The sequence below is a fragment of the Elaeis guineensis genome, chromosome 3, assembly GCF_000442705.2.
Source record: "Elaeis guineensis isolate ETL-2024a chromosome 3, EG11, whole genome shotgun sequence".
In the NCBI taxonomy this organism is placed as follows: Eukaryota; Viridiplantae; Streptophyta; class Magnoliopsida; order Arecales; family Arecaceae; genus Elaeis; species Elaeis guineensis.
The window spans coordinates 122983715-123055803 of record NC_025995.2 but is presented as its reverse complement, the minus strand read 5'-3'; the positions used below and the strand labels follow the sequence as shown (position 1 = coordinate 123055803).

At 43.0% G+C, this 72089-nt stretch overlaps 4 protein-coding genes across 4 annotated transcripts; 3 read left to right on the top strand and 1 right to left on the bottom strand.

Annotated features, from left to right (window-relative positions):
* Window positions 1-13605: 13605 nt before the first annotated feature.
* On the bottom strand, window positions 13606-14256 carry LOC105040382 (17.1 kDa class II heat shock protein). Its single transcript, XM_010916872.4, has one exon. The coding sequence runs from the start codon at window positions 14160-14162 to the stop codon at window positions 13707-13709; it is 456 nt and encodes a 151-aa protein (XP_010915174.1). The 5' UTR covers window positions 14163-14256; the 3' UTR covers window positions 13606-13706.
* Window positions 14257-27988: 13732 nt separating this feature from the next.
* LOC105041452 (protein PLASTID MOVEMENT IMPAIRED 1-RELATED 1-like) lies at window positions 27989-31919 on the top strand. Its single transcript, XM_010918426.4, is given in 5 exon segments — window positions 27989-28411; window positions 28414-28581; window positions 28584-29768; window positions 29771-30407; window positions 30501-31919. Coding segments are annotated over 5 exon segments (3360 nt in total). The 5' UTR covers window positions 27989-28173; the 3' UTR covers window positions 31633-31919.
* Window positions 31920-37175: 5256 nt separating this feature from the next.
* On the top strand, window positions 37176-63683 carry LOC105040383 (aminopeptidase M1). Its single transcript, XM_010916873.3, has 19 exons — window positions 37176-37445; window positions 37559-37704; window positions 37805-37907; window positions 39077-39263; window positions 39343-39436; window positions 39671-39824; window positions 40054-40158; window positions 40265-40381; window positions 44477-44590; window positions 45944-46126; window positions 48168-48486; window positions 48568-48689; window positions 48772-48869; window positions 51799-51976; window positions 52061-52175; window positions 52263-52330; window positions 52430-52507; window positions 62963-63040; window positions 63134-63683. Exons 1-19 carry the CDS (start codon window positions 37212-37214, stop codon window positions 63317-63319), a joined length of 2679 nt encoding a protein of 892 aa, XP_010915175.1. The 5' UTR covers window positions 37176-37211; the 3' UTR covers window positions 63320-63683.
* Window positions 63684-66112: 2429 nt separating this feature from the next.
* Window positions 66113-67657, top strand: LOC140856674 (uncharacterized). Its single transcript, XM_073254790.1, has 2 exons — window positions 66113-67157; window positions 67263-67657. Exons 1-2 carry the CDS (start codon window positions 66288-66290, stop codon window positions 67329-67331), a joined length of 939 nt encoding a protein of 312 aa, XP_073110891.1. The 5' UTR covers window positions 66113-66287; the 3' UTR covers window positions 67332-67657.
* Window positions 67658-72089: the final 4432 nt, after the last annotated feature.

The window sequence follows — 72089 nt, the reverse complement described above, 5'->3', positions numbered from 1 at the left end:
CTTTTATTTTGTTTCTTCTTTCTTCCTGCTGCATCGCGTGGTACTGAAAAGATCTTGGAAGGTGGTGTCCTGGCCAGACATCCACCCAACAAGTGGTATCAGAGCAAGGCAGTACAAGGACGCAGATTGCAGCGGTGGTGAGCAAGACTGAAGATGGAGAAAACAGGAACAATCAAGATGGAGATCAACAAGTTTGATGGTAAGAGCAATTTTCCTTGTGGCAGGCAAGGGTGAAGGACGTGCTCATCCAACAGGGGTTGATCGATGCTCTCTTGTGCGATGAGAAGCCGACCACCATGGAGGTGCGGGATTGGAAACGGCTACAGATGCAGGCGGTGAGTACCATCCGTATTTTTCTGGCGGATGAGGTGGTGATCCATGTGCCGAGCGAGACTTCTCCGACGGTGCTGTGGTTGAAGCTCGAGGAGTTGTACATGGCGAAATCTCTCACCAACACACTTTTCCTCTGGAAGCAGTTCTACCAACTGCGAATGACTGAGGGACAGAGCGTGCAGGAGCATTTGAGCCACTTTCAGAAGATCCTCACCGACCTCCTCAGCGTTGGCGAGAACGTTGAGGAGAAGATCAGGGCGCTGGTTTTGCTGGCGTCGCTTCCCCTTCGTACGAGTCCTTGGTGACTGCTCTTCTAGTGGGGAAGAGCACTATCAAGATGGACGAGATTACCGCGGTGATACTCCAGAACGAGGTTCTTAGGAGGGAGAACCCAGCTTCGAGCTCAGGTGGCGGTAGCTCAGCTTTGGTGGCTTCTGGAGGAGCAGGAGGCGGTAGACGGAGCGACAGGAGATCGCAACGAGGGCGGTCCAAGTCCAGGAGGGACTTGAGCAAAACCAAGTGTTACCGGTGTGAGGAGTTGGGGCATCTAGCCAGAGATTGCCCTCAACTTAAAAATCGAACGATGGCTGCTGTAGCGACGGTCGGCAGCGATTTAGATGGAGATGTCTTTGAGATATCTGATGAGGTATCTACTTTTTTCAAGCAGTGGATATTAGATTCTGCATGCCCTATCATGTGTGTTGCAGAGAGGAGCAGTTTGACTCTCTGGAGAACAGTGAGGGCACTGTATATCTGCCAGATGGATCGAGCTGTGCGATCAGAGGCATTGGGACGGTCAGCTGGAGGACACATGACGGTGCAGTGAGGAGATTGGGGGAGGTCCGATACATACCCGATTTCAGGCGGAATCTTATCTCACTTAGCAGACTGGATTCGAGAGACTACAGGACGGTAGCTGGTGGAGGAATCCTGAGGGTGCTACGCGGCGATAGGATTGTGCTGGAGGGGAAGAAAGGGAGCAGAGGACATTATTACCTGACAGGGAGTCCAGTGCGAGGTGGAGCTTCGGGAGCCAGGTGGAGCCCAGAGCGAGGTGGAGCTTCAGGAGGCGGATCGGGCACGAGACAGGAGACTCGGGAGGACGAGAGGCGACGTTGCAAGGTGAGATTCCTATTGCCGCAGGATGATGCCCCGAGCAGGTCTCAGGTCAGGAAAGCACAGCATACGACGGAGATGGGATTGAGCAGCCTGACTCGACTCCCATGTTTGTCCATCCATGATCAGCAGGCGATTGCCTCAGGGCATGGGGCGAGGAGATTCAGGAGCTTTTAGAGTTTGGAGGAGGTCGAAAATTGAGTCGAGGTGGAGATTGTTAGGATTTGATGCCTCAAGATTCAGCCCATATTGAGCCCACAGCGAGGTTTGCGACGAAAAACGGAGTCCAACGAGATCAAGATCACCTGAATCGGAGCTCGGATGGAGGAGATACGAGCTTTTGAAGTCGGCACGAGAATCGAGGCGGTGGAGGACCGCCGGCGACAGGCGGCGGGCGGCCGCAGGCGGCGGCGTGCGAGACGCGCGACCCAGGCCCGCGCGCGACGCGCGACCCAGGCCTGCGGCCTAGGCTGGCGTGCGGCCCAGGCCCGCGCAGGCCTGCGCGTGCGGGCCGGCCCGGGCCCAGCGGCCTGCTGGCCCCTTTGCCTCGGTCCACCGTGGATCGGACGGTCCACTGCGGGGCCTGTAGACCGCGTGGGCGTTTCCCACGCGTTTCATGCGGTCCACGGTACTATTCCATGGACCGGTCGCGATCGGACGGCCCAGGGAGATTGCGGTGACGATCCGACGGTTCAGGAGGTTGATTTGGCTTGTTTAGGAGACCTAAACCTAATCTAATTATGTTTTAAACCACGTTTAAGCCTTTAAAAAGTCCTGTGACAAACAGAGGATGTGGTTGGTTCGGATTTGCGTCGTACAAAGCCCATACGAACCCGAGAAAAGAGAGAGAGGCAAGAGCACTGAGAGAGAAGGAGCAGGAGGCTCCTGGACAGTGGTCGCCAGATTCTTCAGAGGTTCAGGAGGGTCTTCAAGAGAGAGCTTTTGTGAGGGAAACTTCAGGTTAGAGAGAATTGGGTGTACAATGATTGAGAGTGAGGTCTCCTCTTGTAAAATTTCTTTTTTATAGTGAAGTTTGCATGCCCCATGGAGACGAGCCATTTTGTGACTGATCCACGTATTTTGATTATTTTTTCTTTTATTTTGTTTCTTCTTTCTTCCTGCTGCATCGTATGGTACTGAAAAGATGTTGAGAGATGGTATCCCGACGAGACATCCATCCAACACATGCTCACGGGACAACAAAAAATGAAAATGTTGCGGCCAATCGCCTCGTCACCCGATCACCGTGGAGCGTGCACCTGCAAGAGGAAGTCCGCACTGACCGGAGGCGGCTCCGGCGGGGACCCTCCGACGGTCAAGTCAGGGAGGTGACTGGGCAACAGTGAAATACAGACAGAGAGCTCTGAGAAAGAGAGAGAGAGAGAGAGGGAGAGGGGCGAGCCTGCGTATGTGGGAGAGACGAGCGGATCGATCCCCTGCACTGTTGCCTTCCCCGGTATATATAGTGGAGCTAGGTATGGCGCCGTCATTAATGGCGCGGACAAGTGAGGAACTGTCAACTCACTGTGGACTGTCAGAGTCACCGTGAGGATGTCACATCGCCGCGGGGGCTGTCAAATCATCAAGGTTGACAATGCCTCTGGCAGGACAATGCCCCTGGCAGGACAATGCCCCAAAATGGCCGTGCCGCATATTGCTGTCAGAGCTGACAAGACCTGGCGGCTGTACGGCGTTTGGAAGAGTCAGCCGACCCTAGGTCGGCGGCCAGCAGAGTGGCGTCGGGTTCTTCCGGTCGGTCGGCGAGCTTTCCGTAAGTCGGCCATCAGGCTTCTGAGTCCAGTCGGTCGGGGGGAGATACGTCCGACATACCCTCGGTCGGCGATGGACCGTTAAATGGCCGGTAGTGGCGTCCGTCAGTCGGACGCTCCCGACCGTCGGTCGGTCGGTACGCCGTTGGTCAGCCGGGCAACCGGTCGGGACGCCAGTCGGTCGGCCGGTCGGTCGGTCGGTCGGCTGGTATCCCCCAACAGTTGCCTCCCTCCACTCCTAAGTCGGACGGTGAGCTGGCGACTAGGAGTGGATTTGTCGTACGCGAGGATCCGACCGTACCGCCGGTTGATACGGTGTCAGGCGCCTCATAAATGTCGAGGGGCTTGCTGGCGTCCGTCGCCTAGTCGGCGTCAGACGTCTAGTCCTATCAGCATCAGTTGTCAAGTCGGCGCCGGACGCTCCGTCGTGTCGGATGTCCCGCTGGTGTCAGCGATAAAACCGGCACCAGGTCTCATGTCCCATCGGGAAGTGGAACCGTCATTCCCGCCGCCCCTTCGGGAACACCAAACGTCGCGTCCCGTCGCGCCACGTGGCGTGTGGCCATTGGTTCGCGTTCGGTGGAGCGGATGGAGGTGACGTGGCGCGATCTGAAGGGTGGTGCGTCGAACCGTCGGACCGTCGAACGGCCCTGATGATGCCACGCGGCGAAATCTGGGGAGCCTTCATCGGTCGTGCCTTCATCTCGACCGTTGGGGGGCACTATATATATAAAGTTACCCCCCACAGGATTTTTTACCCTTCTCATTTTTACAGTCGAGACTCTGCCGCTTGAGCCTCCGCTCCAGGTACTTCTCCGCTCTGCCCCCCATTTGCAATTTCTTCCTTCCAAGGGCTCCCATTGTCTTCCCCACCTTCTTCTTCTTTTTCCTGGCCATTTCCTTGAACTCATGGCCAGGACGTCCCCACGAGGTAGTCGGTCGGGTGAACCGACCGAAGATACTCGGTCGTCCCCGGAGGTGGAGGCTTCTTCACTTTCGGGGCCGAACGTCGATCGGCTCCGGGAGCAGTACTGCATCCCGGAGCAGTTTCGGCTGTTCGCCCCTGGCGCCGATGGTCGGGTCAATAGCCCGCCCGAGGGTCAGGTGGCGTTCTATCTGGAGGATCTCCGGGCCGGCCTTAGATTCCCGGTTCCGGAGTTCGTCCGGAACGTTTTGGACTATTACGGGCTATGCCCGGCACAACTTGCGCCGAACTCGGTTCGGCTAATAGTCAGCTTTGCCCTCCTGTGTCGGCTTTTGCCGACCGAACCTCGGATCTCTCTCTTTCGAGTTTTCTTTGTCCTCCGACCCCACCCTAAAGCCCGAGGGTGGTGGTACTTCATTCCTCGGAAAGGGCTCTCTTTTATTACTGGTCTTCCGACATCTATTCACGGATGGAAGAATCAGTTTTTCTTTGCGTCGTCCTCGGCTCCATGGGGGTTCCCCGTCCGTTGGGGGAATCCCCGAACCGATCCGAATGAGAACAGTCGGGTGGAGGCCGATGATCGGGAGGACTTCCATCGGCTAAAGGACATTTCGGTGCCGAAGCAGAGCGAGCTCGTCACCGAGCAGGCCTTGTACGACGCCGGCCTTAGCCCGGTCCCCCGTTTAGGTCAGTTTGCATCCTCCCGACATCTTCATTTTCTTTTCTGCCTTCTTCTTTAGCTCTGATCTTTAGTCGTCTTTTTCAGATATGCCGCCGAGGATGCGACTGTCGGCAGCCGACATACGTCAGCATGCCGTGAGGAAGAGGCCGGCGGCAGGTGCCGGGCCGTCGCAGCCTCCCAAGAGGCCCCGCATGGTTCCGCCGAGCGAACTAGCCAGGTCGGAGGCGGAGCCGGTGATCGCACTGTCGGTGCCGACAGTGCTTGTAGATGTCCCGTCCGAGGGACCGTCAGTCGGGGGAGCTGCTTCACCCGACCGTCGAGCGGCTGATTCTGTCGGGGGCACGCCGACCGACAGGCAGATTCTGGAGGTTCGGGAGGAGGTCCGCGAACCTGAGCAGCCGACGCATGCCACCGCCGCGCCGTCTGCCGAGACTCGGTCGGGTTCGAGCTTGCCATCGATCTCCGACGTCAGGGCCTGGACGGCCAGCCGAGGTAAGGCCCCAATGGCGTCGGGTGACGAAGGTCGGTCGGCGGGCGGGTCGGCCGACTTTCCGCTTCCCGAGGGTGCGTCGGGCCTGGCCAACCACGACTTGGCTAGGAGACTATGCCAAGCACTCCTCCTTCCCGCCGACATCGAAGCGATGAAGAACCAGCGTGTCTCCGACATGCTGTCGTCCTTCTATCCGATGATGATTCGGGTAAATTCTCCTTCTCTCTGTTTTTGATTGTAGCCTTGCGAGTTCGGCTTACTAACAGTCGGCTCTTTTTCGTGCAGCTGGTTTTCAATATATCCGAGCTGGAAGCCGGATATCGGAAGTTTGGGGACATGCGCGCGGCCTGGAGAGATAAGGTCGCGGGCCTCGAAGCCGAGAAGGCCATCCTTCTCGACCAATTTCAACAGTCGGTCGATCGGGAGAACCGACTCGAGGGGGAGGTCTCCCGATTTTCGGAGGAGGTCTCCGGACTCAAGGAGGCCAAGGCGTCGCTGGAGTCGGAGCTCAAGTCGGCGAAGGATGACGCTGCCAAGAAGTCCCGAACCATCCGTCGGCTCCGACACGAGCGAGACAGTGTCGGCAAAGAGCTGGAGGCCGAGCGCGAGCAACTCCGAGCAAGTCTCGGTAACCTCGCCAAGGCTGAAGAAGGCCGTGTCGCCGCGCAGGCCGACGCAGACGTCGCCAAAGCCGAGGCAGAGTCGGCCAAGGAGGCTTTGAGTCGGGCGATTGAGGTCTTCCGGGACTCGGAGGAGTACCGCGAAGAGCTCCTGGAGAGCGGCTACCTTTCGTACCAAGTTGGGTACGAGGATGCTCGGGAAGCCGTTCGGAGCTTGTACCCCGAACTCGATCTCGGCAGTGTGGTTCTGCCAGAGTCGGAGGCCCTAGCTGCGGAGGAGACGATCGGACCAGCGTCGGAAGGTCTCTCCACCCGGCGGAAGTCGAAGACGTCGCAGAGCCGGTTGCCGAAGATCAGTCGGCCCCGACGGCTGAAGTCGGAGCGGAACCGCCGACCAACTCGCATCGTCGTCCAGTCGAGGACGTTGACTCCGACGATTAGTCGGTTTTGTTCTGTCTTATGTTTTGCTTTGACTTGTAATCGGGCTTCGGCCTTATCTTTGTAGACTCTCTTTTATCTATGGATAAAATTTCTTTAAGTATTGAATGAAACTTCCCTTTACTTTCTCCCCTTGTTTGTAATGCCAAACATGTCTGCAATGTCGAACGTGAGTCGCTGACTTAGTTAAATCACTAACTCACGTGAGTCGGTAGGACTTCAGCAACTTGTGCAGCCCTAAGAGTAAAATGTGTCCCGACTTCAGGTCGGCTTCCGATAGTCGAAGTCGTCGTCCGGCGCAGTGTCAGGGGAACGATAGTAAGTCGGGTCCCCATGCTCTTGCGTCGGGTTCTGTGTCTTCCGACGTCCGGTAGTAAGCCGAATATCGTTCAGCCGGCCGTTGGTCGGTCGGCAAGTCGTGGATGCGACTAAGGTCGCGTCGTGTGATAGACGGTGGTAAGCCGAATATCCCTCGACCGGCCGTAGCCTGGTCGGAAGTCGCGATAATAGTCGCGTGGGCTTTTAGCCTTTCTTTGGTCGGGGCCCGATCGGCCAGTCGGCCGATGGATTCTGCCCGAAAATTCGACCGTAGGAGGAGTATGAGCTCCCACCGCAACAGATGCATCGGCCTTTGTCAGGGGCGGATGTGTTGCCGAAAGTCGAAGGAGTGTAACTCCTGTTCATAAGAGTCCGTCGGCCCTTGTGAGGGTCCGACGCATCGTCGAAAGAGTGTTGACTCCCGTCATTGTAGATGCATCGGTCCGTGTAAGGGCCCGATGTGTCGTCGGTGCCAGGTCCACGTCGATGCGTCGGGGCTGAGCGCCGATCACTAGTCGAAGAGTTAGAACTCCGATTTCTCAAGCTGAACTTGTATTTCGACTATGAAATTACAAAATTCACTGGTAATACAGCTTCAAATTGTCGGCGTTCCAAGTTCGGAGAATGGGCTTCCCCTCAAGGGTCTCCAGCCGATTGACCCTCGGCCCGAAGGTGTCTGCAACCTTGTAGGGTCCTTCCCAGTTGGGAGCCAGCTTCCCTTGGTCCAAGGGCTTCGACACTTCTGCCTTCCTCAAGACCAGGTCGCCAGTCCTGAAGAGCTTTGGTCTGACCTTGGCGTTGTAGTACCGGGCGACCCTCGTCGGTATGAAGCCATTCGGATTTGAGCCCCATCTCGTAGTTCGGGGAGAAGGTCTAGGTCGGCCCTCCGACTTTCGGAGTTGTCTGGCTCTTGGTACTGCTCGACCCTTGAAGAGGGTAGGCCGATCTCGAGCGGGATCATCGCCTCTGTCCCGTAGGCCAAGCTGAACGACGACTCTCCGGTCGGGATGCGGGGGGTCATTCGGTAAGCCCACAGAATGGAGCCCAGCTCGTCGACCCAGAGACCTTTGGCTTCATTCAGTCGGGTCTTGAGTCCATGGAGCAAGGTTCGGTTGGTCACCTCAACCTCACCGTTGGACTGTGGGTGCCCGACTGAAGTTAGTCGGTGGCGGATGTGGAACCTGGCGCAGAAGTCTCTGAAGTCTCGGTTGTCGAATTGCCGTCCGTTGTCGGTGATGATGGTGTGCGGCAATCCGAACCTGAAGATGATGGACTTTTGGATAAAGTCCTCCATCTTCCGCTCGGTGATCTGCGCCAAGGGCTCGGCCTCGACCCACTTCGTGAAGTAGTCGATGGCGACAACGATGAACTTCCTCTGGCCCGACGCCGGTGGGAATGGGCCGAGAATATCGACTCCCAACTGAGCGAAGGGCCACGGAGCGACAATGGGAGCGATTTGGCTGGCCGGTTGGTGCTGAATATTGGCATACTTTTGGCATGGCTCGCACCTCCGGACCAACTCTGTCGCATCCTTCTTCATGGTCGGCCAGTAGTAGCCTTGTCGCAAGACCTTGAAGGCTAAGGACTTGCCCCCCAAGTGGTTCCCGCAAATTCCTTCGTGAACCTCCCGGAGAGCGTAGTCGGCATCGGTCGGCCCCAAGCACCTGAGCAGAGGGAGGGAGAACGACCTCTTGTAGAGTCGGCCGTCCATGATCACATACTGCGACGCCGACCATCGGAGTCGCTTGGCCTCCGCAGGATCTTCGGGACTGACCCCGTCGGTCAGGTACTGGACGATCGGGTCCATCCAACTTGGTTCGGACGTTAGCTGCTGCACTTCTTCGACCCGATCGATGCTCGGCTGCTGGAGATTTTCGACGAACGTCCGACCCAAAGAGTCATAGGCCGACGTTGCCAATCTGGAGAGAGCATCGACGCGGGCATTCTCCGATCTGGGGATGTGGGAGATCTCGAAATACTCGAGGCGTGCCATGAGGTCCTTCACTTTCTGAAGATACTTGACCATGGTCGAATCTCGCGCCTCGAAGTCGCCCTTGACCTGCCCCACGATCAGCTGAGAGTCGGAGAATGCCCGGAGGCTGTCGATGCCCAGCTCCTTCGCCATCCTCAAGCCCACGAGGAGTGCCTCGTATTCGGCTTGATTGTTGGAGGCCTTGAAATCGAACCGGAGGGCATATTCGGTGACTATCCCATCCGAATTCGTGAGCAGGAGCCCGGCCCCGCTTCCCTGAGCGTTCGAGGCTCCGTCGATGTGGAGTACCCAGGTGGAGATCGGGTCTGGCTCAGAGACCGTATCTCGTCCCGGGTCTTCAGCTCCCGGCCCTTGGTCGGTCGTCGGGCATTCGGCGATGAAGTCGGCCAAGACCTGGGCCTTCAGGGCAGGCCTTGGTCGGTATTGAATGTCGAACTCGCTAAGCTTCATTGTCCACTTAGCGAGTCATCCAGATGTGTCGGGTCGGTGCAGTGCTGCCCTCAGGGGCTGGTTGGTGAGTACCACGATGGCGTGGGCCTAAAAGTATGGTCGAAGCCGTTGCGCGAAGACGGTCAGGGCGAAAATCATCTTTTCCGTCTCTGAGTATCTGGCTTCGGCGCCGTGGAGCACTTTGCTGGTGTAGTAGATGGGCTGATGAGTTCGGCACTCGTTTTCCCGAACAAGCACCGAACTGATCGCCTCGGAAGATGTGGCCAAGTAGAGATACAAGGTCTCCCCGACTTGCGGCTTTACGAGCAGCGGCGGGGAAGTCAAGTACCTTTTCAGGTCTTCGAAGGCCTGTTCGCACTCACCCGACCAAGAGAAGCCGTTCGCCTGACGTAGGATCTTGAAGAACGGGAGGCATCTTTCAGCCGACCGGGAAATGAATCGGCTAAGAGCGACGATTCTTCCGTTCAGCTGTTGGACCTCCTTCTTGGTGTTCGGATGACGCATGTCGAGGATTGCCTTTATCTTCTCAGGGTTGGCCTCGATCCCTCTCTGAGAAACGAGGAATCCGAGGAACTTCCCTGAGGTCACCCCGAAAGCACATTTGGTCGGGTTGAGCTTCATTCGGTGTCGTCGAAGGGTGCGGAAGGTCTCCTCGAGATCCTGAACATGGTCCGGGATCTGCGTGCTCTTTACCAGCATGTCGTCCACGTACACCTCCATATTACGCCCGATCTGATCTTTAAAGACTTTATTGACGAGTCGCTGGTAGGTGGCACCGGCGTTCTTCAATCCGAAGGGCATCACCCGGTAACAGTAGAGGCCCTTGGGAGTTACGAACGCGGTATGCTCCTCGTCTTCAGGCACCATCCGGATCTGGTTGTACCCGGCGAAGGCGTCCATGAAGCTGAGCAGTCGAAATCCGGACGTCGCATCCACCAGCTGGTCGATCTTCGGAAGTGGGAAGCTATCCTTCGGGCAGGCTCGGTTGAGGTCGGTATAGTCGATGCAGATCCTCCACTTTCCATTGGCTTTCTTGACCATGACAACATTGGCGAGCCAATCGGGATACGTAGATTCTCGAATGAAGCCTGCTTCGAGCAGCTTGTCCACTTCTTCGTCGATGGCCCTCTGCCTCTCTGGGGCGAAGGGCCTTTTCTTCTGCCTCACCGGCTTCATCGTCGGGTCGATGTTGAGTCGGTGAGTAATTATTTCTGGAGGGATGCCCGACATATCTGCTGCCGACCAAGCGAATATGTCGGCGTTGGCCGTCAGCAGCTCCGCCAGACGGCGTCGCTCGATGTCGGGCAATTGAGACCCGACCCAAACTTTTCTGTCGGGATTTTCTCCTATTGGGATCGCCTCGAGCTGCTCGACCGACGAACCCCGTTCTTCCTCCTCCCTTTGGTCCAGTTTGTCGATTGTCAGAGGATCCTTCGTCTCGTCGTTTTTAGCGGAGATTTGGAAGCATCGTCGGGCGAGCTGTTGATCTCCGCGCATCTCCCCGACTCCATTTTTGGTTGGGAATCGAACAAGGAGATGGTACGTCGAGACGATCGCCTTGAGGGCATTCAATCCGGGTCGTCCGAGTATGGCGTTGTAGGCCGAAGGAACTTGGGCGACCGCGAAAGTGAGGGAGACCGTGCTTTGCCGTGGTTCGGTGCCGACCGTCACGGGCAGGGTAATTTCTCCCTCTGTCGTGACGGTGTCTCCGGCAAAGCCGATCAGGGGCACAGGGATCCTTTTGAGTCGGTCAGTTGACAGTCACATTCGGGAGAAGGTCGAGTAAAACAAAACATTTGTCGAACTTTCATTATCAACAAAAATTCGTTTTACATCATAATTGGCTATTGTCGCCGACACAACAACAGCATCGTCGTGGGGAGTCTGGATGCCCCGAACGTCGTCTTCTGTGAAGGTAATTACGTCGTCCGGGCGTGGCCTTTTCGTCGGCTTCCCTCCAGCAGACGTCCCTGGTCCCAGCCGCTTGGAGATCATGTTGATGACTCCGGCCGTCGGCTGGTTGGTCGGTGCCTCTTCAGTCGGCTGGGGGCGTCGTTCGGCAATCGGTTGGGTCGGTGGACCCTTTCGAAATTTGTCGAGATACCCCCGGCGGATGAGATTTTCGATCTCATCCTTCAACTGGATGCACCGCTCGGTGTCGTGGCTGTGGCTCCGATGGAACTGGCAGTACTTCCGATGGTCGAGGCCCTTTGCCTTCAGAGGCGGAGGCTGTCGCAGGTATTCTTCTCCCTCGATCTCCATTAGGATCTGCGCACGGAGAGCGGAGAGAGGAGTGTAGGAGTCATACCTGGGACGCACCGGCCTCGGAGTCTGTCGACGGGGCGATTTTTGGATCTGTCGGGGTGGAGAAAGCCGACTATTGGTCGGGGGCCTGCTTGGTTCGGCGGGCTCCCGACCTTTTCTCCGCTTCTCCTTCGGACCTCTGGGCTCGGCCAAGCGTCGGTCGGACGCTCCTTCGTCCGCGCGCATATACTTGTATGCGCGCTCCAGTAGCTCGGCATATGTTCGGGGGAGGGTCTTGTCCAGAGAATACGTGAATCGGGACGACCTCAGGCCCCGCTTCATTGCTGAAACAGCCATGTCTTCGTTGAGATCCCGGACCTCGAGCGTGGCCGCGTTGAATCGCGCCACGAAGTGTCGGAGCGTCTCGTTTTCCCCTTGCTTAAGGGAGAAAAGGCTGTCCGACGTTCGCGGCGGCTTTCGGCTAGTGCTGAAATGGGCCACGAACGAGTGCTCGAGCTGCGCGAAGGAATGGACACTGCCCGATCGAAGACCGGAGTACCAAGCCCTGGCAGCCTTGCGGAGCGTGGCGGGGAAGCCGATGCAGAAAAGAGCGTCGGTTGCCCCTTGAATCGTCATGAGAGCTTTGTAGCTCTCGAGGTGGTCGACTGGGTCGGTGGAGCCGTCGTATGGCTCCACGTGCGGCATCTTGAACCGACTGGGAATCGGCTCATCGAGGACCAGTCGGGAGAGAGGTTGGGCGGTCTGAAAGTCGATGTCGTTCGAAGACCTCTGACCGTCCGTCTGCAGTTGGGCGAGTCGGCGGTCGATTTCCTCGAACCGTCGCTCGTAGTCGTCCGCTCGTCGATGCTGGGAGACCCCAGGGGTGGAGCCTTCGGAAGATTCCGAAAGGGAGGCCGACGGTGTGCGCGGCCGCTTCTCCTTCCTTGCCCGTTCCAACGGGGAGGGAGAGGGCCGCTGGGATCGTCGGTCGTCGCGCCGTGGTCGTCCCTCCTCCTCTCCGTGGGAGCGCTCGCATGGAGGCGACAGGGATCGGCGCGGTCGTCGGCGGCTGCTCCTGGAAGGCATAGGTCGGGCCGCCGGTTGCTGCTGGAGGCTTTTGACTGCGTCGGTCAGTACGGTCATCTGCCGTACGATGGCCGCAATCTGGGTCTCCGTGGTCACTGCAGGGTGTGGAGAGCTAGGCTCCGCCGCCGGTGGGGCGGGGAGGCCTCTTCCCGGCGGGAAGAGTGCCTCGCCGACCCAGTGACTCTCGATCGTTGAGCTCTTGTCTTTGTCATGCTGGCCCCTACCTGGCGCGCCAATCTGTTGCGGCCAATCGCCTCGTCGCCCGATCGCCGTGGAGCGTGCACCTGCAAGAGGAAGTCCGCACTGACCGGAGGCGGCTCCGGCGGGGACCCTCCGACGGTCAAGTCAGGGAGGTGACTGGGCAACAGTAAAATGCAGACAGAGAGCTCTGAGAAAGAGAGAGAGAGAGAGAGAGAGAGAGGGAGAGGGGCGAGCCTGCGTATGTGGGAGAGACGAGCGGATCGATCCCCTGCACTGTTGCCTTCCCCGGTATATATAGTGGAGCTAGGTATGGCGCCGTCATTAATGGCGCGGACAAGTGAGGAACTGTCAACTCACTGTGGACTGTCAGAGTCGCCGTGAGGATGTCACATCGCCGCGGGGGCTGTCAAATCATCAAGGTTGACAATGCCTCTGGCAGGACAATGCCCCTGGCAGGACAATGCCCCAAAATGACCGTGCCGCATATTGCTGTCAGAGCTGACAAGACCTGACGGCTGTACGGCGTTTGGAAGAGTCAGCCGACCCTAGGTCGGCGGCCAGCAGAGTGGCGTCGGGTTCCTTCGGTCGGTCGGCGAGCTTTCCGTAAGTCGGCCATCAGACTTCTGAGTCCAGTCGGTCGGGGGGAGATACGTCCGACATACCCTCGGTCGGCGATGGACCGTTAAATGGCCGGTAGTAGCGTCCGTCAGTCGGACGCTCCCGACCGTCAACCGGTCGGGACGCCAGTCGGTCAGCCGGGCAACCGGTCGGGATGCCAGTCGGTCAGCCGGTCGGTCGGTCGGTATCCCCCAACAGAAAAAAAAGAAAAAGAAAAAGTTTACACAAACACAGTTCTTGTTCATCACACGTGAATGCACCGGACGACTTGTAACATTTAACCACCCGAAACAAAAAAGAGAAAAGAAAAGGGCAAAAAAGATATATAGAAAAAAAAAACCGTTTATTTATCTTACAATAACAGACACTCAAACCGAACCCTGCTTCCCTCTCATATTCTCACGACACCTGCCCTCGATCCTTTTAAGCGACCTTGACATCGATGGTTTTGGGCTTCTTCGGCTCCGGCGGCGGCAACTTCTCGACGGTGATGGTGACCACGCCATCCTGGGAGACCGCCGAGATGGCGTCCAGGTTGGCGTTCTGCGGCAGTGGGAACTTGCGCATGAATTTGCCCATTCGGCGCTCCATGCGAAGGTACTTGCCTTCCTTATCCTCAGGCCGCTTCCGCTCGCCACTGACAACCAGCAAACGGTCGTCCTCCACCTGAACCTTGATCTCCTCCGACTTGACCCCGGGCACGTCGATCTGGAACAGCAGCGCCCCCGGCAGCTCCTTCACATCCGCCGGTGTCGACGCCATCGCCTTCCGGTCCCGGACGTAGGCGCGGGTTGGCGCATTGAAGGCCTTCTCCATCTCCTCCGGGATTTCCATCAGCTGCTGCAGCGTCGAGAATAAGGGCTCCTCGAACAGGTCCATACCTATCTCTGGGCAGTGCAGCTCACTCGCCTGGTGCTTTGGTTTGGTTTTCGAACAGAAATCTATCTCCGCTTTCGTTTGCACGGAGATAAGGGGTCGGATATATTTTTTATATGAGGGGGAGAAGTCTCTGGAGGGGGAATTGGAGAAAGCGGTGACGCAACGTGTTGAGATAGTGGAGAGTCGAGAGCATGATGGAAGTTTCTCACGGCTTCTTGAAAGCGTGCGATCATGGTAGAGTTGACACGTGGGCGTCGTCATGCGATACCGCTCTGATAGGTGTATGTTGGGCCTCGTTTGGGCCTCGTTGCGCACTTGGGCGGTTAGGCGTGGTTCGGGAGAAAATAATCGTTGCAACGGTGGCATCATTATCGCTGTTGTAATAAATTAATAAAAAATTAAAAATATATAAAATATATAAAATAATATGAAATATTATCTATAAAAATTAATATAATATAATATAAAATATAAATTTTTTTATTAATTTATTATAAATCTGGCATGATATCATCATTGCAATAAATATCTTTTCGTGATTCGGATTGTTCAGCTCATCCGATCAAGCAGAGCCGAAACGATCACATTGAATAAGTTGACGGATAAGTGGATCCAGATTATAGACCCATTTGTTGGATCCATTAGGTTGCAAGTGGGTTTAGCTAGAAACAGAGTTTTAGAACAAGACTGTAGATGGAGCCCGACAAATTGTGTCGCTTAACATAAGAATTGATTCTTGATCCAATGAAATGCATGAATGGATTTCATAGAAAGCAGGAACTATCAAATTTTTTAAAAAACAATAAAAAGATGATGATTTTCTTTTCAGTTTTCCATAAAAAATCAGGAAACATAAAAGAATCTGTCTTGCAGCACAAATGAAAATAGCGGGCCGTGGACATATGTTTGGGCCAGCCGTATACAAAAGGAACGCAAATTAAGATAACAATAAGATAAGCCTATACGGCTTAAAGACAGCAGATAACAGCAGCAACAAGAAAGAAAAAGCCAGCACCAAAAATCGAAAGAAAGAAACTGTAGCGGCATCGAGCCAGCTATGTACTTGTATGAATAGACATCCTGAGCTCCAAGATATGAACAAGTAACCAACCCCAGCCATGTATTTGTATGAATGGACATCCTGAGCTCCAGGATATGAAGAAGCAGCCAACCCCCTTACCAAATAGTTGTACGCATGCTTGCCAAGGACATCCTGAGCTCCAGTAACCAATCCAGTGAAGGGCAAACCAATAAATAAAGCAATACTAGTTGACAGGAAGGATCATTAGTGCATGATGCAAGTAGAAAGCCCAATACAGATGATAACTTGACAAGAGAGAATGCACCAGTGAAACATGAAGCAATGATTTGTTCCTGATGGTGAAATATAGAAGTTGTAACAGCCCGAGCACTTGGGCTTGTAACTCAGACGGCCCAACAATAAAAAAAAAAAAAAAAAAAATTACAGAAGAGGAGGAAGACTCCTAACCGGAGCCTTCTTCCTTCCCATTTTCGATGAAATCGAACTCAAAGAGTCCGGCTAGGGTAGGAAACCTCACTATAAGATCCTCCGTCCTCCCTTAGGATTTTACAACAAAAATTTCGAAGAAAATTGAGGGATTTGAGGGATTTTCTCAAGGAAATACCGTGGATGGCTGATCTGAAGAGAGGGGGGTCGTCAGAGCTATCTTTGGACGTCGGAGCAAGGTATCCTTCTTCTCCTTTTGATCCTCCGGTCATCGATGTACTTGGAAGCCGACGAGATGCCGGTTTGGGCTTAAACAGGGACACCCCTATTTTAATTGATTTCTTCTTCTGCCACCGGCAACAGGGAGGGTGGCACTGCCACCAAGATGGTAGCGTCGCCGTCGTTGGGACGTTGCCGGGGAGGGTGGCCGGAGGTGGCTCATCTGGTCGGATTAAGGGGAGACGCTCGGAAAGGGGGCTCGGGTTCTCTGTTTTCGAGCGTGAGGAAGAGGAGAAGAAATTTCTTCTCTCTTCTCTAAAAAAAAATAATAAAATAAAAAATATATATATATATACATAAAATATAATTATATATATACATATATATAAAAAAATAAATAAAAATAATAAATAAAAATTAAAATATATATATATATATAATATAACTATATATATATATACATACATATATATATATATATATAATAAATAAAAAAAAGGAGGGGGACATGGGTAAGAGTCAGATAAACCTTAATATATATATATATTTAGAAATTTATTTGTTTAAATTGATTTGTTTGATAGGAGAACACTCCAACGACCAGGGGGACAACGAGTAGGGTTTTGATTTTCAGACTATAAGGCTGTGAAATTGATTTCTCATTGATCGAGGTAAGAATCATTATACATGATCATCATCACATGTATATACTATTTTACTATTAGTTTTGCATCGTTGGATTTGAGATCAATGAACATATCATATGTGAAATGCTGATATTTACTTGTATGATTGCGAGCATGAATATGTTTTTATCAACGCATATGATGGCATGATTATATAGTTATGACATGTTTATTTTTGAGTACACTACAAAATTTGAATTGATTAATGGTATACGTCCATAAAATAAAATAAAATAAAAAGAAGAGAATATGGTTTGGACTGATCTTGTCATGTGGAATAGCCAGCCAGGAGCTTATGCTTGGGACAGCCTCCACAGGCTTATGTGTGGAAGAACTTGATCCGAGAAAGATCATAAATGATTTGATCCGAGAAAAATCACGGTCACTTGATCCGAGAAAGATCATAAATAGTTCGATCCGAGGAAGATCACAGAAATCGATCCGAATAAAAGATCGTCGCATGATCCTGGTTAGTCCAAAGCCAAAAAAAGAATAAAAGGTTGTCAATCCGAAGATGTGAAAGATGAAACATATAATATGAAATTCAACAATGAATGAAGATTTCACCTGATGATGATGTATGATGATACATATGCATATTTGTGACAATATTTCAGTTATTATATACCTATGAGTTTTCTTAATTGTATTGGTTTCAGAAATATTACTTTTGTCTACTGGCTTGATGTACATGTGTAGTGATTCTTACTGAGCTGGAGAAGCTCATATTTTCTTCTTATTTTTTTTCAGACTCACAGGATGCTTAGTTTGGATAGTTTGGACGAGAGCAAATAAAAACAGAAGCCTTTAGTAGTTTAGTTAGTCTAAATTGTTTGATACCGATGAACATTTGAATAAATTGTATTGAACAGAGTTTACATTTGATTTAAAGTTTTGGCTCGATGGATTGATTTAGTATTTATTTGGTTATTTAAAATTTGAAGTGTTAAATTAATAGGCCTTACATGATCCTTAGGGTGCTGCTCTAGGATTTGTGTGGCCGTATCACGTACCCAACTCAAGTGCTGGGTTTGGGGTTTGATAGAGTGGTATCAGAGTCTAAGTTAGGAATCTTGAGGTTCAGTTCAGAGAGAGAGTATATGGGTAGATTTTTAGATGGAAATTGACTAATATGAAATATTATTCTTAAATTCTTGACTAAAGTGAAACTGTGTAGGTTGACATGGCAAGAGGGACTGAGCATGGGCGAAATCGAAGACCAACTCATTTTGCGGATGGCTCTAATGCTTGGGAGCCAGCTATACAACAAGAAAATGCTCCACCATCATCGGATGATGATGCACCACAACAAGAACATCCTACTGAGCCTGCAGAGGTCACTCCCGGAGAAGAAACTCCAGGAGAACCTGAAATTCAACTTGGGGAACAAATTACTGCAGCTCAGTTAATGCAAGTACTGGTTCAACAACAAGTGGCTGCGAGAGAAGATATGAGGAGGATATTGGAGGTGCAACAGGGACAACAACAGCAGATCATACAACAAATATTTCAGGAGTGACAGTCCCAACAGCAACAAAGAGCTGAAAATCAGTATGAACGTCAAATCAATTTATTAGACTTCAAAAAATATGCACCACCGGCATTCTCAGGGACCTCAGATCCTATGAAAGCTGAAAGCTGGCTAAAAGCAATAGAGAAAGTTTTCCATGCTTTGAGATGTCCTGCTGAAGATAAGGTCACTTTCGCCACTTTTATGTTACAAGGTGAGGCAGTCGATTGGTGGGAGATGGAAATTGAAAAGTTGGGGCCAAATGATGTACCTTTTATATGAGAAGAATTTAGAAAGGTCTTCTATGAGAAGTATTTTTTTCAGAGTATCCGACTCCAGAAATTTTGAGAGTTCGATCGACTGGTACAGGGCCACATGACAGTTGCTCAATATGCAGCCAAATTTGAAGAATTGTTAAGATATGCCCCTGCATTGATAGCTGAGGAAAATGTTCGAGCCAGAAAATTTGAGAATGGATTAAGGGATAGAATCCAACAATTAGTGACTGTTTTCGAGCTGCCCACTTATAAGGAAGTTGTCAACAAATGCTTAATAATAGAAAAAAAGACTTAATGATGCTCAAGTAGCAAGAGAAAAAAATATGAAGAAAAGAGTCGAGCAATTGATTCTCAAGGTCAAAGTAGCAGAGCCTTTAAACCAAAGACCCCAAAACCAAGCCAGACTGCCACTGAAGGTAAAGTATAACCTCAAGGGAGTCTTATATGTTATAGGTGTGGAGGACCTCATTTTAGACGAGATTGTACGTGGTCTGGGGGATAATGTTACAAATGTGGACGAGATGGTCATAAAGCAATTGTATGCCGCAGTGGAAGAGGAGTACAGAGTCAGTAGATGCCTCAAAATTATCAGAATATCCCCGTAAATCGGGCACCCTAAGATGTACAAGGACAAGATGCGGGACAACAAAAATCAAAGACCCATGGATGAGTCTATGCACTTACACAACAGGATGCTAATGCTTCTAACTCAGTGGTGACAGGTACTGAACCGATCTCCTAACTTCTTATATATATATGTCATAAAATATTATATGGATATATAGCCCTGAATGATAAATGAATATCTGACAGGTATGATTAAAATAGCATCCAATGATGTCTATGCTCTATTTGATCCTGGAGCTACCCACTCTTTTATAGCAACTAGTTTTATTAAGAAGACCAATGAGATGTCTCCTACACTTTTAGAAAATAATCTCTGTGTCTACACACCAAGTGGAGAGGTGATCTTGGTTAATTCAATTTGCAAAGATTGTGTACTAAGTATTGAAGATAGGGAGATGAAAGCAAACTTATTAGTCTTAGAGATGAAGGACTTTGATATAATCTTGGGGATGGATTGGTTAGCAGCATATCATGCTACAGTTGACTGCTTCAAAAAAATAATAATATTTCAAATTCCAGATCAGTCAGAGTTTAGTTTTAAGAGTACTAAATCCTTCTTTCATCAGAAGTTCATCTCAGCTATCCATGCTAAAAAATTTCTTAGAAAAGGATGCGAAGGATTTCTAGCCACTGTATTAGACACTCAAGATAATAAGCTCAAGTTACAGGATATTCCTATTGTGAAGGAATTTTCTGATATTTTTCTAGATGACCTGTTTGGACTACCTCCTGATAGAGAGATTGAGTTTTCTATTGACTTGATCCCTGGTACGAGTTCAATTTCTAAAGCCCCTTATCGAATGGCTCCAGTAGAATTGAAGGAATTACAAAAGTAATTACAAGAGTTGTTGGACAAAGGATTCATTAGACCTAGTGTGCCACCTTGAGGAGCTCCAGTACTTTTTGTGAAGAAGAAAGATGGTAGCCTTCAGCTTTGCATAGACTATCGAGAATTAAACAAGGTAACAGTACGAAACAAATATCCTTTACCACGAATCGATGATTTGTTTGATTAGTTGTAAGGGACTTAGGTCTTCTCAAAAATTGATCTTCGTTCTGGCTACCATCAGTTGAAGATACAGCCTGGAGACATATCAAAAATAGCTTTTTGGACTAGATATGGGCATTATGAGTTTTTAGTCATGCCCTTTGGTTTGACCAATGCACCGGCAGCCTTCATGGATCTTATGAATCGAGTGTTTGCATCATACTTGGATCGATTTGTAGTTGTATTTATTGATGATATTTTGATTTACTCGAAAAGCTCACTCGAGCATGAAGAACATTTGAGGATTGTATTACAAACTCTGAGGGAAAAGAAGCTGTATGTAAAGCTACAAAAATGTGAATTTTGGATGAACAGTGTTACTTTCCTCGGGCATGTCATCTCTAAGGAGGGTATCTCAGTTGACCCAAGAAAAGTGGAGGCAGTAGTTGACTGGAGCCAACCTACTAACGTATCAGAGATACGTAGCTTTTGGGGATTAGCTGGCTATTATCGAAGATTTGTGGAAGGTTTCTCTAGTATTGCCATGCCTCTATCTCGTCTAACACAGAAACAAGTAAAGTTTGAATGGACAGACGAATGCGAGCAAAGCTTTCAAGAGTTAAAAAGATGATTAGTGACTGCTCCAATCTTAACCATTCCATCTGGGACTGAAGGTTTCACTATCTATAGCGATGCTTCTCGTAAAGATCTCGGTTGTGTTTTGATGCAAAAAGAAAAGGTGATAGCTTATGCCTCTCGACAATTGAAGTCATATGAGTGAAATTATCCTACTCATGACTTAGAATTAGTAGCTGTGGTGTTTGCTTTAAAAATATGGAGACATTATTTATATGGAGAACATTGCGAGATTTTCACGGATCATAAAAGTTTAAAATACATCTTTACTCAGAAGGAGTTAAATTTGAGACAAAGAAGGTGGTTGGAACTATTGAAGGACTATGACTTGACAATAAATTATTATTCTGGGAAGGCAAATGTTGTAGCTGATGCCCTAAGTAGAAAATTTTTTGGTGATTTGGTTGCTCTAATTACCTCACAAAAGCCTATATTGCTAGATTTGGAGAAATCAGAAATAGAAATACGACTATATAATTCTCAAGTTCAACTTGCAAATCTTGTACTACAGCCTACTTTGATTGAAAAGATTAAAGCAGCTCAAAAAGAGGATTCAGAGTTACAAAAGCTCATAGAAGTAGTGGAATCCGGTATACAGACAAAATTTTGGACACATGAGGATGGGTCATTGAGGTTTGATAACAGATTATGTGTTCTCAAGATTCCTGGATTAAGGGACAAGATCCTAGAGGAGGCTCATTGTTCGGCTTACACTATACATCCTGGAAGCACAAAAATGTATCAAGATTTAAAAAAAAAATTTGGTGGTCTGGTATGAAAAAGGATATTGCACAATTTGTAGCCCAATGTTTGGTCCGTCAACAAGTAAAAGCCGAACATCAAAGACCAGCAGGATCATTGCAGTCTCTTCTTATTCCTCAGTGAAAATGGGAGCATATTACTATAGATTTTGTGACTGGGTTACCTAAAACACATCGAAATAATAATGTTGTATGGGTAATTGTTGACCGATTGACAAAATCAGCGTATTTCTTACCCTTTCAAATTGGTCTTTTCTTAGAAAGATTGGCAGGCTTGTATATAGAGCAGATAGTACGACTGCATGGAGTACCAGTTACTATTGTGTCAGATCGAGATAGTAGATTTATTTCTCAATTTTGGAAGAGTCTTCATAAAGCCCTTGGTACCAAGTTAAATTTCAATACAGCTTTTCATCCTCAAACCGACGGACAATCAGAACGAACCATACAGATCCTAGAGGATATGTTAAGGGCTTGTGTTATGGACTTGGGCGGTGCATGGGATAATCACTTATCATTAGTTGAGTTCGCTTATAATAATAGTTATCAAGCAAGCATTCAGATGGCTCCTTTCGAGGTATTATATGGAAGGAAGTGTAGATCACCCATTTATTGGGATGAGATGGGAGAAATAAAACTGTTGGGACCAGAAATAGTGCAACAGACAGTGAAAAAAGTACACATGATCCAGGAACGACTTCGTACGGCTCAGAACAGGCAAAAGAGTTATGCTGATAATAGAAGAAGGGAGCTGGAATTTCAAGTTGGCGATCATGTTTTTCTTAGAGTTTCTCCTACTGAAGGTATCATAAGATTTGGAGTTCGTGGTAAGTTGAGTCCAAAGTATATTGGTCCTTTTGATATTTTAGACAGGATTGGAGAGGTTGCATATCGGTTAGCATTACCGCCGGCTTTATCTGGTGTACATAATATGTTTCATGTATCAATGTTGAGGAAGTATATTCCAGATCTAAGTCATGTGGTGAGTTATGAACCTTTGCATCTTCAGAAGGATCTGACTTATGAAGAATATCTAGGTCGGATTGTTGACAAGAAGGATCAGGTGTTACGGCATCGAAGTATTCCTTATGTGAAGATCCAATGGAGCAATCATAGTGAGAGAGAGGCTACATGGAAACTCGAAACAGAAATGAAGATCAAATATCCACAACTCTTTGAAAACTCAGGTATGTAAATTTCGAGGACAAAATTTTTTTTAAGGGGGGGAGATTGTAACAGCCTGAGTACTTGGGCCTATAACTCAGATGGCCCAACAAAAAAAAAAAATTACAGAGGAGGAGGAAGACTCCTAACCGGAGTCTTCTTCCTTTCCGTTTCCGATGAAATCGGACTCAAAGAGTCCGGTTAGGGTAGGAAACCTTCACTATAAGATCCCCCGTCCTTCCTTAGGATTTTACAACAAAAATTTCGAAGAAAATTGAGAAATTTGAGGGATTTTCTCAAGAAAATACCGTGGGTGGCTGATCGAAAGAGAGGGGGGTCGTCGGAGCTATCTTTGGACATCGAAGCAAGGTATCCTTCTTCTCCTTTTGATCCTCCGGTCATCGATGTACTTGGAAGCCGGCGAGATGCCGGTTTGGGCTTAAACAGAGACACCCCTGTTTTAATTGATTTCTTCTTCTACCGTCGGCAACAGGGAGGGTGGCACTGCCACCAAGATGGTAGCATCGCCGTCGTCGGGACGTTGCCGAGGAGGGTGGCCGGAGGTGGCTCATCTGGTCGGATTAAGGGGAGACGCTCGGAAAGGGGGTTCGGGTTCCCTGTTTTCAAGCGTGAGGAAGAGGAGAAGAAATTTCTTCTCTCTTTTCTAAAAAAATAAAATAAAATATATATATATACATAAAATATAATTATAAATATATATACATATATATAAAAAAATAAATAAAAATTAATATATATATATATAATATAATTATATATATATATACATACATACATATATATATAAAATAAATAAATAAAAAAAGGGGGGGACATGGGTAAGAGTCAGATAAACCTCAATATATATATATTTTTAGAAATTTATTTGTTTAAATTGATTTGTTTGATAGGAGAACAGTCCAACGATCAGGGGGATAATGAGTAGGATTTTGATTTTCAGACTATAAGGCTGTGAAATTGATTTCTCATTGATCGAGGTAAGAATCATTATACATGATCATCATCACATGTATATACTATTTTACTATTAGTTTTGTATCGTTAGATTTGAGATCAATGAACTTATCATATGTGAAATGCTGATATTTACTTGTGTGATTGCGAGCATGAATATGTTTTCATCAACGCATATGATGGTATGATTATATAGTTATGACATGTTTATTTTTGAGTACACTACAAAATTTGAATTGATTAATGGTATACATCCATAAAATAAAAAAAAAAGAATATGATTTGGACTGATCTTGTCATGTGAAATAGCCAGCTAGGAGCTTATGTCTGGGACAGCCTCCACAGGCTTATGTGTGGAAGAACTTGATCCGAGAAAGATCATGAATGATTTGATCCGAGAAAGATCACGGCCACTTGATCCGAGAAAGATCATAAATAGTTCGATCCAAAGAAGATCACAGAAATCGATCCGAATAAAAGATCGTCGCATGATCCTGGTTAGTCCAAAGCCAAAAAAAGAATAAAAGGTTGTCAATCCGAAGATGTGAAAGATGAAACATATAATATGAAATTCAATAATGAATGAAGATTTCATCTGATGATGTATGATGATACATATGCATATTTGTGACAATATTCCAGTTATTATATACCTATGAGTTTTCTTAATTGTATTGGTTTCAGAAATATTACTTTTGTCTACTGGCTTGATGTACATGTGCAGTGATTCTTACTGAGCTGGAGAAGCTCATATTTTCTTCTTATTTTTTTTTCAAACTCACAGGATGCTTAGTTTGGATGGTTTGGACGAGAGCAAATAGAAACAGAAGCCTTTAGTAGTTTAGTTAGTCTAAATTATCTGATACCGATGAACATTTGAATAAATTGTATTGAACAGAGTTTACATTTGATTTAAAGTTTTGGCTCGATGGATTGATTTGGTATTTATTTGATTATTTAAAATTTGAAGTGTTAAATTAATAGGCCTTACATGATCCTTAGGGCGCTGCTCTAGGGTTTGTGTGGCCGTGTCACGTACCCAACTCAGATGCTGGGTTTGGAGCTTGACAGAAGTGATAGTTGAATTCATAATGTAGAATTGTAGTATATCAAGGCCTTTTAAGACCTTGCATGCTGAGATAGTAGCGTCTCAAGTGATGGATGATGCCAGATAATGATTTTCTTTTGAAAACAATACAGATGGTTAGCATATATTTTTTCCAAATTCAAATCCAAAACCTTGGTTGAGCAGAGACTTGCAACTTATGAGATATAGCTAGCCTAACTATCAAGGATATTGTTATAGATAGAAAATTTTTTCATCAGATAAAGCCGACGCACATGGAAGCTGGGTCCAGTCTAATCTTGATAATGACCGACTGAAGCGAATATTTTTGAAAATATTATATTTGATATTGTTATCTGATTTATGCCAACTGGATAAATCTCAGAATCCGCATATCGACTTACTGTGAGCGGACAAGAAAGAAAAACAGGAGAAGACAAGCATATTTTATCTCATAAGATAAGGCTAACCATTTGATTCTCTTTCTTTCTCATAGCTCTTCAGCCTTTACCTATAAATAAAGAGTATATGAAATCATTTTTCTCCCAATACGCTCACTCATTTTTATCTGTTTCAGACTTCTGACTTTGAATGTTGGAGGATCTCCATCGGAACTAATTCTGATCAATAATTTATTTTGCAGGTTCTGCCACCATCATCCCACCGTCATCGATTTGTAATCGCTGTCTAGCTCCAGTCAAATCAATCAAAGATAGAAATATATAGTAACATATATATTTTGATATTCTATTTATTCCTTCTTTGTTGCTTGGACTATATATATTTAAGGATCATATGGCCATCCTGAAGTAGAATTAATAGGGGCACCCGAATATAAAAACAAAACCTCATCTAAGTTTCATCTTCCAGATGACCAATAAAATGAAGAAACCAAAATGGATGAGTATTATATAAAGTTGATCGTATCAATCTCCATGATGTCTTCGAAACATATGATCAAGTTGCAAGATGATCAAAGAGAGACATCCAATGACATGAAGAGATATGTCAAAGAAAATTTTATGATAGGACAATACTAATAGAGTATGGATATCGATTTAACAATTGATGCTAAGAACCTTACCATTGGTTGTGCGAAATGGGAAGTCAACGGAATTTGGCTACCATAATTGTTAGGAGTGAAGGCCAGATGTAGAAACAATTATTATACTAAATAATTATCATGTTTCAAGGCAAATACTTTATCTTGATATAAATATTAAATTTGTACTTTATAAATGCAACTCTTTGACAATCAATCAAGTTCATCCTTATCTTGTCTTAATTTTATTCTACCTTTTACTCTAAAAGTATGCATAATTTAGTTTTTTATCGTAACACAATATTATGCTTATACTATAGCTCAATATTACACTACTCTATCATAACTTAGCTCAGCAATCTTATTTATCAAATGATAGTATGACAGTGATAAAAGACATCAAAGGTCAGCATCAAGATTTACGCTACTCTATATTTATGCTTTGACTACTTTCGATTAATCAATACTAGTAGCATGCATGTGCACATCAACTTATGTCATATGAGTTGTCACCATTTCATCCATTGTATTTACATAGGACTTCGATGAGCCCCAATGATATGTCCAAATGTGATTGAAAGGGTGCCAACATAGTCATATCTCAATATCTAAAACAATATCTATTTTTTTAAATAAATCAATATTTTGAAAAAATAACTTCTTTTTATAAAAAGTATGATGTGTTTTAGAAGATATGTTTTCATGCGATAATAGGCGGTGTTATAATCGGGGTAATCCTGATCTCATGAGGTTAGATTCGGCTTCCTCCCGGACAAGAGGTATTGTCGCTCTGGCACCGATGCTTTAATCGGATAGATTCATCCTCGACAGTCAGACCTCACAGCCTTGCCCCTCTGGACTTTCGGTCCAAAAGATGCCCTAAGGGGGAGAAAAGTCTCTAAGCCTTATAAGATGAGATGTCCCTAATTCACTATCTGATATGGGACTAAAGTCTCTTCCCTCATAACAGTAGCCCCCTAATCAAGGAACCAACACTTAAATCGAACGGACTCGTCCTCAGTAGTCGAATCTTTATCGATGACACACTGTCTATTGGGAGGACCTGCATGGGCCACCGATGTTGTGGTCGGATAACCCTGGCCTCATGAGATTGGATCTGTCTCCTTCCGAGCAAGAGGTATTGTCTGAAGCGGATGGACTGTCCTCGACAGCTGCCTCACGGCTTTGTTCTTCTGGCTTTGGCTCAAAAAAACCTTTTGAGGGGGAGAAAGCCTTCAAGCCTTATAAACAGATGTTCCTAGCTCACTATCCCATACGGAACTAAAGTCCTCCTCGTGCAATAAGTGGGTTTGATACATGCACCTCAACACATTGATGCATGCACTTTTAGACATTTAATTGCGTAGATATGACTTATCACGAGGGGTAATTTATAATTAACTTTTTTTTGGCAATAATTCATAATAAATCTTTGGCTAGATGCATGCCACGAATACATTAGATAAGATAAGTCAATAGGAGCATATGGTGCCATTTAAGTTAGAAAAATAAGCTATCTTACGGGAGGAGATCCGGTCAAGTCTCTTAGCCTATTTACATGAATAAAGTGATCTTCATATTGCTTCTAATATATCAGTTTTTCTTATACAGATGATTGCTTGAGTTTTGCAAGTGCTCCTGTAGTATTTTGTAACTTGCAAACTCTTTATAGGTAATGAAACGGAAATCATTTAGTTTCAGAATTCATTACAAAAATTATCTAGGCCTTTGTAGAATTACTTTATTTTCTAATGCTAAAATTAGTTTTTCGTGACAATCAAATTTTAGTTCGGATGGTACAATATCTTATTACTTAAATGGAAAAAAACAATTCTAGATAGTTTTTCACCATCTAAATGGGGTCTAAGGTCCAATATAAATGGGTGTGAAACGGTACACGAACGCCAAAGTGGATGTCATCGTAATTGTTGGGGGCCTAAGCTCCAAGTTTTTTTTTTTTTTTAACAAAATAAACATTGTGAAATCGTAGTGACATTGGATGTGTTATGAGCAGTGAGTGGTATATATTCCTCGTTGCTTAAAATTCTTGCACGCTAACAATCGTTAGCTCAAAAATAAAAGAAAACTGCTACTCAGAAGTTCATCAATCAACACGTGGTCTGTAAATTCCTTTTGTTTTCCAAAAGTCTGTTTGCTGCTTCAGCTAGCACACCAAATCCAGTCCAGAGCCCCCTTTCACTCGCGCTGTCCCCCATTCCGTTCGATTTGCGCGCGTTCCTTATTCAACGGCCTAGATGAACATTCTTTCAAAAGTAGAAAGCTTCCGGTGGAGCGCTAAACCGGAAAGCCCAAGCAAGGTATCCGCCCTTCTATTTTACACCATGCCAGTGTCGCACAAACGATCCCGCCCTTACGCGCCCACCCCCCTCTCTCTCCAACCCCCCCCCTTCTCAGAACCGAGAACAAAAACAGAGAAAGGAGGAGAATATGATCGAACGCCTCTGGTAAACAAGAAATCCAAGTAGATGTCTTTTAATCCACTCACCGAGGCCGTTGCGTAATAAGGGCGTGCCGCTTTTATTTTCTCTGAATCCCGACTTGCGTCACCGGGAACTCCAGTTCCAAGAACCATGCTCGGAAAACCAGAACCCGCGAAGACGAGCCCCGCTGGCGACCCCGCCAACGCTGGCCTCTTCCACGAGATCGAGGCCCTCAGCAAGGCCCTCTCTCTCGACCCCAAGCCCCGCCGCTGCCCTCCTCCACCTCCCGGCCACCACCGCTCCCACGCCTCGACCGCCGCCGCCCGATCCCACATCCCGGATTCCACTATCAAACCATCCTTCTCCTCCTGTCTTCTTCCCCGATCCGCGGTCTCAAGGACAAGAAGCCCTCCTACTCCTCTTCCATCTGGAGTTGGAGGTCCCTCCGGGCGCTCTCCCACATCCGTCACCACCGATTCGACTGCCGCTTCTCCCTCCACGTCCATTCCATCCAGGGCCTCCCCCCGCCCCTCGCCAACGCTGCCCTCTGCGTCCACTGGCGCGGACCACCGACGCCGCGGGCGCACGGACTCGCCCCGTCAGGGCCGTCCATGGGACCGCCGAGTTCGGGGAGACGCTAGCCCACCAGTGCTCCATCTATTGCAGCCGGAGTGGGGCCCAGCATTCGGCCAAGTACGAGGCGAGGCACTTCTTTCTCCACGCCACGTTGGTGGATGCCCCGGGGGTCGACATTGGAAAACACCGGGTGGACCTCACGAGGCTGCTGCCGCTAACCCTGGAGGAGCTGGAGGAGGAGGAGAGCTCCCGGGAGTGGAGCACGAGCTTCCGGCTGGCAGGAAAAGCAGGCGGTGCTTCCCTTAATGTGAGTTTTGGATTCTCGGTGGTGGCAGGGGGAAGTGGTTCAATGGACTTTAGCAGCGTGAAGAAGGGTTCCGAAATCCCGAAAGTTGATCGGCAGAATTCCTTTAGGAGATCTGAGAGCCTTCGAGGTCCAAGTCATGTCGTTAATGATAAATCTCACCTTTTATCTCGGTCTTTGGATGACATGGAGGTGCTTCGTGAGGTCATGCCAAGTTTGAAGTCCGGAGAGGTATCGGTTTTGGCTCCACGGAAATTGGAGAATAGCAAGAACGATGACGGCATGTTGGACATTGTTGATTCCAACTTCAGGCCTGTACAGTCAATGTCGCCTGAATTGAAGAATTGCATTTCATCAGAGCTGATTGAAGGAGATGGGGCGAAAGAGTCTGAGTTTGTAGTAATCGAACAAGGGATACAGATTGCTGCAAGGGATCAGCTTGGTGAACCCAGGGAAGAAGAAATTAAACCTTTAGGTGCGGATAAAGGAGGGGGAGTTGGCTTGGAAGTAAATGGAGTGAAGCCGGATCAGCATGTCAAAGAGTTCTCTTGTCCGGATGAGAATCTGAAAGAGAGTTGGTCGTTTCTTGATGATTCAATCATGGAAGAACTGGACTCTGCTCTCCATAGCGTTTCTGTTCTTGAGGCAGAAGTTAGGGGGCCAATAGAACTTATACTAGGGATGTCCAAGCAGCTGAGTGACACTGAGGCTGAACCGAATTATGCGATAGGAAGCGTGAAGAGCAAGTCCCTTAGCTTGGATGATGAGGTCTCAGATTCTGCTGCTGATGAGTTTTTGAGCATGTTGGGGATAGAGCAAAGCACATGGGGGCTGAGTTCTGATAGCGATCCAGAATCACCAAGAGGGTGCCTTTGAAACAATTTGAGAAGGAATATCCTACCATTGGTGATGGTATCCTAGGTCTTGATATTGGATTGGGAAAGGATGCAGAATCAGGGGACTTTTCAGAGGATTTTGATCTCTTGTCAATTGTTCATGCTGGCGAAGTGGATCATCAGGAAACAACTCAAGAAGTAAAAACTATGTCAAAGGCCCAAGTTCTGGAAGATAGAGAAACAGAGGCTCTAATGAATGAATGGGGTCTGAATGAGAAGGTGTTTGACAGCTCTCCACCTGAGGGGTGGGATGGGTTTGGTAATCCTATTGATCTCCCACCTGAGGACCCAGTTGCGTTACCACCTCTTGGTGAGTGTTTGGGCCCATTTATTCAGACAAAGGATGGTGGATTTCTGCGGTCGATGAACCCATCCCTTTTTAGGAATTGTAAGAACAATTATAACCTGATCATGCAGGCTTCCCATCCTGTTGTACTGCCAGTGGACATGGGTTCTGACATTGTGGAAATATTGCAACGCTTGGCTTCTGTGGGAATTGAGAAGCTATCAGGACAAGCAAGCAAGTTGATGCCCCTGGAAGATGTTAGTGGGAAAACAATGCAGCAGGGGGCATGGGATGCATTGCCCTCTCTGGAGGCATGTGAAAGGTTTGTGAGTTTCTCTGTATAGATTCTTTCATTGACACTAATGTCTGTCCTTTATCTTAATTGGGGATTCTCTCTCTCCTTTTATTTATGCAGGCAGGAGTTGCTGCTGCATCAGAAACAAAACGGGGAGTCAGGGGTTGGTTGGAGTACCTCTGGTTATAGAAAAAATGGTAAAGGTTTAAATCTGACTTCATCGAGGGGTGTGGAGACAGGATCAGAATACGTTTCGCTCGAGGATCTTGCTCCACTAGCAATGGATAAGATTGAAGCGCTATCACTCGAGGGTCTGATGATACAATCTGGAATGTCTGATGAGGAGGCACCTTCGAATATAAGATTGCAAGCTATTGGGGAAATATCAGCTCTGGAAGGGAGAGGGGCCAAGATTGCCAGGTCTGTTGGTTTAGAGGGTGCTGCTGGGCTACAACTTCTGGATGTCAAAGACACTGAGGATGAAGTTGATGGGTTAATGGGTTTATCAATAACCCTGGATAAGTGGATTAAGCTAGATTCTGGATTAACTGAAGAAGATGAAATCAGTGATCGGACATCAAAAATACTTGCAGCTCATCATGCAAGGACTTCAGACTTATTCAATAGGGGGTGGAAGGCAGGTAAGAAAGGAGGGAGGAGCTCAGGTAGAAGGTGGGGTTTATTTGGGAATAAATTTACTGTAGCTTTAATGGTGCAGCTTCGGGATCCCTTACGCAACTTTGAGCCGGTTGGAGCTCCAATGCTTGCTCTAGTTCAAGTTGAACGTGTTATTGTTCCCCCTAAGCCCAAAATATACAGTGTTGTTTCGGAGAAAGGGAATGGCGAACGAGATAATGAACTGGAGTCAAATGCTGAAACTATAGCTAATGGGGAGAAGGAAGAGGAAGAGGAGCGCATTTCTCAGTTCAAAATTACAAAAGTACATGTTGCGGGTCTGAAGACTGAACCTGGCAAGAACAAACACTGGGGTAGCTCAATACAGCAGCAATCTTGTTCTCGGTGGTTGCTTGCAAGTGGCATGGGGAAGAGCAATAAGCATCCATTCATGAAGTCAAAGACTGTGATGAAACCTTCTCAGCTGGCCACAACTGTGCAACCTGGAGATAATCTTTGGAGTGTTTCTTTGCGCATGCATGGTGCTGGGGCTAAATGGAAAGAATTAGCAGCACTTAAACCTCACATGCGAAATCCTGATATTATGTTTCCAAATGAGTCCATCAGGTCGCCCTGAGTCTAAACCCATCCAACTGTTCTTAATCCACCATCTTTTGTGGGGAGAGTGGGTGGGGCAACCATTTTCTTTTAAATTATAGTTTTTTAATTGAGGGCTTGAGTCCAGTGTTTTTGAGGGCAGAAGGCTGATGAGATCTGATTAAGGAGCTTTGCTTTAATTTACTTCAAATTCATCGACACGATTCATACAATAAAATCTAATGGCAGTGAAAAACTATTTTGTTTGAAAATTAGTATGTTTTACTCTGTACTTATCCAATCTCAGGGATCTTCAGTGGTGTATATTCCGACCATGTTTATGTGCATGAAAATTTATCCTTCAAACTTTTCAAATGCAATGTAGCTTCTGTTTTATTGGTTTCCATTCTTGCTGTTTTCTATAGAATATGCTTCTATTTTTAAAATGGTTTCAATTTCTTGTTTGAGATACCCTGCCATGCTGAATTTGCATCATAGCATTGACGATGCTGATATAAATCCATTAATAATGGAAGTTATTTTCATGCTTGTAAATGAGCAGGTGATAGTGAATTGGATTTCCTGTTGATTGTTTCATCTAAGCATACCATAGTCAGGTGAAAAAGAAGTTTTTCCTTTTCTCTGGAATCTCGTTAGTAGGAGTTTCTTTTTGACAACATCACAGCAAGATATATGCAGTATTCTAGGAAAAAGGAAGCATGTCCTTATTGATATTACTGACATCTTTCTCAATGATTTTTTCCCTTTGTTCTGTTCTGAGCTCAAATTTGGATTATACAGTTTTTCAGTAAAAATTCTGGAGCAGGTAGATGAATGCAAACATCCCAATCTATTCAGCAAGACAAGACAGAAAATTGTTCTATTTTTAAGATAGTCTAATCATGTGTCCATCAGTAGAAGCTTTTTTTCAGAAGCTGAGTGCTTTCATTTTTTGAAATTGAATCCAGTGTCTAGTGTAGAGTTTCTATGATATTCTCTGACAGCTTTCACCTATATCAACAGAAATGCTATCCAAACTCATGTTGTGTTCTTATTTGCTTTAGGATCTGAGTAGCATGTGGTTTCTTTGTGATGGCTTTATTATTTAAAAGTAAGTCATATTATATCCTAATAAAAATGTGGTTAGGCTGTGGGCTGAATTCATATATTCAAACTGTAGAGCTCATCTTATCACAGCCTCTTGATCATAACTAGTGGTTGCAGCTCTTTCTTATGCTTTTACTCAATTAATTGTGATTTGAAGTTTTACCTTTTGTTTTATTTTCTGAATTGGAATAGCTATAACTGGTCAGAGGAATCAGGATGTCGGATGGTTTCATATTTTTGAACAGTAAAAATTGGCATATCTTTTGTGCACCTCTGCCCCCAAAAGATATTGGCATGCCTTATCACGGCCTCTTGCCTATAACTAGCAATTGTAACTCCTGCTTATCCTTTGACTCAATTGAACTTGTGATCTGCAGTTGTGCCTTTTGTTTTTATTGTGTGGGAAACATCTATATAGCATTCTGATTTCTCAGATATACTTTATCAGGTTGGTGTTAGAAGGTATATTAGCATTTCGGTTTTCCTTTTCTGTTTTTTGGATACGAAGTCACTACATTTTGAGGATCAATAGCTTCATATGAAAATCCGTTACAATTCAAGTGACCAAGTCCTTATGGTCTCTTGTCCTGTTTTTGATGGTTCAAGCGACCAAGTCGCTTGAACGGCAACTGACATGCCACATAGTATTAGAATCACGCACTCTCTCTCTCTCTCTCTCTCACACACACACACACACCGATTATGCATGTTTTGCGCATCCATTTCTTGTATGGTTGATGATTTTTCCCTTTATGATCCAGTCAAAGCCCTTAGAAGCATCTGTTTTCTTAATTTGTCTGGTTGGACTTCCTACATACCATTCAATTTTGATTTACATATGCCTCCAATCAGTTGTTCTTGGATTCATTGCCTTTTTCCCTGAAAGTGATGATATTGGCGAAAAGATTATACAGAATCAAGCTGCATATTTGTACATCGCATGTCCATTTTTCCGTCCAACAAGGGTACATTTGTTCAATCTGATTGATCTTATTGGTGAATCTCCTTTATTACCTTTTTCTGCTTCTTGATTTCCACTTATTTGCTTCCTCTCTCTTTTGCTTGCACAGCCCACTCTAACTTCATCTGGGTTCTACGGCTTCTGGCCTTCTGCCCTCCCTTTTCATCACAGAGAGAGAGAGATCCATTTACAATTGCGGAAAAGCATGACATTGTGCTAGACTGTGTAATAGTGTCTTAGAAATATCAATTGCTTGGAAGTGTAACCCTGGGCTAGAAGAACTGGCAAATACCACAAGCATAGCCATTGATCTTTTTCACTAAAATTTGGGTTGGTTTATTTAATGCTGTTTAATCATGCATATCCTCTAATGTCATAGATTCCAAATGCTTTTTTGTTATGTCCTATCGAGTAAGTTTGCACAGAAAGATAAGCATGATGTAGGTTTTTCTAATCTCTTATTTTAGACATTATTATGTGACTAACATGTCATGAACATTTAAACCACTTGCCTGACTTCGGTAAACACATTTTGTACCACCGTAACTTAGTTATTAATAGTAAAGCACTGAGTCCATCAAGTATTAGTTATCTTCGATCATTGCAACCTAATGCATTGTGCTGAGTGATCCATCGAGTTGTGGAGTGATGTTGACCGATAATAGTTATGTACCTCTCAGACATCTGATCCTGGAAAGATGGATGCATTTGTATTACATTGATAACCCTGGATTCCAAAATCTGTAGAGGTGTGACCCCACAGTGGTATGAGTTTGTATTATTTCAATAACTACGTAACTATTATCTATGTTTTAGAATTCTTGCACTTACAGGCTGTGATATTGTTTTGCTTTTAGGATTTCTTGATTTCACTGATTTGCCATTTATCCATTTCCTTTGTCTTCCCCAGCCACGTCTTATGCAAATCCATTTTCTTGTTTTCTTGATACTTCATGTAAAGATAGTATTATCATTGTTGTCTGTCTGAGGAAATATTAAGTCTCACTTAACATCAGATGATTGTACCACATTTTTGACATGCCTGTTCGCTTTGTCTGCTAACGGTTGAGCCCTATGGTCATTTTCTCCATCTTTTTGCTTTTATCATGCTGAAGAATCAAAGCCATGAGGAAATTGCATCAATCTATTTCTTTTCACATTTTCTGATTATGTTGTGATGCTTTACATGATATATGTCTTTACCTGAATAACTTGCAACCCTTACTCGTCAATTCTCTGTAATTGTAGATCTGCATTAAATTTTTATCGTGATAATACTAAAATTACGATCAATAAAAAATATGATTGCAAAATGACATCGGCACATATTATGATTTGGTATCATATGTATTTAGGAGTTGTTTTTTGTGCATGTACGCTGGTATCTGAAGTCAATATTTAGATGGACTTGAGGGTCAAACTTACAGCATTGTAGGCAACTTTGCATCATCAAAGGAACACCGTATATAGTGATCATGGTCGTCTTCTTCTTCTTCTTTTTAAAGATCACTGAGCTGCAGCCTTTATTTCATGTAATTTGTGGTAATGGCTAATCGATTGGTTGAACAGAAAAAAAAAGGGGTTCAAATGATAGAAATGACGTTTCCCAGTATAGAAGGATATGATCAGATAAAAACTCAGGAAAAGAAAATTTCAGTTTTAGCATGCAACAATTTAAATGGAGACCATCTATCTTCATATTGATTACATATTGTTGTGCATAATGTTTTTTCTGCTTTGCTTTTGGGCAAGAAATGAAGACAGGCACACCAACATATAAAGTTACCACCTCGTGCTCTACTCTTTTCTTGACGTTGCATCCCTTGCTTGGGCACTCGTAACAATTCCTGTCGTCCACGCGATCAATTTATCATCATATATTAGTCTGGTTTTTGAGGAGCGTAGCTCATAGGCACTGTTTTTTAATTGGCTTTCCTGGGTATGGAGCATGGAATGTACGCCCAGAACGTGGTGCAATCTCACGGACCCCTATCCGGGAGGTCCTGGTTTGAGTTCTTTGTGGATGAATAGGAAATTCCCTTCCTGGAGAGTGGCCATGTCTCTTTGGAGAACCGAGGGACCATATTATAGTACAATACTGAAGAGATGCACGGCTGAAACTATATCGGCAGCCTATTATTTAAACCAGTGCCCAAGCACGTGGAAATGTTTACAGAGGTTGTTCCATCTGAGTTTAGCAATTACATGTCTCGATTTCACAATTTAAACATTTTCGATATTATTTTTTCTCTTGGGTACGTGAGAGTTGCTAGGTGGAGGAAGTCATGGAAGAAAGAAGTGGGAATAATTGGCCGATATTGTTGCAACCCCTATCCTAATTCTTTCTGAAGTACTGCAGCTGTGAAATGGTGATACCCAGCGTCCCAAAAATTTGAGATCCTGGGATTCATGCCATTGCCCTTTGAAAGTATAGAAGATTTGTGATGCTGAGGGTCAAGACCAGCTAGTGTTGGGGGCGAGAGAGAGAGAGGGATGCGAACTCCTTGCTAAAGATGGAAACAAGGAAGAAGATTTGTGATCATTAGGGTTTATATGCATCTGATAGTCTTAGATGGTATTGTGCGATATGCTTTTAAAGACCCGGTTTCAGGGAGAAAAATAGGGTTCCTAAGGTCTTTCGCTAAGCTTGAAAACCAGGTTTTATGAGATTGGGATCAACAAAGGCCATATTTTATATCTCTACCAAGCACAAACAGATACCTTGATTATTTATTTTTTTGTTGAAATTAACCAACAGTCCTTTGAAGTCATCAAACCACAAGCTGCTTCGTTCGAAAACATCAATCACCCAGGCTGATATGGAGCATGATGATTGTAATTACAGTTATTGTTTTGATATAATAAATTATTTTATATATTTCTATTCTATAGAGTCATTCTCAATTCTTTGATATTTTAATTGTCTTGATTCTCTTGATGGGTTTTTTTTTTTTTTTTGGTAAAGAGCCTTGATGGGTGCTTGTTATCAAAATGAATCAAGAAGGTAGGTGGAGAAATTTCGAAAGTTGAAAAAATCAAGATATTTTAATATTTCCACCAACGTGCCACAGTAGCTTATGCGTCCAATAGAATAGTTAATCCATGAGTAAGTATTATTCTTTGCTATTAATTCGGATACTTCTCTATTAAATATATATTTTTTAAGATAAAAAGCTTGATGTAAATTTTCAAACTGCTACATTGAAACCGCATCAATGGATAAATTCTGAAAATGATAATAATGCGCACATAGCCGAGAAACAAAGTAGATGCCAGAGAATAAATTTTGGAGGCACTCAGGGACAGGGTCAGTCAGGGAGCAGAACAATATCCCGTGACATCACCACGTGTCGACGAAATTTTGGCCGTTGATACGAGATCTGAGATTCTGCTAGCGACTCAGACAGCCGATACAGTCATAGTGTCGTATACCACAAGTTTATACAAAAGCCTTTTCCATGTATAAGATTCTCACGGTTCGTATCTTCCCTTTGTTATATTAAGGCCTGCAATGACGCTTCTCTTGTTACCACCCAGCAAATAGGAGCGAGATGGCGGAGGAACCGAATGTCGAACAGTTCAAAGGCCAGCCGAGGCTTCCCAAGTTCGCCATCCCCAAGAGATACGATCTCTTCCTCAAGCCCGACCTCTCCTCCTGCAAGTTCGTGGGAGGCGTCCAGATCACGATCGACGTCGTTGCAGCTACCAAGTTCTTGGTCCTCAATGCCGCCGAGCTCACCGTCAAGGACGACTCCGTCTGGTTCAAGAATCAAAGCTTGTCGAAGGTATTGCGTCGCTTTGAAGAATCTTTCTTGAATCGCTTCAAAGAAATTTTGCCTCCTTTCCTTTTTCTTTTTTTTTGGACTTCTTGGATTTCTAAAACCCTGGGTCGTTTCAGGAACTACGGCCCTCGGAGATCGTTCCGGTGGAAGAAGACGAGATCTTGGTGTTTAAATTTGACGAGGTTCTTCCCGTGGGAGAGGCTGTTTTTGGAATCGGTTTTGAAGGAACCCTAAACGATAAGATGAAGGGGTTCTATAGAAGGTAATTTGGTTACTTTCATTCTCTTACCTTCTCGTTTGTTAAGGTTTCCTTTATTTCTTTTTCCTTTTCTTTTCTTTGGTTACATCGATCTGTTTGACAGTACTTACGAGCATAATGGGGAGAAGAAGAACATGGCGGTGACTCAGTTTGAGCCTGCTGACGCCAGGCGCTGTTTTCCATGTTGGGATGAACCTGCCCATAAGGTTTGGTCACTCATTAATCAATCTTTTTAATTTTCTTTTGGTGAGACGTTCTTTTATTCAATTTATTATGCAAAGTTTCTTGATACGCTGCTTGCAAAGAAAACAAATTCAAGATTCAGTTCTCTCTAGTCTTTTCCTTCTTGTATTTTCTTTTCTTTTCTGAGACGAGAAATAGAGAATTTCTTATGAAATACTTGGGGCCTAAGTTCCAGGTTTGTGTAAGGGAAGTAGTTTTAGATGCTAGGAAACCTCTACTCAAGACCTGTATGCATTTCCAAAGAAATCTATGTATACCTGTTTTAAAAGCTGTTTGCAGAAGTTGTTGTAAACTGAGATAAGTGGCTTTGGGATGATCATATTGTGTAAGTTTGCAAATTTTAACTCATGTTCAGCTTATGTAGCTGTATTTGTAAGGATCTGAAATTTTTTTGCCCATTTAATATTTTTTTATTTTTTATTTTTTTAACTCATCAGAAAACTTGTCTTGGCTCTTGAACACCAATATACAAGTTATAACTGGTGGATTTTATTTGTGAACTGCGTTTCTGCCATTAAACAATAACCATATCCTAATTGACAAATCTTTTTCGGCTATTTGTGTTTGAATTTTTAGATCAGGGTTTAATCCATTATGGTTCTAAAAATGAATTATGACTAGTTCTCAGCTTGGGGCTAAACTTATAAAGCCAAAACAACTTTGGACACAGAAATATGCCATGTAACCTAAGGGCTACTTCGCATTAGGGAGAGTTACCTTTTTGGTTGCAGAGATTATGCTCAACAAACAGGCATTTCGGTAAATCAACAAAAAAGTATTAATATTATGGCTGAACTCCATGTAACTTATCTATTGAGCTAAAGCTTGTGTGCTTACATGATTTCTAAGTATGCTTCCTAATAGAAACCTTTAGCATTTACCTTTTGCGTTTTTTCCTGCACTCCTTTTTTCTTGCTTTGTTTCTTGAAAAGCATGGCTCCAACCATGCTGAAGGAAAATTAGAATAGAATTAGTTCATGCGATCACACATATATGGGATGTTGCTTGTTTAATGTAGTTATCATTATATATTTAACTCCTCCACTACTTTTTGTTTATTTATTTTTGTCTCCCTCTGTTTGTTTTGATTAGAACTTGCTACCATTTTATTTTACTAAATCATCTTGCCTAGGCTACATTCAAAATAACACTGGAAGTACCCTCTGAGCTGGTGGCATTGTCAAATATGCCGGTCATTGAAGAAAAAGTTGATGGGCCTGTCAAGACTCTCTCTTTTCAGGAATCACCGATTATGTCCACTTATTTGGTGGCTGTTGTTGTCGGTTTGTTTGATTACTTAGAAGACTTCACACCTGATGGTATGAATCCTTGTAAACTTTAGGCATTTGAATTTGTAAAACCTTTATTGACCTTGTTTGATTTATTGCATCTTTCCAGGTATTAAGGTTCGTGTATACTGTCAGGTTGGTAAGAGTAACCAAGGAAAGTTTGCTTTGGATGTTGCTGTGAAGACACTGGATCTATACAAAAAGTAATTTTATTCATTTTATATCAGATGTTGTTAAATCTATTTATTTGGTTCCATTTCAATTTTCCTAGTCATGAGTTGTGATGCACTTTCTATTGATTCTTGTTTTCTCACAAGTTGTCTGATGGGTCCTTTTAGAATGTAGATGCTATCTGAATTTCTTATGATAATTGCGTTGAATCAGCTGCATTGTAGTTGGCCATGATTGGTGATCACATGTAACTTATTATTACTCAGATACTTTGCTGTACCTTACTCACTTCCCAAATTGGATATGGTTGCTATTCCTGATTTTGCTGCTGGTGCTATGGAGAACTATGGTTTGGTCACATATCGGGAGTCAGCTTTGCTATATGATGCCCGCCACTCTGCCGCTGCAAATAAACAACGGGTGATCTTCACTTGCTGAGATATAACTTTCTTCCCTCCTTGCTATAGTTTGATTGCTGTGTGTGGTCATTGACTTTTCAACTTTATGATCATAAGGAACTAGATCTTGCATATTCTTTTTTATGTTGGAGGTTTTCAGTTTTAGTTTGGACTTGGAGACATTCAACCACATGCTTTTTGTCACATTTGTACAAAATAGTTTACCTGCATTGTGATTTTGTTATGCTCAGGTGGCAGTAGTTGTTGCACATGAATTGGCTCACCAATGGTTTGGAAATCTTGTGACAATGGAATGGTGGACTCATCTATGGCTTAATGAGGGGTTTGCAACATGGGTAATTAAATCAATTTTTATCTTGTCATTTATTAGGTATTTGTTCTTGTGTGGAATGCTTACACTTCATTTTTTCCCCCTTTTTTCCAATTACTATTGTGTTACAGGTCAGCTATTTAGCAGCAGATTCATTATTTCCCGAATGGAAAATTTGGACACAATTCCTTGATGAGACTACAATGGGCCTTAGGTTGGATGCACTTGCTGAATCACATCCTATTGAGGTGATATTTTTTTTTTTATGCCAACTACCGATTTTCTTGATGCAGCTAAAGAGCCTAGGGCAACTAACCCTCTTAATATATTTTTATATAATAAAAAATAAATGAAAAATGGTAATTCTTGATTTTCTTACCTTGTGTCTGGTTGGGGTCATGAGAGGAAGGATGGATGGGGTTAGAAAGATGGATGGTCTTTATCTATTGTTTGGTTCAAAAAGCTTTAGGGATGATGGATGAAAAGAAGGGATTGCTAAGCCACCCAGCTCTACCAGTTTGCATTTTTTCAAATTGGGAGGATGTAAGGAAGGATGGATGGAGCATATAAGGGGTGGATTTTTGCATAGACAACATTATCCCTCCTTAAATATTGAAAAAACTATAACACTTTTGCAGTTTTTCATTCATTTTATTTATATGTATTTTTATTTTATCTATACTATTTATCCTATACTATTAAGTTTTTTTACTAATTATTTTAATTTTAGTACATAATTTTCATAATTATAAGTAAATAACTAGCATAAAGCCACACAATGTGTGGGATACGTTCCTTATTTTAAAAAATATATCATTTTTAAAATATTATTTTTATCAATTATATAATTATTTAGAAAGTAATATATCTTTATAAATATATAAAATATTTATTTTATTAATAAATAACTTTATTAAGTTTAATAAAAAAGAATAGACTTATTTTTATTAATATAAAAAGAATGATTAGTATCAAACTTGAACAAAACAATGATTAGTAAAAGGAATGATTCTAATATTTTAATGTTTTCACTCTAGTATCATCCAAGAAGCGGCATAGAATCTAGAATGTATGTTTTCAGATAAACATAGAATATATTCAAATTTAAGTGGCTCAATGTATATATGTTTATTATGATTTATGTACAGATATATTGAAATTTGTGTTTGAGATGATTGTCAACCTAATTTCATTTGATAGCAGCTAGAAAAAACTATAAATTCAACTTGATAGGATCCAAATTGATTGGATCAAGCTTCAACTTAAATTCTCAGGCTTGGTGAGACTGACACCTAATCTAACCACTTGCATCGACCCACAATCTTCGAGTCTGATAATTAGCTAATCCATTCACATCTTTAACCACCTGTATGGATCAAGGTTATGCCTACACCAAAGTGTTACGTAGAACACCATCACTAAGAAGGATTGTCCCATAATCCAAGCATAGCAATTTGAAAAGGAAAGCGATAATTATTAGGATTGGAAAGCCTAATACAAAGTCTAATAGTCATCATCAATGACATTGGCTTAACTTATCCCAAACTTCATCAAGAGGCACCCTATATTTATTTCCCACGTGCGCATGACACATTTTGTTTGCTTTCAAATTTTAGCAAAGTGATATATATTTTAATATTTTAAATCCCTAACAATTCTACCAAAACTTGGATTTTTCCTTCCATATGTGTTTTACAATCCTATTATTGATGCAACATGATAAATAAACAAAGTTTATGCATGCGGCCATGCGCATACTAGGTGCCCCAAAAAATTTTTATATTCTAAGAGTTCAAAGCAAATCTGATATCAATCTTTTTTTTAAGAGTTTTAAATCCCCAAAAATTCTATCAAATTTTGGACTTTTTTCCTCTTAGAATCTGAGAATTAATAAGCGAAGAGATCTCTTTCATATTTATCCCATATCATAAATGCATCTATATAAAAAAATAACCGTTGTATTTATTAGACATTTATTGAATGGATATACTATGTATAAATGTTTCAAAGATATACCAGCTAAAAATGTGGCATAAATGCATTTCCAAATACTATTTAATATTTAATATAATACTATTTGCCATTCCAAAGCATATACCATAAATGTGGTGTAAATGTAAATGCACTTTCAAATGGAGGCTATACCAACATAGAAGTCTCCATTTTAATATATATTAAATTGGATATATATATATATATATATTAGATTAGATTATATTATATTAGAATTGCATTCTATTTTTCTATTTACATTTCCTATTTTTAGTTAACTATTTGTATAAAATTAATTAACTATTTAAATTAAATTATAAATTAATTAGTTATTTATATAATTAATATATAAAAAATTAGTTTATATGACATTAATTTATAAAATCATGTATTTAATTAAATTAAATAAAAATAAATATTTATATAATTTTGATATAATTATAAATTATAAAGATGATAAGTTTATATATTGTTGTATTTCTCTAGTGTAAAATAAGTGATATAAGTTGATAATAATAAATTTTTTATTAAATGTTTAGTTTAGTAAAAATGTCATCTAAAAATCATCCATTCTCTCTTTCATTCCTTTTATACCAAACAGAGGAGGGAATCATTTTCATCTATCTTTCAATGTTTCATCAAATGTATAAGAGGGTGGATTGGATGGATCTCGAGAGAGGAGATCCATCCTCTCTCTCATCCATCCTTTCCCTTTTATCCTTCCTTCCTCCAATCCATCCTTCGTACCAAATAGAGGATTGGGTAACAAGGATCTCACATTTGGACTTGACTCATGATTAGGTCGTGACATGTTGGGGTTAAACTGTTAAAAGGTTTAGATTAAAATAGTCGTAGATGGGATGTATCAATGTTGGGACTAAATAAAAAGAGTGAATGGTTAACATCAAGTTTACCTGCTATACAAAAGAGGTTTGAAATGTCATATGATGGCTGGATGGGGTCAAGGTTTGTCAATTTGTTAGTAAGCTTTTGGATGACAAGATGAAACAATAATATCAGTTCAAGGACAAGGTCAATCATCTTTTTCCTGCACCATAATTATGCCTAGTCTTAGTGACTGGCCAAATTTACCATCAGAGACTTAGATTGCACTGCATAGTGACATGTTAGAAATTCCATTGCTCATTGCTCATTAAGTTGTCTCTCTTTGATGACTTTCCCAACTTTTCCTCTTTTATACCTTCAGTATATGATATTGATCTCTTTTGGTCAAGATAATTGAATAGCACTAATATCCCCTAATGATAGATTTTTGGTCAAGATAGTCTATCATGCCCCCTTCCAAAACCTTTTTGGCATCATAACCGAAGAACAGCTGTCGTTTGCCAGTCAAAGCTTTTTTTTTTTTTTTTTTTTAAAGATGGGCTGAAAGGAAATGAGCTACACAACAAGGGTTAGCCCTCCCTCAAATAGTCCTTACTCCCCAAACTTGGAGAAGGTGGCACCTGACCCCAGGTTGTTTGCCAGTCAAGTCTGTGGCTGGATTTTTTTTGATCAAGCAATGGCTGTTAAAAGTCAATGTTAGCTGTCATAATGGAAAATAATAATTGGTAATTTAAAGAACAGCATTATTAGATTATGTTTGTATTTACTGGATTAAATATTACTTCTAGAACTGATACAGGAATTGAAATTAAAATATTAAGTTGGATGAAAAGAGGAACAGTTAGACAATTCTGTTATTACCACCTGATTGCTGTCATTTTAATAGAATTGTGGCTAAACAACTGTTGTCACTTAACTATCCATTATGTACATGTACATAAATAGGGACCCTGTGAAACTGTTACAACAGTGATTATTATTTTATAATAGTTGTTACTTTAGTCCATGATTTTGACAGGCAGGATATAGTACATGCTTTACATTGAGATCGATTTGTACGAGTCTATGCTTGTGATTTGGCTAAGATGTGCATGAGAATTTTGAATAGCCTACTTGTAACTTGCAAGCTTAGGACACTAGAACTTGAATAATTGACTAAAATGGACTTCACGTGGTAAGTTATCAGTTATTCTGCTTACTTGAATGGATGAAGTCTTCCGCCTTGTTTCTATTGAAAATTATAAAAGGCTTAACAATCTCATTACTCTTTCAAAGTAATATAAAGATTTTTTTCCTGAATCATCATAAAAATCATCTAGCAACATCAATTACACCAGCCATATCGTCAGTTGACAGCTTGAACTGTTAATTGATGCTACAAATTTTTCAGTCTTCTATTAAATCACAATTTTGAAGTTTGGGTAAGACTATAAGATTTACTTATGCTACATATGGATCTTTTTGTTTGTGAATTTGAATATTAAGCTGTGCATATCTTGTTTCAGGTAGATATAAATCATGCTAGTGAGATTGATGAAATTTTTGATGCAATAAGCTACAAAAAGGGGGCATCTGTTATTCGAATGTTGCAAAGTTACCTTGGTGCTGACTGTTTTCAGGTTTGGCATTTGGTTTTTTTACTTTTTTTTTCATGTATTCTTACTTGTTGAGTTTTTGTAGCTCTGCACTTGCAAGATTTTAGCCTACCTGCTAATAGTGAGTTAGAAGTGAATGGTTGTTGATTTTAGTCATTGAGTTGTTACTTTGCATTTTCCTGATCGGCACAATGTATATTGGGACAACTACTAATGAAGCATTAAAAAACTTATGTTATCTTTGTTTGATAGCTACTCCGCCTCCAATCATATGATTTCAAGATTGCTAATAACCAACTTGCCTGTGGATAAATGCAATATAATTTTATATTTTTGGTTTTCAGAGGTTCGTCCCATGTATTTGATTTCTTTGCCTTTTCTAATTTGGCATCACTTCATCATCAATGAGCATGCTAACTGATCTTCTTTGGTTGATTTTAGAGTGAAAACACACCACCTATATCATAGATTCTCACAAAAAAACATAGTTAGCTTGTTAGTTTGCTATGTTCCTTGGGCCCATCAGAAGTTGGGAAAATGTGATCAGCACTCAGAGGCCCATCCTAAGTTATCAGATTGAAAGGGAAGTACAAGAAAAAAAAAATACTAGCAATGGTATGATTGTATACCTTGATAGGATAATCTTGATTATTAGCAAAATGCATGCTAGAAGAAATGGGATTTTAATATCCCGGTTGAACATAAGATATCGATTTCCAGTGAGATTTTAAACCCTAGTTGAATGTGAGCTGAGTCTCTATAACTTGATGATTTTTCCCCAAGACAAATTTATTTACTTTAAATGTACCACATAATCATTGCCAATTTTTCATTCTGGTCCAGATGGATCTTCGGAATACATCATAACGGTGAATTTTACCTTCAAAGGCAAATCCTTTTGACAAGTCATTGGTTTTTGTAACAGAGTTCTGATTATAGTCTTGGTAACTCTCATCATAAAAGAACTTTTTTTGATACAAACCTTATGTAAATGCTTCATAGCTGCATTTTTGCAAATTGGGAGATTACTACCTTCTCCGAGTATAACAGAGCCGAAATATCACTAACTTGTGGCTAATAGGATATACAAATAGTACATAAGACATAGACAGTATGATAGTTCATTACAGTGGTTTTGCTGATTGTTTTTAGTCTTTTGAGCTTATCTATTAGCAATAATTTAGTGATTTTGAAAATGTAACTATTTGTTACCTTGCCCTGATGACTGAATATTGGTTAATTAGTTCATTAACCAGAAAATTGCATGTATCCATGATTTTCTTTTCTTAGCTCGCCACACAATTCAATATTATAAACTCTGGCATGCTTACATTTCTAGTTTTGAGTACTATTAACAGAATGCAACTATTTTTATAGAGATCATTGGCTTCGTATATAAAAAAATTTGCTTGTTCCAACGCGAAGACTGAAGACCTATGGGCTGTTCTTGAGAACGAATCAGGTGAACCAGTAAAGATGTTAATGGATTCGTGGACAAAGCAGAAAGGTTATCCTGTTGTCTCTGTGAATGTCAAAGATGGCAAGTTGGAGTTTGAGCAGGTTTGTTGATGATACATGGTACTGCAAATTTATGATGTCATATTCACAACAAGCTGAAAGTATTGTATTTTGGGTTCTTATATCATCACATTTATTAATACTGGTTCTATTTATGGCACAATACTGAAACTCTACTTAAAATGTGCACTAGCGCTTGCTTTTCTTGTTGATTATTTTAAAAAAAAAAAAAAATCAACAATTACATCTGTGTTGTTCTTTATTTTGCACCTGCATGTGACATTGAAGAAATAAAAAAAAATATGCATATCCATACATGATAGGATTAGTAACAAGTAGGTTTTAAGGATGCTTTGGGGTTACAGAATTTGATTCAAGTGGCTAATAATTGATTGAGATGATTTCAACATGTGCCAACAAAAAAAAATCTGCAGAGGTTATAGGTGAGGAGAGTATCTCAAAATTGTGACAGAGAATTAGCTAAAGAGAAGGCCTAAAGCAGCTTGATGTAAATCTAAACAAGTATTTGACCTCCAAAGGCCATAAAATCTGAATGAGATCAAACTTTTAAGCTAAAGAGAGCAGAACAGCAGAAAAAAAACTATCTCCATGACCTAAAGTGGATCTTTTAGTGAATGATGTGACAACTAACACAAGCACCTACCACATAGGAGTATGAAAGCCAGCATAATGTAATCAACTCACAGTCAAAGCCTGGCCTTGTATGGAGTAACAACAACCCAAACACCTGTTTTACAATTTTAGTCAGACCATTCTATTCAAGAGATTGTATTTTGCCATATAGAAAATGATTACAGCTCTTTTTATCTGAGGCCTATCACATGACAAAATGACAGTTCAAACCATCATTTGTTGCATTATTAAAATTACAGATCTAATTATAATTGCATATTCAAACCTTGAGCTAACTTTTGGGGATTCATATCATGAGAATTAGCTGAAGTATTTGCATTCCTATGGTGCATGTATGTGCAACAAGTTGTGCCTATAGTATGCTACTGTTTCACTGCACTTAAAATTGATTCCAGATAATCCTAACCTTATCTACAAGAGTATTACTAACAAAATAAATGAAAATCAATGAGCCCCTTAACAGAATGGTATATAAGCAAAGAAAGTATAAATTTTGCTGCCTGTCAAATGATAACAAATACAAATGGATGGAGGTTGAGGAAGGATTTAAACAGCTAAAATTTACCATGGATGTAGCCTTTTGTAAAAGTGAATGGCTGAAGAGGAGCTTTATACTGCCTACAGATAGTTGAGATGAGACTTCTTCCTTATAATCATTGTTATGGTAATCATTTACTGTGAGCTTTCATGGGAGGTTGAGTTAGAGCTGTGGGAAGGAGGGTAAGAAGGTGTTTCCATATGGAGAAAATGACAACACATTATTTCTATAATGTTGATATGTTGACAACAAAAATGCCATCGTGTTGCTTTCCTATAAAATCGAGGACCATAGGTAAGAGAATTTTATAGGTGTCTTTGGTCCATCAAGCTTCAGATCTGAATTCCTCTATTTTTCCAAAGTAAAAAGTAATAAATCAGACAGAATATAACCATCTAGTGGCCGACTGCCAATGAGTTAACGGACCTCAGTGACTTCTTATGGGACACTGACCTAATATTTACCATTACATAGGGCACAGTGCAGTGGTATAATATAATGGTAAACTGGTTGAGGATAAATGTGTCTTGCATATTAGATCCCACAATGCCTGAGAAAATGATATGGCTCTGACATCATCAAACTCGAGGCAACATCAGCTGTAAAGTTGCAATAGTGTATCAAATCAACTAATATTGGGAAATGAACAAATATAACTAGTACTCTAGTTGTGGTTGCATATAATCTCTGACAAATAGCAGTCTTATTCACAATATGTACATGGAGAAACTACTGTATCCGTTATGTGTAAAGCGGTTGGCAATTGTACTGTTTGCTTTAACACATCGAGGACTGTAGTTTGCTGTAAGTTGATCGGAGTAGTTTTTCCTTTTTTCTTTTCTTTTCTTTTTTTTTTTTTGCTTTTTAACAATTTTTTCTCCAAAATTGCAGTCTCAGTTTTTGTCAAGTGGATCCTCAGGGGATGGCCAATGGATTATTCCTGTAACTCTATGCTGTGGTTCATATACAGCTCAGAAAAAGTTTCTTCTAAAAACAAAATATGACAAGTTGGATATGGAAGAACTTGTTGATTCATCTGTTGATACCACTAGCTTGTTGGCTAAAGGAAATCAAGGGAAAGGTGGATGTCTTTGGATCAAATTTAATGTTGACCAAACAGGTTTCTATAGGGTGAAATATGATGATGAACTTGCAGAGAGACTTAGATATGCGATAGAGGCCAATCAACTGTCTGCAACAGATCGATTTGGTAATATGAAAATCTTTCAATGTTACTTTCTCTTGTTCCCTATGGTGTTCATTACGATTATTTTGGTAATTTTTTTTATAGGTATTCTGGATGATTCTTTTTCCCTGTGCATGGCTTGCAAGCAGACATTGTCATCATTGTTCTCCTTAATGGCTGCTTACCGAGAAGAGTATGAATACACTGTGGTGTCACAAATAATAACAGTGCGTTTTTCTCCATATTTTAAACCTTTTATTTTAATTACTTGCACGTTCATGTATTACTACTACGATTTTTTATGAACAGATAAGTTACAAGATCGTGAGCATGGCATATGATGCCATTCCAGAATTGTTGGATGACATAAAAAAGTTCTTGATAAATCTTCTCCAGTTTTCTGCAGAGTAAGCTCTTTTCTGGCACTGAAGACCTTAAGATGTATGCTGCTAGTTTATTCTGCTGATGCACACTAAATTCAGAATTTATCATATGATGCTTTTTTTTTTAATTTTTTTTTAAAATTGATACAAGTCATGCTTTCACTGATGAGGTTATCCTGATAATAAAATGACGGGCAAAAAGTCACCTGGGACAATGATTTTGATAACTTAAGTTTTTAGTACTTTTACAATGACCACTATAAAGATATTTCTTAAAGTAGCAAAAATAGTCATATAACAGCATCAAAAATAATTTTTTAATTTAATTCTAGATATCGTGTTTAAGTACATGTATTTTTTAAGCGTAAATAGTGATAATTCAAATTTTGATCAGTGATCATGTCAAATAATGGCTACTTTGACCCATGTATAGTGCCATTTTTTATGATGTAAAACGGCTTATTGTAGACTGATGTAAACATCTCCCATGTACAACAAATTGTTGTGGCACATTATATATTCAAGTTGCTAGTCAGACCAATGTTATGAATAGACACATCAACATTTCAATGCAGGGTTGGATCCAAAAGCGCTGATTCAAGTATTTTTTTCTGTTGAAGGTGATGCATGTAATATGGGTAGCATATAATAGATAGAAGAATCTTTAGGTGGTTATGTGCATAAGACTAGAAAGAATGAACTTCTAAATGTGTGCATTGCAGAAGGCTTTGATGGATGATGGTTGATAAGATAATAATTAAACAAAAAAAGATGCAATTTTCATGAATGCATGCAATAAATTTCAAGAGTATTTAGTAAAGCTAGGGTCTAAATTTTCCTTGGGGGGTTCAAATGATAGAAAGGAAGTTATGTTTACAGGATTTGAGGAGCTTGCTTGTTTTATGGCCTTTTCTCTGCAAATTTCTCTCTCTCTCTCTCTCTCTCACACACACACACACACACACACACACACACACACACAGATATATATATATAAATATATATTTTACATGTAATGTAAAAGATGCTTGTCCTGTCAATATTTTTTTTCTCAAAATTAACTGGATTCAAAACCATAAAAACTATCTATTTACAATAGAAAAAGAAAAAAAATCATAAAAGGAAATTGCAATGAAGTCTAATGAAATCACTTAAAAAGATCATAATTATGTTTCCAAGCATATCAAGTGGGAAAGAAGCAAGGGGTTCCTTTTTTCACTAATGTATCATAGATTTAAATTATTTTCTATTATATTTTGTTGGCGCATCTAAGTAATTTCTTAACATGCATTGCACATGAATAGATTGCTAGTTCCCGAAATGGGCACTCTACCCATAAAGGTATTTCTTTTATGTAACTATTTTTAGTGGTGAAAATTTTGGAGTCGATCTTTTATCGAAGTAGGCAACATCTTTGAGTCCAGATAAATCTTCAGAAAAAAATTGTCAGTTTGTACAATTTTGATGTGACAATTTGATTGCATCATATAAACTTCTACAAAATAATAATTAAAAATTGGATATTCTATTTGAGAATTTCTGTTTGTCAGTTGATGACTTGTATGAAGAATTTAACTTAGAAATGTGCAAGTAAGTTTCAGATCTTGTTTTTCTGTGACCCCCTTTCTAGTGACCATCTGGTGAAATGCTTTAAATTGAGTGTTTCTTTTTCTTGCAAGAAGAATACGTGGATCTATATGAGGTCCTATTGGTTACATGAGTAGTAGAACTCTAGATGGGAAATTCTCACTCTTCCATAATTCTCCTGGGCACTGCAAAAATGAAGTGATATGGTTACATCAGTTGAACTGTTGACACTTGGCCCGTTAAAGGACATGCTGCAATTGTAGACAAAATACTGATCATTTCATTATAGAATAAGGTTGACTGGAAATTTTCAGACACCAGTCTACTGTGCCGAGTATCTAATTATTGTTGGAAATCTGGGATACCACCAAACTGTATAGTTAGACTATTGGCAAGGTGTTATATGTTCTATTATCTTTTTGTTTTCTGGTGAGGGTCTAGGTAAAGAGTTCGGAAGATAGGAAGGGCGAATAAAAGGTTTCCATGCTCAACCATACTTAATTTTTTATGATCTTCTCATTGAGTTAAGATTATAGCATCATGTAGGGTGGGGGACAAAATACGATCTGCTGTGCCGAGTATCTAATTATTGTTGGAAATCTGGGATACCACCAAACAGTTGAGTTAGACTGTTGGCAAGGTGTTATATGTTATATTTTTTATTTTTTGTTTTCTGGTGAGGGTCTAGGTAAAGAGTTTGGAAGAGAGGAACGGTGAATAAAAGGTTTTCATGCTCAACCATATTTAATTTTTTATAATCTTCTCATTGAGTTAAGATTATAGCACTATGTAGTCTGGGGGGTTAGGGTTTTTGGATGAACCTTTGGGTGAAAGTAGCGGTGTGCTTTTTGAGTTTACAGATATAAATAATTCACATGCATTCATATGATACATTGTTACAATATGTTGCATTCATATGTATGTATCTGCTATGCATTGCATGTATGTAAATATGGGGGGGTTGGGGTTTCCAGATGAACCATTGGGTGAAAGTAGTAGTTTTGGTGCTTTCTGAATCTACAGATATAAATTATTCACATGTGTTTAGATGATACATTGCTATGATACCTTGCCCAATCCCCATCAGAAAGCTCTACATCATGATGCATTCCATAAGTTCCGATATGATGCATATTTGTACTTTAAACTGTGCATGTCACTGTATGTCATAGTTTAGACATTATACAGTGGCTTGAGTTAATGTTCAAATTGTTGGGCGCAAATCTGTATTTTCAAATTTATGTTGCTATCAATTATTTCGTTGTAATTATAATCACTGTTAAGTCCCATGTTTGTAAAGTATTGTGGCGTTGGTGGTCCTCCAGTGTTCATTCTTGATTAGTATCCTTACAGAATTTCTTTACAGAAAGTTAGGTTGGGATCCAAAGGATGGTGAAAATCACCTGGATGCAATGTTGAGAGGGGAGCTGCTGACTGCTCTTGCTGAATTTGGACATGATCTTACTCTAAATGAAGCAGCAAGGCGTTTTCATGCCTTCTTGGATGACAGAAACACTTTACTCCTTCCCCCAGATATAAGAAAGGTTGCTATGTAAAAGTAAAGTAAATATTCAATTAACTCCACTTGTCTATTCTTACTGATATTGCATAATTAAATTGCTTTGTAGGCTGCATACGTTGCTATAATGCAGACTGTAAACAGTTCAAACAAATCAGGATATGAATATCTTCTGAAGGTTTACAGAGAGGCAGATCTAAGCCAGGAGAAAGTTCGTGTACTAAGTATGTTGAAATTGCTGTTGGCTGAGGGTTAAGAAAAGTAATTGTGCTAGATCTGTTATTGAAAGGCTTCTTTTCCCTGGTCTTTAGGTGCCTTGGCATCTTGTCCTGATCCTGCTGTTGTTCGTGATGCTCTGAACTTTTTCCTTTCTTCTGAGGTAACTCATTGTTTTTCATGTCTAGCTGTATATTTCCTTTTCCTAGATATGCCTTGATTTATTTACTAAAGTAGCTTACTTTATTTTACATTTATTTAGGTTCGGAATCAGGATGTGTTATATGGACTTGCTGGAATTAGTAGGGAAGGACGTGATACTGCATGGATATGGTTAAAGGTATGATTTTTGCCATTCATCTGTCCTGAACAATTTCAGTACAACATTTCTTTCAATACTGGAAATGCTATACTGGGATGTCTAGACATGTTGCACTCATCTACCTACAAGAAGCTAACACTTCTGCTTATTGGTTCTGGACTATGGAATCTGATTCAGTCTCTGCAAGTTGTTCAGTCGCCTAGAATTAGTGGCCAAACAAATAGAGAGTGGTTCGGTGCAACATTGCGAGACCTAAAATGCTATACTGGGATGTCTATACATGTTGCATTCATCTACCTACAAGCTAACAGTTATGTAACCTTATTGGTTCTGGACTTTGAAATCTGATTCAGTTTCCGTAAGTTGTTCACTTGCCTAAACTTAAAATGGAGAGCAAATGATTTTACCAACACCAAAGAAGTACAAAATGGTTCAGCAGATTATCTTTCTATACTGTGCAATAATTAATGCGAACTACTTATAGGTGCTTGAAATTAAATATTTATATCTATGGTGTCGTCTTAGGATACCCTTTATGACTAAAACATCTCCATTCTCATATTTTAGACTTATCCTTTGTTTGGTACGAAGGATGGATTAAAGAAAGGATGGATGGAGGAGAGGATAGATGGATCTTTCATCCATCCTTTTATATGTTTGGTAAAATATGGAAAGATGGACAGAAATAATTTTTTTCTCTGTTTGGTACAGGAGGAATGAAATTCTATCTATTGTTTTATTATATGTTTGGTGAAATATGATGAAAAGATGGATAGAAATAATTCTCTTCTTTGTTTAGTATAGGAGGAATGAAAGGGAGGATGGGAGATATTTGTGTAACATTTTTACTAGACTACCCTTTAATAAAAGTATTACTATTATCAATTTATAATGCTTATTTATACTAAAGAAGTAAACAATATATAAACTTATAATATTTATAATATACAATTATATAAAAAATTATATAAATATTTAATTTAATTTAATACATGATTTTATAAATTAATCGTATACAATAATTATATAAATAGCTAATTAATTTATAATTTAATATAAATAGTTAATTAATATTATACAAATAATTAATTAAAAATAGTAAATAAAAATAGAAGCTAATTCTAATTATTTAATTATAATTATAGAAATTATGTACTAAAATTAAAATAATTAGTAATAAAATTTAATAGTATCTGATTAATAGTACATATAAAAATATATACAAATAATATCAATGAAAAAATGAATAAATATTATAGTTTAGTAAAAAAATTGATGAGGATAATCTTGTCAATACAAAAATTCATTCATCAATGTACCATCCATTTTTTCTTGCATCCTTTCAATTTTGGAAGGATGCAAATTGGTGGACCAGAGTGGATGGACAACCCCTCATTTTTCGTCCATCTTGCAACTTTTTCATGAAACCGTGGATGGAGGTCATCTATCCTTCCAACATTATCCATCCATCCTCTTATGACCCCAACTAAACACAAGGTTATGATGTTAAAGTCTTTTAGCTAAGGTGTTATACTTGCTTGTGCTCCCACATCCACTTGTTTCTCAAGTCAATTGCTTCTATACCGGTAACGAGTCCCATTCTAAGATTACTTGGAATTGTATGGGCCATATAGTAGCAGGATGGTGCAGTCCTGACTCTTGAGATGGTCTAGTGTCAAGGTGTTGTATCAGGACTTTTTTGTTTTTTCCATTTTCTTTGAAACTATCTTAAATGAAGCTTTAGTGAATTTTTATAGGTTTAATATCCTAAAACATATTTTTTTGAGTCAATGATGGGTTGTATGGTGTCAGTTTTGGTACCAGTAACCATGGTTTCATTAATATTAAAAATATCAAAAATATAATTCATTTAACTCAAAAAATATAGTTATATAAAAATAACATGTATATTAAAAATAAAAAATGGATGCATTGTCGGGTGATGCCTGCCCTACAACGTATGCCAAATTGAAATTACTTTAGCATGATTTACCCTTTTAATTCTTTGGCCAAATTACTGGCAAAATTGGGGAGACCACGGAATAAGGAATCGTCTCGAACCGGATGGTTCAGGGTATTCCAAGCCGTCTCGATGGCAAACCAGAACGATTTGGCCGAGGAAAATGGCACACCGAAGGAGGGAGAGAAAGAGAAGGAAAGAGAGGAAGAGAAAGGAGGGGAGGGAGAGACGATATGACACTGTCGGAGGCCGACGGTAGCTCATTGAGGCCGTCGGAGTGCTGTGGAGGCCTCTGTAGCTTGGCTTGTCTTAATCGAGCGAGAAAGAGAGGGGGAGTGACCGTATCGGAGGGAGTGGTTGGCGGAGGGTGCCGAGTGGCCACTGTGGCCACCAGACGATGGAAAACGTGCGGATGGAGCTGCGTCCACGGAATAGGGGTGACCGTCCTTGTTCACTCATTGACTTTTTTTAAAAATGAAGATGAATATTGAAGTTGGCAACGGATTTGCCGGCTTCATTGTTTGAGAATTTTTTTTAAAAACCTAAAAAATAGTGAAGCCGATAATGCCATCAAATTCATTGTCGGTTTCATTATAGTCGCGGTTTTTAAAAAATTGTTTCATACTCGTGGCGTCGGATGCTGCAATTGCGCCATTCTGTCACGGGGTGAGTGTTTTATTACCCAAACATCCGTGCGGCGCCTCAGCATGCCACACACTAAGGCCAGCCCTCTTGAGTCCTTTCTTCGGACATAACAATAAGCACGCAGCAGTCCAGCCACAGCCAAGCTTGCACCTCTACGCCTTTGTCTAACAACACTGTTGTACTGAACACAGATGACACCCTTAAGTGTCCGTAAGCAATCTGACCCCTCGGATCAACTGCAATGCTCATGCGCACCTCTGTGCCATAACATAGACTTTCTAAGAGTGCTCCGCAGCTCAACATCTCTGTGTCAACTCTAAGGCTTTGCCCTTCAAGCCAAGCACTGCTCATCTCAGATGTCTTGATCCTTGACATACCCTCGTGCCATGACATAACCACTGTGTCACTGATCCGCAATCCATCAAGTTGTCCTTCAGTACTACACATACCAAATTCATATAGCACGACGATGCAATATCACTACTATGCATGAGGCTCAGGCAAACCCACCTCTAGTGCCGTCCAGCTAAACTATCAAACTGACGTGCCTTGCAGCTCCTCGAAGCTACAGATGATCGCACACATCCGAGTCCTTCGGGGTTCTACTATCCAAGCTTTCCCCACAAGCTCTTGTGCCACGATCCTGGTCTGGCATCTTTGATATGCCTTTCCATCCCTGGCCATATTGCTTGATAATATTCATGGTTTGCTTGCCCATCACTGTCCATTACCACGATCTTGGGGATATATGATCATATCACCCAACATCCTAGGTCCACAGCCTACTCGCATATTGAGCACTACCATGATATCGGCATCCAAGTCTGCTCCATCAAGTAAATATCTTCGATCGAATGATAAATGTATCAAGCTATCCTTTCCTCGGCGTGACCCTATTGGTCACATCCTTGATCCTTGGCCTAGCTCCAAGGCACATAATCCGACCGATATACCATAAGCCTTGTTCTCCACAATCGATCGATTCCCGTGGATCCCCGCAAGACATCATCTTGCGATGCTCATGAGACTTGCCTATTTGGGTAGGCCACACCTTTGTCCGACTAGTCCTCTATTGCCTCTTTGCTTCACTACAGAGATCAAGAATGTATAGAGTAGTCTGGACAACCTCCCAAGGATAAAATCTCGAGATATCCCCTCTCCGCATAGTGGCCAGCTCGTCCAACCAGCATTGCCCCGAATACCTCCACATGAGACCATTCGGGCGTGGCACCACCATGACCCACACAACTGTGCCACGACGGACCCGTCTCCTACGGGTCTGGAGGAGTCGGATACGCGATCAAAGCTCCGCGCCCCTCAAACCAAGAGGAATCCTTGAGTATCCACATATATCATGGCGGACTACCACCATTCCAAATATCATGCGTCTCGAGCCCCCCGATATCATGCCACGGCTATGCTGCTCCTTGGCGAACCATTACTCCCTCACTACTCCAGCAAGGTATCCCTCTAAATCTCACCCCAGGGTTTTCAAGTGATCGAGTAGCATTGCAAATTTTGGCCATACCAAATCCTTCGCAGCACTGTGCCACGTCTATGCCGGCACCCCCTGCGACATGCCTGCGGATAAGCCCGTGACAATTCTCCCCCGCTCAAGCTGTCGATGTTCTCGTCGATGTCCAAGCCACTACTTGAACATTAGTTATCACGACCAACTTCCATTGCAGTCACTGTAAATATGGTTCCTCAAGTCAGAGATCCACGGTCTTGATGTCTTTGATCCTTTCTCCACCACTGAGAATCCATCATCCACACCACACTAACTATTCCACAGAACCAAACTGCTACAAAAAACCAACACCAACCTCTGCTTTTGTCTTCCTCCAATGGTCTCCCAACCTTCAATTACATGGCATTCTTCGAACTCTTCCAAGGCTTAACTCTCGATTGCCCCAATCTAAGAGCGGCCACTGCATTCTATAAGCTTGCTGCAGTCCTCTAACCATCAACTTAACTAAAATTTTGGGGCACTTCTCGAACTCTTTCAAGGTTTTACTCTTGATTTCCTCAATCTAAGAGCTGCCATTGCCTCCACCAAAGCAAAATCCGTTGTCAGTAACACAAAATGGCACTCCTTGGACTGTGTCCAAGGCTTAACTCCTGTCCATCAAAGTCTCGGAGCGGCCCATCACATGAGTCCCCTTTGGCAACTCACCACCAAACGCCTAGTCTTGCAACGTACCCACCTTGCAGCCTTGTGGTAATTCTGACCTTTTCCATTCAACACCAAGACTTCAGACCCTACCATACTGCACCGATGCCAAGTACTCACAAGTTGCCTTTATAACTCTGCGTTGTCCCATACCAACACAGATCCATAGATGCCATCAAGCGGGACCTTGATATCCGATCAAGGCTACTTTCCACTTTGCTCGAGTGCCTAGACATTCTAGTCTTCACTCTGAGCTCCAATTATTTATCTTTACAGAATCATTTGTCCATGCTGTTTCCTGCGATCCCTAACTCGACTGCTTTTGTGTCTTGACTCCGAGTCTGTAATGCCAATGCAAGGCTACCCCGCTGGCCTGCCTTACTCCAATGACTCCTGTGCATCGACACCCACTTGCCTCGACATCAGGGCCTTGTAATGCCTCACAGCATGACCATCTTATAGCCAACCTAGCCAACATTAAACAACCTTCGTGCTTCATCTCGTACACCCTGACATCACATGCCTGTGTAGCGAGAATACATCTTCGGCCAAATATTTGCCTCTAGTACCTCGACTTACCAACGCCTTCACCCTGAGAGCAGTTCCATTAAGTTTGGTTGATATCTTATACCATTCAAGTGCTTCCGCTCCACAATCATCCACACAAGAGATGTCTTAGTGCAACTGAGTCCCTTGACTTTTTAAGTTCTCATCTCAGCTTGCACTTTTAAAATTTGGTTGCTACATCTTTTCCTGCACTGTAGATACACCCTAGTACCTCAGTCTATTTGTCCAGCTCTATTTCTTTGAAGATTCTAGTTCCTCGAGATGCTCTGCCTTGCAACTCTTGCATGCAGCCCAAGTGTTTTAGCATTCACGAGCACTCTTCACCCTGAATTCCTTTCCTCAACCATAAATTGATAGACTTTCACATTCATAGGCTTTCATCCATTAGTGCCATTGATGAGTAACCTTTATCATTCAGCACTGAGCATATTGCCCTGCAACATACTCCCCCACTATGAGTCGTTGACACCCACAACGGACTCAGACATCCAGTTCCTCTGAACTTAGACTTCACATTCTCATTGCTTTGGATATCCCCATATCTGCAACCAAAACATGCAACTTGATACCACACGTACCAAAAGCTAACACCAAGCACAACGTCGACCATCGACTTAGCCAACCTGGTGCTCTGATATCAACTATCGCGGGGTGAGTGTTTTATTACCTAAACATTCGTGCGGTGCCTCAGCATGCCACACACTAAGGTCAGCCCTCTTAGTCTTTTCCTCGGACATAACAATAAGCACGCAGCAGTCCAGCCACATAGCCAAGCTTGCACCTCTATGCCTCTGCCTGCAATACTATTGTACTGAACACAGATGACACTCTCAAGTGTCCGTAAGCAATCCGACCTCTCGGATCAACTGCAATGCTCATGCGCACCTCCGTGCCATAACATAGACTCTTCCCAAGAGTGCTCCGCAGCTCAACACCTGTGTCAACTCTAAGGCTTTGCCCCTCAAGCCAAGCACTGCTCATCCTAGATGTCTTGATCCTCGACATACCCTCGTGCCATGACATAACCACTATGTCACTGATCCGTAACCCACCAAGCTGCCCTTTAGTACTACACATACCAAATCCACATAGCATGACCATGCAATACCACTACTATGCATGAGGCTCGGGCAAACCCACCTCTAGTGCCGCCCAGCTAAACTACCAAGCTGACGTGCCTGCAGCTCCTCGAAGCTACAGATGATCGCGCACATCCGAGTTCTCTGGGGTTCTACTATCCAAGCTTCCCCCACAAGCTCTTGTGCCACGATCCCGGTCTGGCATCCTTGATATGCCTTTCCATCTCTGGCCATATTGCTTGACAATATTCATGGCCTGCTCGCCCATCACTGTGCATTATCACGATCCTGGGGATACATGACCATATCACCTAACATCCTAGGTCCACAGCCTACTCGCATATTGAGCACTACCATGATATCGACATCCAAGTCTGCTCCAAGTAAATATCTTCGATCGGATGATAAATGCATCAAGCCGTCCTTTTCTTGGCGTGACCCTCTTGGTCACATCCTTGATCCTTGGCCCAGCTCCAAGGCACATAATCCGACCGATATACCATAAGTCTTCCTTGTTCTCCACGACCGACCGGTTCTCGTGGATCCCAGCAAGACATCACCTTGCGATGCTCACGAGATTTGCCTATTTGGGTAGGCCATATCCTTGTCCAACTAGTCCTCTATCGTCTCTTCACTCCACTACAGAGATCAAGAATGCATAGAGTAGTCTGGACAACCCCTCAAGGATAAAACCTTGAGATATCCCCTCTCCGCACAATGTGGCCAGTTCGTCCAACCAACATTGCCCCGAATACCTCCATATGAGACCATTCGGGCGTGGCACCATCATTGCCCACACAACTGTGCCACGGCGGACCCGTTTCCTACGGGTCTGGGGGAGTCAGTTACGCGACCTAAGCTCCACGCCCCTCAAACCAAGAGGAATCCTTGAGTATCCACATATATCATGGTGGACCACCACCATTCCAAATATTATGTGTCCCGAGCCCCCCGATATTATGCCACGACTATGCCCCTCCTTGGCGAACCATTACTCCCTCATTATCCCAGGAAGGCATCCCCCTAAATCTCACCCCGGAGGTTCCAAGTGATCAAGTAGCATTGCAAATTTTGGCCATGCCAAATCCTTCGCAGCACTGTGCCACGCCCATGCTGGCACCCCCTGCGACATGCCTGCGGATAAGTCTGTGACAATCCGACAGCCTCTTCAGCGGCTTCTCCTCTTTTTCTTTCTCTCCCCCTCTCTCTATCTCTTTTTCTCTCTCTCGATCGAGGATCGACGGATGAAGCAGAGCTTTGGCGGCCCTCCGAGCACACTGGCGGCCCACTTGTGGCCACTGGCGGTGTCTCCTCCGGCCACACTCTCTTTCCCTCCCCCTTCTCCCTCCGCTCCCCTCCCCCTCACCTCTTTCTCTCTTTTTCTCCTTTTGGTTCGCTTTTCCGTTGTGTCGGTTTGTGCTGGTCCGGTCTGGTATGGATCCATACTGCCAGTTGACTGGCATGGGTTTTGGTATCGAGTTTGTGAACCTTGGGGGAGATGCAAACTTACTGAATATGCCAGGTTTTAAAGAAGCCATGTTGCAGTGAAGGGAGGCTTGACAAACCCTCCTTCCCCTCCTTTCTCCTCTCTCTTGCTCCCTTCGCTCCCCCCCTCCTCCTCTCTGTCTTCCCAATCACTCCAACCCCCCGCCTAAACAGTATGAGAAAAGTGAGCATTTCCCACTCTCACAACTTACTCTCTTCCTGCACCCCCTCCTCTTCTTTTTGAAAAATAAATTACCTGATTGGATTGTGCCTTGGCACCAACAGAATGGGCTTTGGTACAAGCCAGCCGTGACCAATTTCAATCATGACAAGTGGCATGTGGGATGTCTTTCGTGGGACAAATCCCATATATATCCTTGGTGCTGGTTCTTGGTTAGAATGGTACACTACTGGTGGTACTGACCTGACTAGCCCGCACCTAAATCCTTTTATCAAAATTACTCTTAGTTCAATCTCGATGGCATCCTTTATATCATTTTTTCCTCAAAAAATTGTTTCTTGTATACTTTGGAAAAACTTGACAATGACAAGGCAACAATTCTATAGATTATCACTTTAATGTTCAGATCCCACTTATAAATATGACTATAACACAGGAGGTGTGACTCCACTCTTGAGCAACCCCACTTTTGTGCTTATCCCAAACTGCCCTTTTGGTTCATGTGCAACTCGCTGTTACACAAGCATCGCTATTCTGTGCGGTCTCCATTATGCCATGGTTCCTCACCTGCATCACACATGTCGAACTTTAGTTTGTCAACATGCTAACTGTTTCTGAAAATGGTGGAGCCCAAGATGGGAAAAGCAAATGGAGGAGACTAGATGATAGAACAAGCAATGATGCATACCCTCAGTATTTATGAGTCGTCGGTTCCCAAAAAAGTGGCATGGTAGGCCTTCTTCAGGTATATGGATGGTGAGAAGGTTCCACAAAAATCTTTTGCGTGTTCTGCAGCTTCTGTTGCTTTCATGTTCACCAGCTCTCAATTTAAGCAACATGGCTGCCGAACATCCAAAAGGAAATGACAAGGATCCCTTCTAATCCAACCTTCCTGCCTATTGCTAAGTACATGAAAACCTTAGGTGCAATGTAGTATATATTGGCAACCTTCTGGAAATTGTGTTGAGAAAGAATAAAAAACCTTTTCCTTGCTGTCTTTATATATCAATGGCAGCATCCTGCAGGTATCAAGATGCTTCATATTTTAACTTGTTTCAGTTTCTTTTACCTACTTTCACATGTCCAGATGAGACAACTAAATTTTCAACATGTAATACGTTATGTGCAAGTGTGCATCATTGTCAGGATATCTAGATATAGGCGCATTTTTCTTCTGACATGGTATCATGCATTCGAAAATCATTAGACATCAGGAGGGCATGTTTCTTGTTTGTATAACATTCCAAATGTCTGTCCCTTTCACTCCTACAATTTCAGACTGTTCTGCACTTGCTGATTAATCTGCTCCCTTCTGAACTTTAATGGAACCTTGGAGAGTTGCCCCTTGACGGCATGAGCCTTATGCACATACCTGAAGAGGTAGCTATTCCTGCCTCCCAGCCATATAGGTTTTACCCCATTCAAAGATGCCTTTGTCATGAATCAAGACATTAATATCTCACACTTGTTGCTCCTTTTTATTCCAATATACTATATAGATCAAATACATTTGTTGATTATCAGGGTTCAGGTAAGCTCTTGTCGTTGTGTATTTTCCCCTCTTTGTAATATCTTAAATCGTATCTGGCTGTAGGTTGTTATGTTATAATGTTCATTAACGTGTAAAAGGACTCAAACCTACTAGTAAAAAGTGAAATCAGGAGAACATTGAAAAATTAGCTTTTGGCACATGCATCATGTAATGCTTGATGTTGTTCATCTTCTTCACAGGGCATTTATAAGCTTGTACAATCCATCTTGAAAAGATGCAAAGTGGACTATTGTAACATCTCTTTAATGAAAAAGAAAGTTTGAAACATCTTAGGACTCTTAGCACCGAGTGTCATTGCTTTGCTCAACACTTGAAAAAGCTTGTGAATTTCAATTTAGTCCTGAAAGTAGTCTGCACTTCCACAAACCAGTGAAATTACACTGTCCTATCAAGAGCTTCGTGTAATGTTACTCAATGTGATATAGCAAGAAATATGGTCTTTAGGCCCTGCATGGCTCACTTAGTGAAGGATTCTGCATCGAGTTACTTGAAGTTGTACAATTGATGGTACCGCATTGAGTTCTTGGTGTTGTACCCAGTTTCACATGTTAAGAGAAACAAAAAATTGAAGCGTCACAACTAAAGTGACTCATTTGTTGACCGTGGCCTGTTAGAATGCCATTCCTTTGTTAAGAGAAATGACTAATTAAAGCATCACAACAAAAGGGAGTCATTTGTAGACCGTGACCTGTTAGAATTCCGTTCCTATGTTAAGAGAAATGACAAATTAAAGCATCACAATAAAAGTGAGTCATTTGTGGCCATGACCTGCTAGAAATTTAGAATTCCGTTCTAATGTTTCTTATTATTTCAATTCTGATGGTTGTGCAGGAAAACTGGGATCACATCTCAAAAACATGGGGCTCTGGATTTCTACTTACTCGTTTTATCAGCTCCATTGTGTCGCCGGTCAATCTCAAACCTGTTATCTTTGGTTTTTATTGTTTATTTTATGTTGGAAAGCATGTGCACTTGGCTAAAAAGCATCCTGTTTTATTTCAGTTTTCCTCTAATGAAAAAGCTGAAGAAGTAGAGGAGTTTTTTGCGAGTCGGACCAAACCTTCGATCTCTAGAACCTTAAAACAGAGCATGGAGCGGGTGAGAATCAACGCAAATTGGGTTCATGGTATTAAGAATGACCGGTCCCTTGGAGATGTGGTAAAGGAGTTAGCCTACAGGAAGTACTAGGGAGCAGATCATCCACCAATCGATAAAGCCACATTGAGAAGAAAATACTACCAGATGATTCGAGTGGCTTGTCTTCGATGAGTATCTCCACTCTCCAGTATCCCGGGTAAATTAGTAGATTAGGTGTCTCTCTTTTATGTAACTTCTTGCATTTTGTAAGATATTAACTTGCAGATGCTGCAGATATGATTACTGCTTTTATATGCGTTGGGATTGAGTGCATGCTGATATGGCCCTTTATTGCTTTTCTAGCTAAGTTGTCTTAAGTGTGGTCCTGACAAATGTCAGAAGTGGGGTCTTTCACCCAACTCGTGACATTCCTACCTCCGTGCCTTGTCAATAAGAGAAAGACATTTATTTTAAATTTTCTTATTTTTTATTTGTTTATTATACATGCTTTTAATTTTATTTTAGCAGTGGAAAAATGCATGCGGTTCCCATATATATTCAATTATTACATGAAAGATATTGAAGTGGCGTAGCTAGCCTATCTCCTCTCCTATTCCTCCTCTCTTGGAATCCATGTCATGTCCAATCATTCAGGGAATATAGCATATCCAAGTATATTGTTATTCCAGTGGAAGCATTGCACGGTGAATACGGCATGTAATTCACTTTTCTTTGATGGTTTTAAAAAGTGAGGAGTTTAGTGTCTATTAGGCATCATTTTTATTTTTATTTTTATTTTATATTTTTAAAAATAAAATTAAATAGATCAATATAAAAATATATTTAATATTATTGTTTTTATTTTAATTTAAAAAATATTTTTTATTTTTAAAAAAATAGAAGTAAGAAATCAGTTATATGGAGCTAGCAGTCGGCTTAAACCATGTATGGATCAGATTGAGTACAATGTATGAATTTATTTTTTTATTAAATAGATTAAAAATTTAAATTTAAATTTAATTATTTTATCAAATAGATGGTTTGATATAATTTATAATATATTGAATCAAGTTAATTGGATTAAAGATTGCCATCTTTATCTAATACCAACAATAGATTATCATTTTATCATATTATTATTATTTTTATCATCATTATTTTTATTAATATTATTTTTATTATATTATTATTACTATCATCAGCATTTTTGTTCTATCATTGATATGTTCATCGTTGTCATCATGCTAGTACCATCATGTGTTTGTCAAAATTTATCATATTCTCTATCATACCACTGGATCTGTCACTCACCATCGTCCACTGGTTTTATGGTGGCTGTCGCCATCTTCATTATCATTATTTTTTTTAAAAAATAAATATATTTATATTTTAATAATAAAAAAAAATTTATGTCACATTGCATTTTAGTTCAGCCCAGCAGGACTGAAGCGGGTTAATTAGATGTTTTTTTTTGTTTTTTGATAAAAAAATATGAATCAAAAGAGGGTGGTTTGTCGCATCTATCTCTTCTGAACGTGGTCATAAAAATTTAATTTTTATTAAAAAATATTTGATTCAAAATTAAATTTGAATGAATAAATTTTTTTTATTATATAAATAAATTTAATAAATAAATACGTTATCTTGATGTTATTAAAAATTAATAAATTAAATATTATTTTTAAATATTATATTTAAATTATTGAGATATATTTTATTAATAATTATTTATATTTTATTATTTAATCATAATTCGATATCCGTTCTGAATCGTTCTGAATCGTATTCGGAATAAAATTTTTTTTGATTGGGATGATCTGATTTTGAAGAAGCGAGCCATTTGAAATATATTATTAAAATATATATATATAAAGATTGGCATGATATGCCAATCATAACGGGCAATGGTTGACAACTTGGCAAGGTGTCATCATTATTGGCAGGTACAACTATGGTCTAAGATAATAATAAGTGAAAAGGTTACATCTTTATGGAAAGAAGTGTATTTTTCTCAGAAGTCGCATATTTCCAAGGCAAACACGTAACACATGCTTTACCAAAAAAAAAAACCACGTAAGATATTAGTTAGCTGGCCCGACTCGTCTTCCAGGTTACCGTCAGCTAAGGCTATCATTTCTGGTAAGAGGCCAAGGGTAATGATTTACCCTTGTGAGGGTGCAGCATCACGCCTCAAAGACTTTTAGCCTGCGAAGGTCATATGGTATTTTTCCCCTGCAATGAGAAATTAATTCTACGACTCCCAAGCATAGTATCAGAGAGGCACTCAATAACCATGGTGCCACATGATGGTAGGGGATTGGCGCAGTTTAGATGTCGGCGTCATACATGGCGAATCCTGGTGTAAAACATGGCACACACTAATTCTTGGTTCCGGTTTTGGGCTCCATAAAATTTTGGTTTTAGTGAAACACTTCCATTGTTCACTCTGTCTCCGTTGTCCACCAAAAAATCTTTCTTCCTGAGCCGGTATTGCAATTCCAGCCTCCTGAGCCGGTATTGCAATTCCAGCCTCTAGGGATTACTATGTGTCATCAAATGGTTTGCCAAAGCTTATCGAATAAAAAGAATGTATAGGGTTAACAAAATAAGGGCTGCAAGCGAGTTACGTTGGCTCAGGGGTGGGCGCAACCCAACTTAGGGACGCAAATGGGCCAGGCCAGGCCTAGGGATTTCAGAATGTCAACGGGTCTAGCCCGCAGCCGTAAGCAAAACCAGGCGGGCGTGCAAACGGGAGAGGAGAAATGCCTTGCCGCACGCGGCTTCATCTAAACAAACTTCCCGCGGGATTTTGGACGCGCTCCACGGTCGAAAACTCGAAAGCCAGCGAGAGAGGTGGGATTTTTGAAGCCTCTGGATCCAAAAATTTGATAAGAATTTATAGGAGTCCTCAAAATTCAAAACTCATCTCCCCATTCCCTTCTTTCCCGGCTCTTTTGCCACCATTTTCCCTTTTCCCGGCTTTTTCTTCTTCCCTCTTCGATCCATATTCATCTCATTAATCTGTCGCTTTTTTCCAAGAGATCTTTCCACTTCCGCCAGTGACGTCTTCGCACCGGTAATGGAGAACAGCTTCCATGGGTTGCCACCCTCCAAGAGATTCAAGCTTCTCCATCTGCAAGAGAACCCCCATCCCTCGGATTCCCCCATGCCCGAATGCCTCCCAGCCAAAAAGAGGCTCGATCATATCCTTCACCACCATCACTATCCCATCTCCACCACCTCCCTCTGCCTCCCAGCCAAGAAGAGGGTCTGGGCTCCCCACCTCTCTCCCCTCAAACACCAACACGAGGACCCTAATCCCATCTGCCCTCAATCCCACCTTCAATCACAAGATGATGAAGAACCTAGCAAACAACAAGATGACGACCAAGAGGAGGAGGACGATGGGGTTACCTGTGCGGTTTGCCGGAGCACCGACGGTGATCCCGTGGACCCCATCGTGTTCTGCGATGGCTGCGATCTCATGGTACATGCCTCGTGCTACGGCGATCCCCTGATCAAATCCATCCCGGAAGGAGACTGGTTCTGCCTGAGATGCTGCGAGAGAAAGGGCAAGGAGGAGGAGGGCGAGGAGAAGCCGAGCTGCTGCTGCCTTTGCCCGGTGAAGGGAGGAGCGGTGAAGCCCACCACGGACGGCGGGTGGGCCCACATCATGTGCGCCCTCCTCGTGCCGGAGGTCTTCTTCCGCGACCCCGATGGGAGGGACGGCATCGACTGCTCCCGGGTTCCCGGTAGAAGACGAGACATCGAATGCTACATCTGTGGGTCCAATCGCGGGTGCGCCATCGAGTGCTCGGAGCCCAAGTGCGGGTTGGGGTTCCACGTTTCCTGCGGGCTGGAGAAGGGTCTCTCCATAGAGTACAAGGAGGGAAGAGGAGGAGCCATCGTCGCCGGCTTCTGCGTGGATCACACCCAGCTCTGGAAAAAGGTAAAGTGGATAGCCCTTTCCATCATCTGTTTGTTTTGAGTTCTCTATCACTTCATTACCTTAATATAATCTTCCTTTTTCATTTTCCCCTTCATGGTAATCCAGCAACAAATAACTGGCAAGTTCAAGATAGTACCAAGAGATCGCGAGCCCAAGGGAAAGACTAGATTTTGATGACAGTTCATTTGTGTGACTGGGCCGGAGAGAGATAATGTTGTTCTAAGCTTGGATGTTGATTTCTTTTGCACTAATTTGGTTTGTATGGCAGCTAGGAATTGTAGCAGTTAATTTCTTTTCTTTAGTAGAGCTGTGCAGTGCTGCATATGCTTGTTCTAAGGATTGTGGATTTGAGCAGATTGTTATGTAAATCAGTTGCAGTCTGACATGCTGTGTGTGTGTAGTATTTTAGGCGAGTGACAAGTAATTTTGTGTATTGTTTTATTTAAAAATTTGTCAGCTAATTTTGGTTTTCAATAATTCTTCATTCCGGCTTCTCTTCCCCTTCGTGTGATGGAAATTTCTGTTATTGGATAAGTGTTTGTATTTGCAATTTGCTAGAGATTATTTCACAATTAATAGGCGTTTCTGTTCTATCTGTGGCCTGCTAATGTATGTGGATAATCGTTACTCCATGGAGAATGACGTCTTCATCTTATGGCCGTTAAATTAAAAATACAGATTTTGCTCTAGAGTAAGTGAAAATTTTTGGAGTTTCATGGTGGATAACAATGAATTATTTATGATATGGCTAGGATTTAGAACTTTGGTGTTCATCATCATCAATAAGAAATACGAGAATTGCATTTATCATATTAGTCCTTGGCTTATGCCATTGAATTATATACCTTCTTTGAGCTTAAGCTAAAACCCAAAGTCACTTTTTCATTTAAAGCTATTTTAGGTCATTTCAGTGAGAAATGAACTGAGAAATTGACTGTCCTGACTACTAGACTCTAGGAAGTTGAAGTCACTGAAAAGTGGGTTGATAATGCTTACGTTAAAGCTGCTCATATGAATGAAAAGTAGTAACTTTCACTTTGAAAAACAAACGGAATACTAATACTTCTTGAGAGTAGCACTTTCGAAAATGCACACCTCTCAGTTTGTGTCCACCTCTGCAACCAAATATGCCCTCAGAGCAAGTATAGTGGATAACTTCTGGGCTTCTGGTTTGCCAGTTGTCACGTAGGCACGCTATCAGGTTAGGTTGGGTCCAAGTCCTAGCAAACCTAGACCCAAACTTGTTGGGGTCTTAGACCTAAATTTTATTCTATACCTGACTCATTGGAGGACCTGGATTAGTTCAGGTAATTAAAGCATCATAAATTTCATCGAGTCATGGGTAGGGTTTAGATATCTTGGACCTTTGTTCTTAGTGGATGCTACACTATATACCTTGAACAATTAATTAAGCTAAAAATTCAGGCAGTTTATTGATGAAAAATTAGATTACATGGTTCAAAAATTAAGCCCACCCAGACATGTTTCTAATGTGCATTTTTCTTTTATTTTCTGCTCGACTAAGTTATAGAATATATTATTAGTTATAGAATAGATTTATATGTCAAGAGTTTAGAAGTTGAAGGGTGTACAAGTCAGTTCCCATATCTTTTTCAGTGATACAAGTTTTTCCTGCCTTGCTCATGGTGAATGCACCCTATTTCCATTGCGTTCTTCCGGTCAGGAAGCTTGGATAGTGAGGTGACTCAGGTGAGAAACAAATTTCATTCTTAAATGGCTAAGAACGAACATCAGGTTCTTAGGTTGAAATATAAACAATAATTATGAAATATATTTTCAGCTCTCCATTTGTCTTTCAGCAAATCCTTTTTTTTTTTTTTTTGAAATTTCTATGGATCTATACATTTGTTCCTATCAGACTTCTGCTTGAGGCTTCTGTTGTCTTTTCTACTAGGAAGAACAGAGTTCTTGTGACATATATCAACTTCCACATGTACTCTCGATTCTGCATTTGTTTTGTTTAAATTTGTTGGGGAATACCCACCGACCGACCGATCGATGGTTGGAGGGACCGACCGACCGACTTACGGCGGAGGGACCGACTGACGAACGCCATCAGCGACCGACCGACTGACAGTCGGACCGACCGACCGACGGACGCCATCAGCGGCCGATTAACGGCCCACTACCGACTGAACCCGGAAGTCTGATGGCCGACTCATGTAAGCCTCGCCGACCAACGGAGGGGCCCGACGCCACTCAGCTGGCCACCGACCTAGGGTCGGTCGACTCCTCCGATCGCCGTACAGCCGCCAGAGCTTGTCAGTCCTGACAGCCGCATGCGGCACGGCCATCTAGGGACATTGTCCCGCCGAGGGCATTGTCAACCCTAGTGATTTGACAGCCCCACGACGACATGACACTTTCACGACGACTCTGACAATCTACAGTGAGTTGACAATTCCTCACTTGTCCGCGCCATTAATGACGACGCCATACCGTGCTCCACTATATAAATCGGAGAAGGCAACAGTGCAAGGGATCTCTCCACTCCTGGACCCCAAAACCGCAGGCTCGCTCCTCTCTCCCTCACTCCCTCGATTGAGCTCTCTGTCTTCGCTTCACTGTTGCCCAGTCACCTCTCTGACTTGACCGTCGGAGGGTCCCCGCCGGAGCCGCCTCCGGTCAGTGTGGACTTCTCATTTTGCAGGTGCACGTTCCCCGCGATCGGACGACGAGGCGATTGGCCGCAACAGATTGGCGCGCCAGGTAGGGGTATCACGATGACGAAGACAAGAGCCCAACGATCGAGGATCATCGGGTCGGCGAGGCGCTCTTCCCGCCGGGAAGAGGCCTCCCCGCCACCGTCGGCGGCGGAGCCCAGCTCTCCACGCCCCGCAGTGACCACGGAGGCGCAGATCGCGGCCATCGTACGGCAGATGACCATACTGACGGACGCAGTCAAGAGCCTCCAGCAACAACCGGCGGCCCGTCCGATGCCCTCCAGGAGCAGCCGCCGACGCCCGTGCCGATCCCCGTCGCCTCCGCGCGAGCACCCTCAACAGCACTCCCACGGAGAGGAGGAGGGACGGCCATGGCGCGATGACCGACAGTCCCAGCAGCCCTCTCCTTCTCTGCTGGAACGGGCGAGGAAGGAGAAGCGATCGCGAACGCCGTCCGCATCTCTCTCGGAATCTTCCGGAGACTCCACTCCTGGGGTCTCCCAGCACCGACGAGCGGACGACTACGAGCGCCGGTTCGAGGAAATCGACCGTCGGCTCGCGCAGTTGCAGATGGACGGTCAGAAGTCTTCCAATGACGTTGACTTCCAGACCGCCCAACCTCTCTCCCGACTAGTCCTCGACGAACCGATTTCCAGTCGGTTCAAGATGCCACACGTGGAGCCATACGACGGCTCCACCGACCCAGTCGACCACCTTGAGAGCTATAAAGCTCTCATGACGATCCAAGGGGCAACCGACGCTCTTTTTTGCATCGACTTCCCCGCCACACTCCGCAAGACTGCCAGGGTCTGGTACTCTGGTCTCCGATCGGGAAGTATCCACTCCTTCGGACAGCTCGAGCACTCGTTCGTGGCCCACTTCAGCACCAGTCGGAAGCCGCCGCGAACGTCGGACAGCCTTTTCTCCCTCAAACAGGGAGAAAATGAGACGCTCCGACACTTCGTGGCGCGATTCAACATGGCCACGCTTGAGGTCTGGGACCTCAACGAAGACATGGCTATCTCAGCCATGAAGCGGGGGCTGAGGGCATCCCGATTCACCTATTCTCTGGACAAGACCCTCCCCCGGACATACGTCGAGCTACTGGAGCGCGCATACAAGTACATGCGCACAGACGAAAGAGCATCCGACCGATGCTTGGCCGAACCTAGAGGCCCGAAGGAGAAGCGGAGGAAAGGTCGGGAGCCCGCCGAACCCAGCAGGCCCCCGACTGATAGTCGGGTCTCGCCACCCCGACGAATCCAAAAGTCACTCCGGCAACAGACTCCGAGGCAACAGACTCTGAGGCCGGCACGCCCCAGGTATGATTCCTACACTCCTCTCTCCGCTCCTCGTGCGCAGATTCTAATGGAGATCGAGGGGGAAGAATACCTGCGACGGCCTCCACCTCTGAAGGCAAAAGGCCTCGACCGTCGGAAGTACTGCCGATTTCACCGAGGCCACGGCACAACACCGAGCAGTGCATCCAGCTGAAGGATGAGATCGAAGCTTTCATCCGTCGGGGGTATCTCGGCAAATTTCGGAAGGGTCCGCCGACCCAACCAGTTGCCGATCGACGACTCCAGCCGACCGAAGAAGCGGCGACTAATCAGCCGACGGCCGGAGTCATCAACATGATCTCCAAGCGGCTGGGCCCGGGGACGTCTGCGGGAGGGGAGCCGACGAAAAAGCCGCGCCCGGACGACGTAATCACTTTTACAGAGGAAGACGTTCGGGGCATCCAAACTCCCCACGATGATGCTGTTGTTGTTTCGGCAACAATAGCAAATTATGATGTAAAAAGAATTTTTGTTGATAATGGAAGTTCGACGAATGTTTTGTTTTACTCGACCTTCTCCCGGATGCAACTGTCAACCGACCGACTTAAGAGGGTCTCCATGCCCTTGATCGGCTTTGCTGGGGACGCTGTCACGACAGAGGGAGAAATTATCCTGCCCGTGACGGCCGACACTGAACCACGGCAAAGCACGGTCCGCTTAACTTTTGCGGTCGTCCGAGTTCCTTCGGCCTACAACGCCATCCTTGGATGATCCGGACTGAACGCTCTCAAAGCGATCATCTCGACGTACCATCTCCTCGTTCGGTTCCCGACCAAAAATGGGGCCGGGGAGATGCGCGGGGATCAACAGCTCGCCCGACGATGCTTCCAGATCTTCGCTCAAAACGACGAGTCGAAGGGCTCCTTGACGATCGACAAGCTGGACCAGCGGGAGGAGGAAGAACGGGG

What these genes read in the sequence shown, in the direction of transcription:
- LOC105040383 (XM_010916873.3), top strand. Translation starts at nt 37,212, where the DNA reads ATGGCGGAGGAACCGAATGTCGAACAGTTCAAAGGCCAGCCGAGGCTT. An exon ending in AGAATCAAAGCTTGTCGAAG is followed by an intron (nt 37,446 to 37,558) that starts GTATTGCGTCGC and finishes GGGTCGTTTCAG; the next exon opens with GAACTACGGCCCTCGGAGAT. An exon ending in CTGAATCACATCCTATTGAG is followed by an intron (nt 40,382 to 44,476) that starts GTGATATTTTTT and finishes ATCTTGTTTCAG; the next exon opens with GTAGATATAAATCATGCTAG.
- LOC105040382 (XM_010916872.4), bottom strand. Translation starts at nt 14,162, where the DNA reads ATGGACCTGTTCGAGGAGCCCTTATTCTCGACGCTGCAGCAGCTGATG.
- LOC140856674 (XM_073254790.1), top strand. Translation starts at nt 66,288, where the DNA reads ATGGAGAACAGCTTCCATGGGTTGCCACCCTCCAAGAGATTCAAGCTT. An exon ending in ACACCCAGCTCTGGAAAAAG is followed by an intron (nt 67,158 to 67,262) that starts GTAAAGTGGATA and finishes ATGGTAATCCAG; the next exon opens with CAACAAATAACTGGCAAGTT.